This window comes from Juglans microcarpa x Juglans regia, chromosome 1D (assembly GCF_004785595.1).
Source record: "Juglans microcarpa x Juglans regia isolate MS1-56 chromosome 1D, Jm3101_v1.0, whole genome shotgun sequence".
Lineage (NCBI taxonomy): Eukaryota > Viridiplantae > Streptophyta > Magnoliopsida > Fagales > Juglandaceae > Juglans > Juglans microcarpa x Juglans regia.
The window spans coordinates 48,343,099-48,408,214 of NC_054594.1; the positions used below are offsets into that span (position 1 = coordinate 48,343,099).

At 35.5% G+C, this 65,116-nt stretch overlaps 7 protein-coding genes across 8 annotated transcripts; 4 read left to right on the plus strand and 3 right to left on the minus strand.

Annotated features, from left to right (window-relative positions):
* The first annotated feature begins 1,277 nt into the window (after positions 1–1,277).
* LOC121250272 (guanylyl cyclase 1) lies at positions 1,278–6,918 on the plus strand. The gene is given in 11 exon segments (XM_041149385.1): positions 1,278–1,360; positions 1,859–1,960; positions 2,070–2,191; positions 2,577–2,688; positions 3,577–3,651; positions 4,114–4,202; positions 4,512–4,573; positions 4,800–4,872; positions 5,933–6,008; positions 6,583–6,600; positions 6,603–6,918. Coding segments are annotated over 9 exon segments (630 nt in total). The 5' UTR covers positions 1,278–1,360; positions 1,859–1,960; positions 2,070–2,123; the 3' UTR covers positions 6,660–6,918.
* Positions 6,919–18,684: 11,766 nt separating this feature from the next.
* Positions 18,685–20,986, plus strand: LOC121246028. Its single transcript, XM_041144036.1, has 5 exons — positions 18,685–19,275; positions 19,374–19,715; positions 19,839–20,199; positions 20,298–20,405; positions 20,505–20,986. The coding sequence occupies exons 1-5, from the start codon at positions 18,952–18,954 to the stop codon at positions 20,612–20,614; spliced, it is 1,245 nt and encodes a 414-aa protein (XP_040999970.1). The 5' UTR covers positions 18,685–18,951; the 3' UTR covers positions 20,615–20,986.
* Positions 20,987–35,542: 14,556 nt separating this feature from the next.
* LOC121241783 (UDP-glycosyltransferase 76B1-like) lies at positions 35,543–37,237 on the plus strand. The gene is made up of 2 exons (XM_041139973.1): positions 35,543–36,095; positions 36,252–37,237. Exons 1-2 carry the CDS (start codon positions 35,591–35,593, stop codon positions 37,127–37,129), a joined length of 1,383 nt encoding a protein of 460 aa, XP_040995907.1. The 5' UTR covers positions 35,543–35,590; the 3' UTR covers positions 37,130–37,237.
* A 2,404-nt stretch (positions 37,238–39,641) lies between these two features.
* Positions 39,642–43,100, minus strand: LOC121236874 (7-deoxyloganetic acid glucosyl transferase-like). The gene is made up of 2 exons (XM_041133745.1): positions 42,520–43,100; positions 39,642–40,713 (listed from the first exon to the last, which is right to left on the minus strand). The coding sequence occupies exons 1-2, from the start codon at positions 43,049–43,051 to the stop codon at positions 39,734–39,736; spliced, it is 1,512 nt and encodes a 503-aa protein (XP_040989679.1). The 5' UTR covers positions 43,052–43,100; the 3' UTR covers positions 39,642–39,733.
* A 1,152-nt stretch (positions 43,101–44,252) lies between these two features.
* On the plus strand, positions 44,253–45,072 carry LOC121249497 (17.8 kDa class I heat shock protein-like). The gene has a single exon (XM_041148224.1). The coding sequence runs from the start codon at positions 44,371–44,373 to the stop codon at positions 44,848–44,850; it is 480 nt and encodes a 159-aa protein (XP_041004158.1). The 5' UTR covers positions 44,253–44,370; the 3' UTR covers positions 44,851–45,072.
* A 667-nt stretch (positions 45,073–45,739) lies between these two features.
* On the minus strand, positions 45,740–48,679 carry LOC121248852. 2 transcript variants are annotated; one of them, XM_041147488.1, is made up of 2 exons: positions 47,893–48,679; positions 45,740–46,207 (listed from the first exon to the last, which is right to left on the minus strand). In XM_041147488.1, exons 1-2 carry the CDS (start codon positions 48,291–48,293, stop codon positions 45,982–45,984), a joined length of 627 nt encoding a protein of 208 aa, XP_041003422.1. In that variant the 5' UTR covers positions 48,294–48,679; the 3' UTR covers positions 45,740–45,981. The 2 variants fall into 2 exon arrangements, with proteins under 2 accessions (XP_041003422.1, XP_041003490.1); XM_041147556.1 differs by having other exon boundaries at positions 46,068–46,212; positions 47,893–48,565.
* A 2,210-nt stretch (positions 48,680–50,889) lies between these two features.
* Positions 50,890–54,293, minus strand: LOC121242545 (transcription factor MYB1-like). Its single transcript, XM_041140775.1, has 2 exons — positions 53,812–54,293; positions 50,890–52,214 (listed from the first exon to the last, which is right to left on the minus strand). The coding sequence occupies exons 1-2, from the start codon at positions 54,125–54,127 to the stop codon at positions 51,199–51,201; spliced, it is 1,332 nt and encodes a 443-aa protein (XP_040996709.1). The 5' UTR covers positions 54,128–54,293; the 3' UTR covers positions 50,890–51,198.
* Between the last annotated feature and the right edge of the window lie 10,823 nt (positions 54,294–65,116).

Genomic DNA, 65,116 nt, shown 5'->3' on the forward strand with positions numbered 1-65,116 from the left:
CATCTAGTGATACATTCCAGATATTAACTTGGTGGAAGGTGAATTCTGACAAGTTTCCAATCCTTTCCCAAATAGTTAGGGATGTACTAGCCATTCATATCACTACGGTTGCCATTGAATCGGCGTTTAGCACTGGAGGTCGTCTCTTGAATGTTTATCAGAGTTTATTATCTCCGACCATCGTTGAGACCCTCGTTTGCACACAAAACTGGTTAAGTTCAACGTCTATTGGAGTAGATACTATTGATGCCAAGAGCTATAAGATTGAATCAAGTAATTTTATGATTTTAATTAATTATTTACATAATTTTAATATTTTTATTATTTAATTATAATTTATATGATTTTATAGACCGAGATGTGAATCCCAGATTAATTGTAGATGCCTGAGAGTCTCAGACTAGCGCACCGTGGGATGATTACTATCATGCAAAATCGTCAGAGTTAGAGGTAGATGTGAGTTAATAATATCAATTGGTTGATGGTTTAGAAGTCTATAGTTAAATGACTAAATAAAAGATAGTGCATCTAGTCAATAAAAGTTAAAACTTCATGCAGGAAAATTAAAAATCACTATCGAGTCATCGACTCAAATACATAGATTGTTAATACTGATGCGGGGTATTGTGGATATTTCATATTTGAATGAAATCTATAACACTATTCAATATTTTGGTGTTGTAAATTCATATTTATAGTTTGCGATTTGTAGTTTGATTTTCATTTAGTTATTGTATTTAAATTTGAGCTTTTTAACTTATCTTTTTACAGTATTTTAGATTTTTTAATTATTTTTTTACATTATTAAACAAGGGTTGATATTGGGCTGATCGGAGCCCATTTTCTCTGTAGGGCAACTGGACCTGAAAAAGCCAATTTTCTACTCCGATTGGAGTCGGAGTCGGAGTTGGATGTGATTTTGACCTCCAATCCCAGTCAGAGTCAGAGGTCGGAGGTGGGCATTCCGACTCCGTCAGAGTCGGTTCCCACCCCTAATACCAATCACGTATTATGGGTACTTCGGTCATTTTATACATTTTAGCTAATGAAGGAGTAATGAAAAATAAGTTACTTGTGATAGTTAAAATGTGTCGCAGCTTCTTCTAGCAAATTAATTATGGTGCGACTGGCCACATTTGCTAAACTGGGCTTTAGCAATTGGTCTTTGTTCAGGAGCCCATATCTTTTTAAGATCTCATTTGTCACTATCAGCCTTTTAAACCCAACTCAATACCCATGAAAAATTTAACTATTTTGACTATTGTATTTTGGCAAGGATCTTCAAGACCAGAGGCATTGTCGCACAAAGTGTGCTCAAAATGAGCAAAATCCGTTTTCTCCATCTCGGATAACCATTCAGGTCTATTTCTAATTATGAATTTTCGAAGATTGATTCTGATTTATTTTATTCGCTCCTCTAAAACTCCATGACTTGGTTGGATTACCGATCCCCCTTTTTTTTCAGCAGTTGAATCGCTAATGATCAGTACCTTGTATTTTATGTTTTCGAGCCATTTCTTCATGATCGATCCTTGAATTCGTTGATATATATTGATGCGAATTGATTTTTCACCATATCAATGAAAATTGGTCATATAACTTGAGTTTTTGATATTTCGCATGCCAATTGCATCGCACTACATTGGCGTTAAGCTATAGTATACATACATACGTGAATTGCACGGATTTTTTGTGGAATTTTATGCCTTCGGGATCCGAATAGCTTTGAGTTCAAGGCTAACCGAATAATTACTGCTCAGGATATTTGTTTCAAATGTACAAGTTTTAGCGCCACAGCGGCAGTTGCGTAGTTAATTAGGTCATTATCATGTGGCCGTTATATTTTCTGTTCAACAAGATTCCGAAGACCGATGAAGAAGAACAGGCCGTATCAGACGGAGATCCTTTAAGGTTGGTAGAATTACACCATGAGGTCTTGCCCCGCTCCTACTTTGTTGAAGTGAGTAGAGTGTCATTCTGTCCATACATTGAAGTCTAGTTTTCATGGATATGGCTATTTAGTTTCATTTTGTTTGAATCTGTCAAGGTCGGTCTGTTGGTGCTTATAGGTACCCCACATAAACCAGCTAAATTCTTGGGATTGCGGCCTCGCCTGTGTTCTGATGATCCTGAAATCTCTTGGGATCACCTGTAATTTTGAGGTGTTAAGTGAATTGTGCTGCACAACAAGGTGATTTCTTGTCGATGAAGTTATGACTTCAATCCTTTGGGTTTTGTAGTTTGCTGCTTTTACCAATTTAGTTTGTTTTGGTAAGATAAGCTTAATTTTAATAGGAGGTAAAGTTTAAGGTTTCTGTTTAAAATAAAAACTATACAAGTCTTGGACGCTTGAAAACCAGCTAAAACCCCAGAGTATGCAAGTAGATGACCTAGCGCTTAGATTTTGTACCCGTTAATTACTTTAATTATGAATGTCAATATTAGTACTGTAATTATTGATAACATTAAACGGTTGTCCATTGTCATATACCTACTTTCTATCTATCTTTGCCGTTGGCTGTATCAAGGTTCAATAAGCTGATCTACATGTCTCGTTGTTGGCACTTTGTTTGCAGCATTTGGACCGTTGATCTCGCATATCTGCTGCTTAGGTTTCCTGTCAGTTTTTCCTTCTTCACGGTAACTGTTGGGGCCAACCCAAATTATTCTGGCGAAACATTTTACAAGGTGATCTTAACATTCGTCGATTTTTTTTCCTATGGCTTGATAGTTACTTTCATCTGCTTCCTACCCGGCAACAGATGAAAAGAACAGATTTTTCCATCTTGTTTGTTGTTAGCGCTAAACATTTATTATAACTGGGGACTATATTGCTGAAATGCATGCATAGTCTACAGTATCATGTTTATAAATTACCTTACCAGATGAAACGATGTGAATGCTCTGTATTGCTTGGAGTGTCTTGTCAATGCTTAGTCAGTTCTAAGAGTTGATTTTTGCATTACCACCAATACAAGCAAAAGGCAATTAGTTTTTGTTTAATCTGTTCTCAATACATGTAATTTGGTATCAACCACCTACTCTAGAGTGGTTGTGACTTGTGCCTATACATTTCTTTCAGCTTAACATGCTTTACATCAGTTTAGAGAAATATTGCAATTTTGTTGGTGTGAAGACCGTATGGATTGTTTTATCTTTGGCAATCTTTGACATACAAAATATAGTACGTATAGGTGCACACATATATAGTCCATTAGGTAGGAAGGAATTTTCCAAATTTCTAAGATGTGACATTATACTTTGATATGCATGCTTTTAGTTCTTTTTATTATTTTTGATGTGGTATACACTATATAGCTTGTCATGCTTTTGAAGGAGAAGTAATTTTGAAGTAAAAAAATATTGTGTCTAAGCATATACCTATCAGTTATTTTAAAGCTTGTTGTATAGATATGTGAAGGACTTAAAAGTAATTTTATATTTCACAACTCCCCCATTGTATAGATGTGATCTGTTTGTGGAACTTGAAAAGCAAAATGATTAATACGGACTTAAAATTAGTTTGTCTTGCTGTCACTCTAATACTCATAAAGGTAGAATTTGGACATTGTGCAGGAGCAGTTACCTAATGATTTGGGGCGAGTTGATATGCTATTTCAAAAGGCACGGGAAGCTGGAATTAATATAAATGTATAATCCATTCATTCGAGTGTGCATTCTTTTAATTATAGAACCATCATGTCAGTTTTGTGTGGCTAAATCTTTGTTTTTTTTTTTTCCTAACTTCATTGCAGCAAATTTTTCTGACAAAAAAATGACAAATAGGATAGCTATGTTTGTTAGTTTCTAATCAAATGTAACATGTGAGGCTTTGTGTAGAAGTATCTAGATTTATTTCCTGAATGTTTATAATTTTATTTGGATTCCTTTGGAAATCACTTGAAGACCTGAAGATGAAAATATTTTTGCTCCCATTAGGGTATTAAAATTATTGAGTCTAGGGCCAGATTAGTTGGAAGAAACCTATCAAAAGAACTAAAACTTTTGTCATGTTTATTGTCCTCTCCCAAAACAGTACCATCTTTACATTCTTTATTCAGATGTTGTGTGACAATCTACTTGGACCTCGTTAATGAACCTTATTTTTAACAGTGCAGTTCAATCAGTGGTGAAGAAATCTCTGTCTTGATTTTGTCGGGGAAGTATATTGCAATTGCGTTAGTCGACCAATACAAGTTGAGGTATGGGATCCATATTTTCTGCATTCTACTTTTTCTGCTTAAATTTCATTCTCCTTTAATTGAAGTTATTGTTTGACAACCCTGTAGCATTCTTTTTTGTTATTACAACTAAATTTGCAGGACTTCATCTAGCCATAGTATTTGCATTGTTTATTTTCTTTAGTTCATGCTGTTCTTCTGAATATGAATGTGTGTATCAAACTAAAGGCTTTGCTTCTTCTTTCATAGGAATGACTTCGTAGTTTATATGAATGTTTGTATGAGAAATGAGCTAAATTAAATGCTTCTGCTAAATATTTGGCTTTGCAGTCAGTCTTGGCCTGAGAATTTAAGTGTTTCGAGCTTATTTGCCAGCAACTCCGGCTACACTGGTGAGGGGTGCTTTTCTTTTTCTAATGCATTAATTACATTTATTTGACCATTACAATTATATTAGTATATTTATCTTTCTTGGCCACTATAATCTCTCACTGCATTATGAAATCATAATTAACAAATGATGCTCCCTTGCTGTAATCTATGTCTTTATGTTTGTTTGTTGAAGTTATTTGCATGCCCCATGTAAATTCTTTACCAACTATTTAATGTCTCTTATAGGTCACTATGTCGTGATTTGCGGCTATGACACTGATGCAGATGAGTTTGAGATTAGAGATCCCGCAAGTTCCAGGTATTATCCATTTTTTTTCACCCACTTTTAATGACATCCATGATCATACTGTTCACCATAAGAGATTATGTTCTCTGTAAGATGATTACAACTATAATTATCATCTTAATGGGTGCCTTTGGCTCAACAACATTGATAATCTTAGGGATCTCACTTCATTGTGAGCATGTCGAGAAACTCAGAGATGGAGAGTGATTTGACAGTGAATTCTTTTAATGCATATACCATAGTGTTAAAATGCACACACCAGACAAATAGATCCACTCACACCAAGGTGAGATGGCAATGCAAGAGAATTCATGAGCAGACAAATAAGTTAAGTTGAACAAAGAGTTACAACGATGATACATGCTGCTTTCATTCAATTCATATCTGTTCATCATAATTTTGGCTTTATTATACTTTCCATGAGTTTCTCGATCTATGAGCAATCCAGACCATGATCTTATTCCAGCAGACAAAGCTTAACAAAGTACAACAAAATACAGATCCATTTTCTTGCCAATAATTACTTCTACTTCTATTGCTGTTTGATGAAGTTAATAAATGGTGGTTAGATTATGGTTCAGCATTCAGAACCTTGGTGGAACATCGAGGTTGTAAAAAGTTGAGTACAATTTATGTTATGTACTTTAAATAGTTGACCAACTCACAATTGATCAGCTGTACAAGCATTGATGGCCAGATTTGTTTACAACAGTGCAGTAGCATGCATGCACAATGCAGCTGAACTTAGTGGCACAATTTTGATATTACTGGGAGTTCAAGCATACACGTAGCTTTAGCCTTTAGATTAGGATTAATGTCTGTATGTATACTTAAAAAGTACTCATATGTTAAGCTGACCATGTTACTTCAAGATGGTTCACTGAACATCTTAATATTTCCTCTTGTGCTTAAACATATCATATAGTGCTTAAAAAGTCTAGTAGTCGTATTGGCATAATCTTTCAGATACATTTTCTTAGTGTACTTGCACACATAAGTTTCAACTGCATTGATTATTGGTGCAAATTTTGGTTACCATGTAAAGGAAACATGGACTTGAAATATTGTGCAGGAAACATGAGAGGGTCTCTTCAAAGTGCCTAGAAGAAGCACGGAAATGCTTTGGTACTGATGAGGATCTTCTTTTGGTAATCAATTTTATGATCTGTCAACTCATGCTTTTATTGACATATTGTGTAAACCCTTGCATATCTACCTATCAAGTATAACGATATAAAACCAGTTCCAGTTGTACTTTCAACGTGTCCATACTTCTTCCCATGGTTGATCTCAAATTCTCAATGGTGGATCCCATCAACCCTTTGGTTGCCAGTCTTAAAAAAGAAAGGTTCTGAACAATAATCAGCCCACTTGGCCTTCTCCCAATAAATCCGATTACCCCCAAAGAGTCCCTCCTCCTCCTAAGCTTCCCCCCCCCCAAAAAAAAAAAAAAAAAGAAATAAAAGAAGAAAAATAAGAGATTTTGAGTTCAGCTTATGCTTCAAGTGAAAGCTGTGAAACCAGGATTGGGTGTTTGGGATGCAAGGGAAGCATTTATCTTTTGTGGTAGCTAACTGCACATATGACCTATATTTGGCTAGTGTGATGAAGCTAAAAAGTGTAAATAAGAGGAAACAAAATAATAGATAAATCTATGCATGATATAAATTTCAACTGACAGCTGTACCGATTTTCAAATTTTTGGTTTGGTTATCGTGCCAGATATCTTTGGAGAAGAGTGTGAGAAGCAAAACAGCCCTTCAGTGCAACTTCATCCAGATGTGAATATTCATTTGTGATTTATTTTTCTTGGATATTCTTGGCTTCTTAAATCATTCTCTTGCATATATAACAAGTTGTTTGTTGTATAGTATTTACTTTAAGAAATGAGAGTTTTGAGTTGTCATTGTTTGTTATCCCAGTATTAAACACCAGTTGGTAACTACTCGGGATTACGTAGATTGTAGCTCTATAATGTATTTTATACAAATCGAACATGAGTTGTACAAAACCATGTAGTATTTACTTAATTTGAATTGAAATTTGTGTATTGTTTCCCATAGTGTTGGCGAGTGTGCTGTCTTCCCATAAATTAGGAAAGCTCGTTTCAGTACCAAACATTAATTAATTGAGATGGCGACTTCTACTTTCCTAATCGGCTGTGATTTCAGCCTGAAAGTTATTTTTTCTCTGTAGAAGTTTTCAGGTATTCTTTTATGTGGGATATTGTGATTAAGCATCAATCTTCTGATGCTTAATATTTCCTTTTGTTATTCATCTAATGTTTCGCTATGTTTGGCGCTCGAAGTTAGAAACAGCATCTATGAGGTAAGGCTAATATGTGTGATCCAGAAGGCGATATTTCCCAAAATTGGAAACGAGAAGGGATTGCAGGCAGCTTTCGCGACTTAAATACACGCAATGTTTATTCAGCAAAAAATAAATAAAGGCGTGCATATTTTTGTCATGTAGCCATTACTCTCAAGAGAAGCGTTATCCTAGTTCATGAGTTCCTCGATGGAGTAATAAAGGCAAACCTCGTTACAGACTGAAGCTTTGTAGCTTCGTGTTTGCCTTAAAAGCATGCCTGTTTTACGCATCTGCGAGTTGGCAACCAAGTAGTTGTGCGTGTATATGATGGACCTCTGTGGGTGATACTGTGACGTTTTGAGTTCTTTGCAAGTAGTAAAATTACAACTCTCGTCACTTCGGTGTCGCGCGCGTGTGTGAGAGAGAGAGAGAGAGAGGGAGAAACCCCACAAGCATGGTGCCGCCCTTCTTTTGGGGCTTTCTCTCCACATTTTTGGGACACCCTTTGTTATATTTTGACATGTCATTCAATTTGCTTGTACTTGGTCTTAAATAATGTGTAAATGCGTTAGTCAAATATAGGAAGCCTACTTTTTTTAAGCAAGTATTATTCAGAGTGGCATGGCAGCCTTATCCATATTGATGGATATTCCCGGTAATCGATTGGATGGAGGGAAGATATTCTATTACTATTGATTATTATTATTATTAATTGGGTGGCCATGGTATAGCCAAGGCAGCAAGAGATGGAAGATAAAGTTCGATCGAAGTGACGGTGCAAGCGGTAGTGGAAGACATTTCCAGCAATCTCTTAAAACAATTCTGCCGACATAAATTAGAATACCTCTTTCCCTACAACAATCGAACATGGAGCTCCTTACACAGACCCCATGATTCTGTGTTCTTAGTGATTACATTATCTGCCTTAGTTTGGGTTTAATTTCCGCGACAAAGCTAATCCTGTTCTCTCTCTCTCTCTCTCTCTCTCTCTCTCTCTCTCTGTTTTAACTGCAAATAAGATCATATGCCCCCCTTACGCATGAACTGTTTCACCATAACTTTAACTAATTGCATGTCTATTTGTTGCTAACTTATATTTACTCACGAGGATTAAGAGTATATATACCTGATCAAGCCCATTTTCTTATGAGAAACAATATACACATAACATATTGTACAATATATTATACAACAATATTATAAAATGAGAGTATTTTTTATAAAATTATGTTATTTTTATAAGATGTTTCATAAAAATATCCCCCATTTAAAATATAATTGTATAAAGTGTTGTAAAAAATATCATGTGTAAATCATTTTCATTTTCTTATATTTTATCATATTGCCACAGGGGATGTGCTTACAAAGGAGAACCCAAAAAAAAAAAAAAAAAAAAAAGAGGAGAGAAAAAAAAAATGCATGTACAGCCATTCCTATCCATATACGACACTCGTGCGAAATATACATTACAACCGACGGCTAGGAAGTGCAAATTAAAGGCCATGTTAATTGTTGTTACAAAAGGGTTGAGATCGTCGTACCTCTGTCATTATATCCATCTCACTGTCATGTCGCGATCTTTGTACACGATTCGTCCAAGAGCCAAGAAAATGGATGATCTACCATATTCAATGTAAGCAATTTTAAGAAGCCAAGTTTTATAAAATCCCAATCTCTCTTTCTTCTTATTTCTTTGACGAATATCCCAATCCCTCGTTTATTTGTTCTTTATGTCCAAGTTCAAGATTGTATTGAAGTTCCTCATCGATAGATCCAAAGTCGGCTTTATCTGCAGCTCCATTTGTCTGCACAACAGGAGACAAATTCTGGATCTGCAACTCCCAAATTCAACGGATTGTACCGGTTCATAAAAAAATATTCAAGAAAAATCACATTTCATCCAAGATGCCTTCTGATCTACGTTTTATGCCACACAATGTTGGAGCCCACTATCTTGTGGAATGAAAACATCCGATTTTAAAGGGAGGATATTGCTGGATGCATGCAACTTTTTCTAGTTGGCTTCTTTTTTTTCTTTTTAATGGGCTAGATCGAGATGCATGCAACTTGGTTGAACATAAAATAATCGATACATTTAGCGCTTTGATCATCATACATAAATCTCGCAAAATTTTGATGGGGCCCTAATCAATAAATTAGGTAGATGTGAGGGCTAAAGTCAATGCAGTGAAGGTATGAGGCAGTACTGGCAGTAATTAGAATTTTGGGGGGCCAGTCTCCTTTTTCTTTTTAGGTAACCAACTCCCCAACTTCATAAACAGACATGGGATTCAATAATGCTAAGTTCTAATTTATGCAGAAGTCTCCTCCTACTTGTTCTAGTCTGGAGTCTGATATGACTGGGACAGCTCATTGATCCCATACGGTGTTCGTATAAATTTTGTGTACAAGTGTTGATTCTTGAATGCCAATGCTTGCACGTACGTAGAAGGCTCTATATATCACCAAACACGAGACAAGAAATGCGAATGAATGTATGTTGTGTGAGATATCTGCCGGAGACTCGATGGAAACCAACCCTTGTCGTCGGTCGGTTGGTCGGTCGGCTCATTAACACTCAACTTAATGCCCATATTAAGTCAAATTTCAGATAATGTTGATACACCTTTCTATTCAATGCTGCTGCTACTTTTCTTTTTCTCTGTGTTTTTTTTTTTTTTTTTTTTCTAAGAATAAGGAGTGTCTTGACTCTCAACAGCTATTTAAATAATTACAATTTCTATATCATTATTAACGCACTATTTGGCTGTACAGAGTTTTTCGTAGCCGACAAATGGTTCAATGATTTTTGTTTTTAGTATTTTGTTTGGTTGAGGCCCGAGGGGGTCTTAGTTAGAGCATGTGATCACTCAGGCCTTGGAAATTTTCCAGTACACCAAAACGCAGAGAAGAGAAGCAGCCCACACGTGTTCCAGTTCCATGTCGTCCTTGTGACCCATTCTACTGTCAATGTAGTCTACATTATGAATAATATTATATATATATATATAATCGTAAAGTATGTATATATTATATAATTATTTAAAAATAATAATAAATTATTAGTTTTTCTAAATAATTAGACAATATATACATACTCTAGCTATCATTACTCCTGCAATTATTCTTTCCACCAGATTCAAACAAATCTTTTGACTGTTTAACTATTCAATTTGAGTACACCATGCATGTGAAGGTGGGACCCACACCACCCATGTTCAAAAAATAAATTGAAATTACGAATATCGGAGACAATATTATGAGGTACCACTCCACTCCTCATCTCGTGTACCATATATAGTACTTTGGCGGTGTACGCAAATCGAAGGATTGTGATCCTTTCCTTTTGTGGGTCCGACATAATTAAAATACAAACCTAGTAACTTTAAAACGCTACATCTTATAAAAGCTATTGGTTGGGTGTTGGTGGCATGGCAGAATGGAGTAGGGCCATATCCCGTAAAACTTTGCCAGCTCAGAAGTGCAGAGGACACGTGGGAGCGTGGAAATAGTTGGAGTTGGTTTATATAGAGAGAGAATCTTAAGATTTAAGGGATGTCGAGATAGTGTAACAGGTGGCCCAATAATGTAGGACACAGCATTCATTTCACCCTCTTCCCCTTGGTCCCCACCAAAGAAACAATTAACAAAAGATATTTAGGTGCTGTTTTTGTAATAGGTTGATATGAAAATTAAAAATTAAATAAAATATTAATTTTTAATATTATTATTATTTTAAAATTTTAAAAAAATTAAATTATTTATTTTATTTTATATAAAAATTTATAAAATTATAATGATTAGATTAAATAAATTAAAATGAATTGAAATCATTCTTATATTTAAATCGAGCGCGGTTCGATTTGTATTCGCAAGTCATCTAAATTTATTTTAACTTATCTCACTATTGTTCATTATTATTCATCAACTTTAACTCATAAATCTCACTACTATTCATAACTCATCTCACTACTCATCTCAACTCATCTCAAATTCCAAACTATACCTAAATTATTCACCACTTCACACGCTTGACTGCTGCAGCCATCCAAAACTACCAAAATATTTACTGGTACAACCATGATAGGTGCTTCTTATTTGACAAATATGTGCCTCATCTTAGCAACATACAGACGCTCCTTTTTTTCTTTAGGCCATTAAAAAAAGCGCTGATTCCTGTGACCATCAGTATGCAAGTATACATCCTATATATGTATCTTCTGCTAAAATCTTCACAGCACAAAAAAAAAAAAAAAAAAAAAAAAGCCCCAGCTTGGTAATGCGAAACGTTACATACTTCCAAACACCAAAGAAAAAAGAAAATAATTCCCATGTGTTGTTGTTGATATAAGTTCCTACGATGCAGAAAACAACAAAAAAACAAGGACTTTAGCATGAAGCTTCGGCTGCCCCCAGATGAGTGGGAAATAGCTGCAAAACAAAACAAAACAAAAAACAAAAATCTGACCGTTGAGTTCAAATTTCGAACGACGAGAAGCACGAGATTTACAACTAATGACAAAGAAAAGATGGCGATGATAACATGTCGTAGTCCTAGATATCATTTGAAAGCGACGGTTGAATTCATTTGGGTGACTGACTCGCTCTTTGCTTTCGGCGGGAAATTCAAACAATGTTTTCGCGGGAAAACGAAGCAAACACCTCCACTCTTTCTCTTCGATATTAAAATAATATAAGACAAGAATATTTCCATAAATGAATAAAAATAGCATAGCATTTTGGCTACTATGCTTCCATGTTGACCGCTTGACGTGCTGTTCAGTGTAAATTTTTTTTTTTTTAATATATTTAAATATTTTTAAAAAATAACAAAAAATATCAATACATTTAAAATCACTCTCTTAATCATTGAAGGTACGTTTGGTTACTAAACACCTTTCAACTCATCATTATAATTTTTTCAAATTCTAACACAAAATATAATAAACATGCAGTCAAATAGAGTGGACAAAATGTGGAGGCAAAATAACTTTTTCCTTTGAATAAGGCTACTCTGCCGCCTCACTCTTACTGCGTCTAATAATTTTTTTTTTCATATTTTTTAATATATTTAAATATTTTTAAAAAATAAAAAAAATAAATCAATACACTTAAAATTATTTTCTTAATTATTAAATAAAATAAAATAAAAAATTTTTAAACGGTAATCAAGTGGAGCGGTCAAAAGTGGAGGGCAGAGTATTCTTTTCCTTTTCCTAAAACTAATGTGTTGTTGAAAAAGAAGTATTATTTTGGGTAACTTCAGCCTGCCTGTCAGTATTTGCTCCTCACCTTTTCCCCTCTCTCGTGTAAAAGTTCAGAGTAATGCAAGGGCACAACACGTATTTTACATATTTTAAAATAATCATTTATTATTTATTATTTTATTTTATTTTATTTTTATTAAAATAATTGATTTGTTATATTTATCATGTATATATTACATATTTCTTATAGAAAAATAAAAAATAAAAATAAAAATATGTGTGATATTTGAAAATGATAAGTATAATTATTTTATTTTAAAATAATTGTGCGGAGTTTATAATTTTATACACTTCACGACTATAAATATTAATTATAATAATATATACTATTTACGTAATCATAAATACCCAACTAGTAAACTACTACACAATTTTCACACAATTTTTTTTAAAAAAATATCATTATTATTTTAATTTCAGTTCGTTGTGTGAAGTAATTTTTTTAAAATAATATATAATTAAATAGTTGTATAAAAATGATGTAATAGTTGCCTCTATAAATATTTTAAAAAAAGACAAAAGAACCACACCGTTCCCTTTACTTTGATGAAGTTTGAACAACGCCTGTCCTTTTCCGCAGGCAAGTTCCCAACGAAAGAACAAGACAACAAGTCCTTTCTATTCTGGCGGGAAACTCATTAAATTCCAATTGATAAGAGGTTTGGAGTCCGTTTTTTTTTTTTTTTTTCGCGGGTGGGGTCGTTAGGTGGGTTTCAAATTCAATTTCAAACCAACGTAAAGTAAGTATATTTAAGTGTGGTCCGTTAACGACGGGGTGGGGAAACAACCGTTAAAAGAGACGGAAAGAAAGTGGATTGGGTCAACGGTTAGAGACTGATGACGGTTTCTTCAAAACAAAAAAAAAAAAAGAGACAGATGACAGATGACAGTTAAGCGCATGAATCTGCTAGGCTGCCACGTCAGGAAGATTCAGATTCGCAATAGAAAGAGTGAGGAATTATCTTCTGATAACTGGAGAGTTCACGGGTTTTCTGTGACGTCTTCGACTCGATACTCACTTCGGTGTCGTTTAGATTTAAAGGTGGATTGAGATAAATTATAAATAGTAATAAAATAAATTATGAATAATAATAAAATTTATAAATTAAAATTAATAAATAATAATGATATAAATTCAAATAAATTACGAATATAAATCGGACTTAACTCTACCCAGCCACTCATTCTTTATTTAGCAAAGCCAGCCGCTTTTCATAATCAACTCTCCCAAAGTCCCATCAGCACGATTTTTTTTTTTTTGAGCAAATTACTACCGGTTATATTAAAGAAAAAATTTACATAATTTTTTACTATTTATATAATCTTTACACACTATATTTTTTTATTTTTTTTTATCAAATATTTAATATATGAATAATGAATAAAAAAATTAAATTAGTTTAAAAATAATAAATTCAAAAAAACCAGAATACATCAGCTAGAGTTTAGATATCAGTATCATAATTATACAAATAAAATGGGAAAATCTTTCCCGCTATAAAAAGACAATAAGGAGGAGAGAATTTAGAATAGGAGAATATTGTCATAGGTTTACGTTATCGTTATCCATTGTGCCAAATCATGCGTGCATCAGTTTTTTGACTGATGAATTTTTCTAACTTTCTAAACTTAAAAAGAGAGGAGATGGTGCTTTATATCCTTAATCATACACCTACATTGTTTTTTTTTTTTTTTCGTAATAAATATACATTGTTGATGCCATAGATTTTATCTGGTAGTAAAATAAACTTATTAATTTAAATTTTATAAATGAAATAATGTCACATCAATAATATAGATTATTTTATATACCAATTTTTAAATAAAATAATTATTTTTACTAGTAGTTGCTTATTATAATGTTAGATCTATTGTTCCATTCCAATATTAGAGCTTCGTGATTATGCTACCAAGTATTTTTTCTTTTTTTTTTTCTTGAGTATGCCAATCTATTTGATCATTTACACTCTCGAAAATATTTTTGACGTGTAAATTATATATAAAAAGTACCCATTGGTCGCTAAGAATTTTTCTTCTTTTCTCAACTTGAGTGTTAGATCTCGGTTCTTTTTTTTTTTTTTTTTTTTTTTTTTTTTTTTTTTTTTTTTTTTTTTTTTTTTTGTGGCTTCGTGCCCTTGGAAGCATGGACGTGCATGAATGTTGAATATATAATTGAGCTTGGAAACGGGGACGATCTTCAATATGCAGACTGGCATGATGGCATCCAAGCCAATGACTATTGGTTTATAAGAGTTTCTCAAGTCGTCCTTAAAAGCTCATGAAAAAACCCAAGAAGCAAAGGATGTAATTTATTTACACTTTAAAACTAATATAAGTTGACCGACAAGAGAAAGAGCATCCGACTATTCTCTCGTACTTTCTTCGGTGCTCGGAGTTTGAAAACCCTATTTCCAAAAACAAAATACTATTATTGGACTGATCATGATAAAATGTTGAGGTTTGACAACCAAGTGAATTGAACAGTGAGATGAAAATTTTTTATTTTATATAAAAGTTTAAAATATTATTTTTTAATATTATTATTATTTTAAGATTTAAAAAAATTAAATTATAATTTAAAAAATTAAATTATTTATTATATCTTATATATAAATTTAAAAATATTATAACAATAAGATGAGATGAAAATATAATTTTGTATCTCGTCCTATTTACCAAACCTGCCCCTGTACTGAATCATGAATTTCTATGTATCCTTTTTAAGAGATTCTATCGTATAGAAATATTTAATATTAATTACCAATTTAAAGAAAACAACCTAGACAGTAATCGATTGTGGACGACGGTGACACCATAAAACCAGCAACAAAGAGACTAGGGGAGAGAGAAATGACTCGAAAAACTGGGAAGAGGTGAGAACTTTTATTCAGAACCTTATATCAAATGATTTCGTTTTATTAAAGAAAATAATTATTTTAATATATATTATTAAGTGGATGGACGGAACCCAAATCCGAACGGCCTTGTCCCCGTATTTGTGTTATGGTGCAAGCAGGGGGCTTGCACCTGATACGCAACGGTTGGCCGGGTTGATGTTGCTCGACTGTCCAATCAGGGTCGAACAGTCGAGGGCGGGCAGACGGGGTGCGAGGCTCGCCGCCCACGCCTAAGCAATCCTCCTCCAATGGGTTTACCAACTTACAGTGTGAATCTTGGAATGTCCGTGAATGAAGAGTTTTTGGTGGACATTTTGACCGTGCAAATTAGTAACTATATAGTAAGCCAGAAGGGCAATTATTAATTAATGGAGACGTAATGACCCAAATAGGCAACGATTATGTCTGTTACTCTTTCTTTTTTTTTTTCTTTTTTTTTTAATCAGTCTGTTACTCTTTCTAATTGCACGGAAGGGCGAGTGAAAATGTTGTGCTGTCTACAAGGCAACAATCCTAATATGCTATGATCACATCTCAATATATTATTATAATTTTTTTAAATTTTAATATAAAATATAATAAATAATTCAATTTTTTTAAATTTTAAAATAATAATAATAATATTAAAAAATATTCTAATAATATTTTATCATATCAACTCAACTCACTTCAACATCTAAACACAACTTTAATCTATTGACGCTAACGGATGAAGTACTTAACTAGTTTAGGAATACTGTTTATAGATGTGATTAATTGAAGAAACTATTTGAGACATAATGATAGAGCTTCATGATCAATTTTTATCCCGTTCAACATATATGAATCGCATTATCATATGGGTATCTTGATTTTAACTTTATGCAAGACGTTGGATTTGGCCTTAATATATATATTGTTGTACACTAACTCGATTGATATATATTGTAGTTATCCATGTTAGATTTGTGAGAGTAATATTTAAATCCGTGCATGTGAAGGTTTAAGTACCTCTGTAAGATCGGTCGAAGCATATCATAAATTCTACTATATATAGTCATTTTTACGTATTTCTTACACATTCTACTTATGTGATTGACCAGAATAATTATTTTATTTTTTAAAAATAATACAACCAACCACATTAATAAGATACGTAAAAGTAACTGCATGTATAATTTTTAAAATTTTATATATATGTGAGACTCATTATTTTTATGTATTTGACAGATATAACTAAGGTATTCCATTCTCATAATGCTTCCGATACTAATAATATTAAGGGAAACAAAGTGCTCCCACCAATCACTTGGCATTCAATAATTTAATATTGCAATATTGCAATATAGAATCCGCTCTCCAATAATTTAATATCATTTTCTTCAAATTTTTGGTCAAATGATCCTCATTATACCCTTTTATAGGTATAAGAAGATAAATAATTTGAAAGAGTGATATAAATTTAGAAATTTCAAAAATTGATATATATGTATATATAAATAGGATAAAATTCCAGAAAGTAAAATTTAAATGGTCATTTATCAAATTTACGTATACATTTATTGACTGTAGCGCTGCATTTGCGGTATTCCTAATTAATTATTTATGACCGGATATGATGTGTCTGTTACTGCTGACTGATTCCGTATTGCTTGGTTAATTTGCAACATCACGCCCTAAGAAGAGGAAAAAATGCACGTTCGTCCATTAAAAAGATTGGATGCTCTAGTTTTATTCGTGCATGCACATCCATCTATAATTAACTACGATTATATCCGAAAGGTATGCCATTTTCTTGAAGTCTGGCCACTCTAGTATTGTTTGGATAGAAGATATGTTTTATCTCATCTTATTATTATAATTTTTTTAAATTTATATATAAAATATAATAAATAATTAAATTTTTTAAAAATTAAAAATAATATTTTATTTTATTTTCAATTTTTTTTGAAATCTACTGTCAAAACCGACTTTAAACCAAAACCAACTGCTTTCAAAATGTTGGAAGGGAGTGGCGCAGTATTTGAAGTCTGACCATTTTTGAATTTATGAAATTGGCCAATCACCGTGGTTAAACAAACCATCAAGGTAGTGTCTTTAAAATGAACGTTACATCCAGTTTAAGATTAAATTGCAAAAAGTAATCAAAGGATGTCTAAGGAATGCTAGATTGTCCCACACTATGTCCTTTGCATATATGATGATCATTTACAAGCAAACGAGCGAATCATTTTAAATGGTGGTTTGTGGGGGCCGGGATGGATACTATCATGGCAAATAATAATCGAAGGGAATATTTAAAATGGTTAAACATTATGAAATTGTAAAAATTGAACCTATGCAATCGATTACAATGATGATGCCCATTTTTCTGCAGGAACATGATATTTAATCCCTATTTGTTTTTATAAATAAAATGAAATGGGATAAATTGAGATTAAAATTAAAAAGTAGAATAAAATATTATTAAAATATATTTTTTAATATTATTTTTATTTTAAAATTTAAAAAAATTAAATTATTTATTTTATTTTGAGTAAAAATTTAAAAAAATTATAATTATAAGATGAGAAATTTTTCAAAATTTTTTAAATTTTAATCTTAAAAGTAAACTAGGTTTACAGTACGTTTGCAATTTAAACTCTTCTAAATTCATTATTATAATTTTTTTAAATTCTAATACAAAATATAATAAATAATTTAAATTTTTTTAAATTTTAAAATAATAATAATATTAAAAAATAATATTTTAATAATATTTTATTATCTCAATTCAATTCAATTCAATTTAAAACAGATTCAATTTAAAACAGGTCAACGTTTAAACCCAGCCTAATGTCCACAATTCTGTCAACGTTATGTCTGAACAAGTACATCCTGAAAAGAATTTCCCAAACGGGATCGAAAACCAAGGGTTTGAAGCAATGAAATTCCTTTACAGCTGGAAATCTGATCATGTATTATCTGGAAACCCAATCTCTGACTGCAGAGGGAAAAAGAATCTTATTATACAGTAAAAACACGCTTAAGCCTATATCCTAATCATTTTGTATTAATGTACAGTAATCCATTACTAACAAAGTTGTGTATTTGTCAGAATTTAGACAAATGTATCCAACCACTGGGCCAGCACCGCTCAAATTCATCGTTAGGTTAAATTCATCGTTTTATTTATTTTTTATTCATATTTTTTTACCATTTTAAAATAAAAATATGAAAAAATATCAATATATTAATAGTTACTTTATTAATTATTAAATAAAAAAATAATTAAAATAACGAAGATATTAAAATGAAATGTGCATTTTTCTTTTTAAAGTTTGTCTAAAGAGACCCTGAAACCTTAATAAAAGCAGCTTGTCTTCAACATTCTCAACCCCGCACCCTCTCTCTCACACGCACACAAATACTCCACACACTTCTCTCTCTCTCTCTCTCTCTCTCTCTCTCTCTCATATCTTTCCTTCTTTTGTTGGGTCCCTCCGCCTGCAAACACAGCAAACTCTGCCGGCTTTTATTAAATTCTTCCCGAACCAGCGACCTACTCATCGCTTTCTTTTTCATCACCATCACAACCTCCCATCTGGCTCTCTCTCGCTCTTCTTCAGCTGCTCTTTTATACTTCTTTGGGGCTTTGCATGTCCGAGTCTGTCGGTAACCCCGAGACCTGGCTTCCCTTGCCGCTGAAGTTTCTCACTAACGAAGACATACTCATGGACAAGGAGAACTTCAACAAAAGCGCACCGAGTTTCAGGTTTCCCTCCGATTTTCCGTACGATTTCGAATCGTTTGGTTCTAACTCGTCTCTCAGCTCGCCAGTCGAGTCCGTGGCGAGTTCGACAGAGACTGAAAGCAGCGACGAGGAGGACTTTTTTGCCGGGTTGACTCGCCGCCTGGCTCAGTCCTCGTTACACGAAGCTCAGAAGCTCACCGTTCCAAGTCTATCTCGGAACAAACGGGAGGTATAGCCCTTGTTCTAGAGAATCTTTTACTCTCTTCTTGTTCTTATCTTCTGGGTTTTTGGAAGCGAGTTTTCATGCTGCTTCTTTTATTGCCTCAGTGTGTAATTGCCGGGTCGCCTCAATCGACTCTGACTGGAATCGGGAGCTGGTCCGGTCGCAGTGCTGTTTCGAGCAATGGAAGCCCTAACGGTACCTCTCGGTTCCCATCACCGCCAACGACACCGTTTGGTGCTAGCAACGACACCTGGGATCTCATATATGCAGCTGCTGGGCAGGTTGCGAGGTTGAAAATGAGCGGTGAGTCTCCCAAGTACAACTACGAGAACAGAGGACTTCTGGCACCTCCTAAGCTTACAACTCCGACCTCCACGGCGAAGGGCTGCAACATTGGGTTGTACTCCAACCACGGTCTCGCTCACAATCTTCCACAGACGACTCTGGTGAGTTATGAGAGTTGTATAAAAACTCAGGATTCTTACAAGATGAGTTATGCGATGTTTCGAATTGAAATCTCAAATTTTATTTTGCCTGGGCCTTGATTTTTGTGGGTCTCGTTTAAGCAGTCTCAGCACGTCAGGCAGGACCAGGTGCTCAAGCCCCAGCGCGCAGCTTCCATCTGGGGAAGACAGCACCAAGAGAAGGCGGGCTGGTCAACTCAGCAGAACCAACAAGAGCTACAGAGTCGGAACTGTGCGAGAAATACTGGGTTCCAGAGTGGAAGATGTGGGCGCCCTGTGAGTACTATTCCCCTATCTGCATGGCCTTCGCCACATTCTCAACCTCAAAATCAACCGCCACGCCACACTGGTCCCGGTATTCGACCTGTTATCCTCAGTGGATCTAGTGGGAAGAGGGAGTGCGCTGGAACTGGGGTTTTCTTACCCCGTAGATATGGCAGTTCTCCGGACGTTCGCAAGAAAACATGTATGTGCTTGAGTAGATTTCGGTGTTTGGTTATGGACCAGTTCTTCCGTCTTTCCATGGAATTTATCAATTTTGGTCTTTTCTTTTCACTTTCACAGGTTGTCCAGCAATTATTGTCCCGGCCAAGGTTGTTCAGTCCCTTAACTTAAACTTTGATGACATTAGTAGTCACTCTCAGCCACGCTACCATTTCACCCTTGAACACGGTAGAGCCAATTTTCTTTGCCACTCTAAAGGAGAGCCGAAGAATTTACAGATCTGTTACTCCCTGGCTGTCCTAATCTCTAAGTAATTTTCTATTGCAGATTTCGTGATGACCGGGGGAAATGCCCTCATGACGCAGCAAAGGCGGAGTATACGGCCGGAGGGGTCGGTTAGTCATGAAATACGCCTGCCTCAAGATTGGACGTACTGAGAGTCCTATGTTTGCCCCCGATGGATATGTTTGTTGGACACGAGCAGTAATAAGAGTGTAGAAGTTTGTAATAGGATATGGGTATTTTGGTTTTGTAAACAAGGAAATTCAAGAATCCGAGTGCAGTTGTTTGATTGCAATAAAAGATGCAGCTTTTTGAGGACGTCGACGCAGCTATCGTGTACAAGTTTTAAGGTGAATTAATTGGAGGGGAGGCAGATAGAGGTGCCATCTTCTTGTAATAAATGGGTAGAAAATGTGTTATTTGGGTTTGGGTTAGATGAGGTTGTTCTTGAGGTGTAACTGCAAGCCTCTTTTGTAATATCCCCAGCTGGAAAGATTTTAGTAATAAGAAAAGCTCGAAGTTATGACACACTCTCTTATCTGCTTATGTAAAGTTATGACCTCCCCGGTCTGGCGATTTGAAGTATTTTCTTTGGGTAGCAGAACATGGGTGATGGGAGCACTTTGATTGTGGAATTATTTAATCAGAGCTGCTTGGCTATCTTTGAAAATCAATGTCCAAACTTATAAGTTACAAGCATTATTCCTGCTCTTTGCTCACAAACCAACAGTGCTATATTTTATGGTATGGGAGAGTGAACGCAGATTTATTAAAGCTAGGAGGAAAAGGACCATTATCGTAGCATATATAAGTAACTCCTTCGGCGTAAAGTGGGTATGTGGATGAAATTTGAGGTACGTTTTGCGTGATTTTGGTGGGCCCTTTGATCGTAAGGATAATTCGGCGCTGTACCCCTTACGTTTCCCGCTTCTCTCTATTTTGTTAAAAAAAAAAAAAAAAGGAAAACAGAGAAGGAAAGTAACCGGAGACAGCTTTGGTAGTAGTGTTTGGTGTGCTGTAGACGCAGTGCAATGTTGACTCAATCGACTCTGATATTTTTATCTCATATTGATCTTAAATGATCTCTTTTATGTGTGAGGATGAGCGTTGCATATGAGATTTTTTTACAGTTCCCTTTCGAACCGGTGTTACCTAAAAATCTCACTTATCGGAAACTAATTAGAAACTGCCACGTGAGTATTTTTTTGTAAATCAGGTAGGACGTATAGTAGGGGATCACAAAAATCCCTTCCCCTTCGTCTCTCTAGTCTCTCTAGACCAGACCGAAAACCTCTCACCTTCATCTCTCTCTATCTTGTGTACTCGATCTCTCTCTCTCATTCGAAGAGGAACTGAAACCCTAAGAGTCTAAACCGATCTTTATAATCTCTCTCCTTCGATCTCTCTCACGAAAACCCTAAGATGAAAAGGTTCAAAATCTAAATCGAACAATGAATCTATTCAAATGCTTCATAATGATGTTATGACTCTTTCCTTCTTCATTTATTTGCAAATGAACAGAGGTAAAACTAAATAATTTTTTCTTCATAGCCACTATCGATGGACCTAGAGGAGGTTGTAGAGCTCTTTGATTTTTATTGATTCGGCCTCAAAATCTTCAAGAAACAACTTCCAAATGTACAGAAAATTTTTGGACTTCAAAGCAAACATTGATAATCAAATTCAAGAAAACCCGCAAAAACTAAAGATTTCTTGCATCTACAAGTGGGAGATGAAAAACAAATGAAATGAAATGAAAGGGGGAAATATCTGGTTTGCCTCTGTTTATTTGTAGAAAAATCTAGTTTTGCCTCTGTTCATTGCTGATGCGTGAGGGACCCTTAAGTTCAGTCTTAGCCCTGTTTGGTTGCTTAGAAAACTTGGGAAATGAAAACAAAATCGTGATTTTTCTCCCGACTGCTTTTCAAGATATGGAAATGAAAAAAAAAACAAATATAAGTGTATAGGAATATTTTGGTGAGAGAGAGGGAGTCTTGAAGATTCAGAGAGGGAGGGAGAGCAGAGAGAGGGGGATCGAGAGTGAGAGAGCAAAGAGGGGGACAGAGAGTCTTTTGGCTTCAGAGGGAGGGAGGGGTTTCAGTCTAATGCGCTTCATCAGTTCTTTCATGCACTGCCCATGTGGCAAGTTTTGAGTAGCCTCCGATAAATGAGGGTTGTCGGTGTCACCTGCAGGAAGGTTTTCTCATTTTTTTATTTGTTTGTTTTCTTGCATTTTCCCTTGTAATTGAAGATATTATGGTTATCGATTATCTCAGATCTCATTTTATATATGGTTTCGATTTATGGATTGCATGAATCAACAACATTTGTCCTTGCATACACACACGTACACAATAGGCACAATTTCCATTCCGCATATATTTTGGGTGTATACAGCAAGCAAGGAGATCTCTTGTGATGTGACAATGTTAGGCCTCGATGCAGTTAAGATATTTTATTAAAATTGAATAAAATAAATATTGTTATATTTTTATTTTTTTTTTTTAATTTGAAAAATTAAATTATTATTATATTTTATATGAGAATTTAAGAAAATATGATATGATATGAAATGAAATGAGATAACTTGATTTTGTATAACCAAACTAGTCAGTATTAACTATTGTTCTGACTCAATAAAAAAAATAGATAAATAAATAAATTACATAATGGTTAATATAAATTATAGTTGCATAATTACTTTTTAGAACAGTGAGTGCTTAACAGTTGGTTTTCTTTTTATTATAGTTAACTGGGGTACGATTTCAGCTTAAGGTTTTTGTTTATACTAATAAATAAAATGGCTTCCCATCGTACGTTGAAACAGGGTGGAAAAAGTCTGCCTACGCGGCCATAAGATTATCTCAGACCCAGAATGGTATGGACAATGACAACATTCCAGTTACTGAGTGGAAAGAGTTATGTCATAGACTCAAATTCCTTTGCTGGAAAACTCTCCATAATGTCATATTCCAACTTGTACTCTCATTAAGAATTTTGTTCCTCTGTATAGTGAAGATATATAGTTTGCCCAGTCTACATCTCAGGTGAGGAAACTCAGCGCATCTATTCTTAAACTACAGCTTCACTCGGATTCTTTGGCGCCACTCACCCTAACTCCAGAGTATCTCCTCTTGTGCTAACAATGACACTGGTCTTTAGATTAAATGCATTCTTGATTCATCCAGATTGATCGGTATTCCTAAAGAGGAAGAGCATCATTTCCTGATTTTTACAAAATAAAATTGTTCATGAAGCTTTTTCCCTTGACTTAACTGTTTTTGTATCATTCACATTAAAATCTTTCGAAGAACACTGTGATGCTTGGGGTAATATACAAATTAATACAAGCCAACCTTGGAGAATCTTTCCTATGAACCACTGCTGCATTTTACAGCAGCAACTATATTGCAGGGTACCTTAAAAGTAGTCAAAGATCTTAATTACATTCTCGATTGGACAGTGCAACCTATTATTCAAGACATAAAATTTCTCTCCAAGGACTATAAAGTTGAGAACTTGGAAAAATAAATCGAGATATGAATAGATGCACGTATTTCATTGCGTAGTGGGTAGCCTCTAACAATATTTTTAAAAATATTCTACTGAATTAAATTTCACATTTTTTTATTAAGCTTTCACAGTAAAAAAAGACCCAGATTTTATTGTAACATGAGCTTGTAATTATAATGCATAATGCAGTGGATCCTCTAACTTATATAATATGTTGCTTATTCTAAAAAAAAAAAAGGTAAGTACAACCGAAATCATGAAACCTGTGGAGGTGGTTGTAGGGAATTATTCTAAATTTTAAAGTTAAGCATTGCCCTATGAGAGCGGGGGCATCTACTTAGTTAAGGTTCGGTTTGTATTCGCAAGTCATCTCATTATTATTCATCAACTTTAACTCATAAATTTTACTACTATTCACAATTCATCTCATTACTATTCACAACCCATCTCAACTCAACTTCGAATCCAAACGATACCTAAATGTGAGTGCATCTAAAAAATTTGGCCTTGTATTAGTGAAACTCTCTAATCGGAGTAACCAAAATTAGGGAGGTCTACACATGAGTTACAATAAATCCAAACCTTTCTCAATCTTTGACAAGACACTGTTTATAACCAAAATACATATTTTATTTCAAAATATTGCTATCACCAATTATTAATTAACATTTTCAATAATAATATTAATTAAATGATTTTGTGCATGGTTATTAATATTGCTAAGACTAATTATTAATTAATAAAAAAATTAAAATTATTATTATATTAATATTTTGACTAATATATGGATAACCGAATGTTGAGTTATATGTTGAATGGTTTTCGCTTTAGACAAAACATGTAATTTTAAATAAATTATAAGTTTAATTTTGACTAGACTATTATCAATACTCTCAACGGATGTGCGCTTATGGAATAATAAAACATGGCAAGGCTGCGTCTCGTAATGTTGGTTTTTCTTTTTTTGTTTAACCGAAGGAAGAGTTGCCAGCACGTGGAGGGGAAGGAAACATTGAGTTCAGAGCATTGACAATTTGACATTGGCTTTAAAATGCATCTTCAAATTTTAAGTAGCTATAATGCATCTTTAAAATTTAAATAAATGTAGATAAAATGATTTATATTGGTTTATTTAAAAAGTAAAAGCTCTACATTAATTTTAACAGTAATTAATATTTATTGTAAAAATGTGTACTATTCATATTTAAAAGTAATATTTTATTGTAAGAATTATCCCAATTGTTTTTTTATAATTTTCACTTCTCTTCTTTCACTTTCATTTTGTATTCAATTTTGAAATATGTAAAGGAACAAATATTATTATTAATTAACATGTAGTTAGTGTAGTTGCAAAATATGATAAAAAAAAATTAAAAAATTTTTTATTAAAAAAATTATGTTATAATATTATTTTGACTAATTTAATGTGGAGTTATGGTTACTTCATATCATTAAATATTATATTTTTTAATATATTTTATTCATTTTAAATAAAGTATAAAGTAGATATAGAAATGAATAAATAATAAAAAGTAGCGAGAAAAATAAATTAAATATTTATAAAATTTTAAATAGTATTCCATAGATAATAGAGAAAATATTGTAGCAAATTAGATATTAGTTATAAAATACATAATTCATTAGATGGGTTATATTAAACTATTTTCTTCAAATTTTATAAAAATATAAATTTTACATAATCCATTAAAAATGCTCTAAATAAATATGATATTCATGTAAAAATATATATATATTTTTTAATGTAAATCCCATTATTTTTTAAAAAGGAATGTGCGTGTACAACTCGACTATATCTATTATTATTACTTTTTTAATATTGATTCTTTTGATTTTGGGGGCCGAAACTTGCTCGATTTCAGGCCCATTTCGAGCCGTGATTCGCGTTCCCTTCCCTGTGGGTCCAGTGCGGTTCTTTTGGTGAATTTACGAACTACGGATCTTCCACAAAAATTTATAGATTTTTAATATTTTAATATTTTACAATATTTTAATATTTTACAATATTTTTTATTTCAGCCGAAACGAAGAAGATTTTATTCTGCTGGCAACACATCTAATTTTAGACCTTTTTTTTTTTTTGTATAATAATGTTCTTTATCTTAAATTTTATGGAAATAATAAAATAATAAAATATAAGACAAAAAATGATATTTTTACGAATACGAGTAATGATACATGTGCAATCATTTTTACAATCATTTATACAATTATGTTTTAAAATAAAGATAGTTATATAAAATTATGTTACTTTTATAAACTATTTTATAAAAATATATCTTATTTAAAATACAATTTTATAGAAAGTTGTAAAAATAATTATATGTCTATCATTTTCCATCACAATTCTTTTTCTTTTTCCCGAGCATATGTAGAATACTTGCATTTTCTATTTTTATCAGTTTTAGATCTTATTTGACAGCTGAGATGAGATGAGATTCTAAAAAATTTTTAATAATTTTCTTTTCAAATATCACTAAAATATAAAATAATTTTTAATTTAATTATTACTTAATTATTATCCAAATAGAAAACCATATACAACTTCTTCAAACTTCTAAACAAAGCATAAAAAAAATATAAATTTTAAAATAAAAATAATATTAAAAACTTATATTCAAACAATTTTTTTATTTTATAATTTTTTTATTCAATTTTTTTTCTCATTTTTAAAAATCTAATAAAACATTATAACTCAAACTATTTCACAACAGTTTACAAAATTCTCACAATTTTTCAGTACTAGTGTTTCATCAAACAGACTGAGCTGAGCCTTTTGTTTTGTTTTTTTTTTTTTTGGAGGCACTCGTAGGGAAATTAAAGTACCTCGTAAAGTTAATATGAACTCAGATGGTTGTATTAAAGTACCTCGACTTGCTTTGTATTAAATTATTTTCGATGCTATGGGGTAAACCAATAAAAAAAAAGGTCCACGCATTCACAGTGGTTGATGACGTCTATGATTCTTTTTGTTTTCTATGATCATGCCGTCGATGATGCTTCCAACTGTCACAGAGCGTGCTTATAGCAATCATGCTGGTGGTAGCTTTGTCTATTTGTGGATAATGCTGTTAATGATGGATTCAAAGGATCAATTGTTTCCAATTTGATCATAGCGGTGGATTGTTTGAAATTCATGACCACAAAACATAAAATTTAATTTACAGCTAAAAGTGAGTTTAGTGTTATTCTCAAGTTATAAGAAACAACCTTTGTTTTTAGATTTTAATTATATTTTTGGTGGACCTGATTTTATGCTTCGGCCCAATCCATTATGCCCGAAACCTTGCATGGTATGTGGGCCGAAAAGGTCATTTGTGGCTTGGGTAGACTCAGATCTTTTTAATCAACTACCTCTTGAATGGGCGAAATCCGAATCTCTATTGCAAGCTTTGGGAGCTTAGCGGCCTTAAGTTAAGCAGAGTTTTTGGAGATAACTTGGAGGCTAGCCGACAGCAAACAGCCCTTCTTGTGGATGGTTCAACCTGGATTAGTACGTGGCTCGGATTGGCTTGAACCATTAATGCCAAGTGGGTTCCTCGACACTTTGGATGGAAGAGGCCAGTCCCTGGGTGTCTTTTGGACTCGCCGTGTTTGGCATTCAACATTGGAGAGTATCTTCGAGGATGCATAGTTTCACTGACCAAAAGGTGAATGCCAAGTACGTTACAGATGTTTGGAATGTTGGGCTGCAGCTAGAGAGCGAGCTGAAAAGAGGGGTGTTGGAGAGGATTATCAGAGACCGATGGTGGAGAAATAAGGGCAGGAGATTAGAGAGAGAATTTCAGAGGTAAGGGAGAAGGCCAATCTTTGCTTAATTGTAAATGTCAACGATACAGCTGGCTGATAAAAGTCAACTAAATCAAAATCAAATCTCATTGTTTATATATATAGTTAGCCTTGTAATATGATCTGTACAGTAACTACAGTTGGTCAATTATTGTACAAAGTCTATATATAAATTATGAACACCACAGGCTACATTTGCGCCGTGGAACAATATCTTTTCTAAATCTTTTTATGGTATCAAGAGCCCTCTGGGATTCATCTCCAGGTTTTTATTTTTATTTTTTATGGCATCCGATAACAGCAACTCCTCTCTTCCTAATCTTCTCTCTTTCAAGATTATGATTCACATGTTGTCTATCAAATTGACATCCAACAACTATCTTCTTGGGTTAAGTCAAATTCTCTCTCTTCTCTCCAGCCAAAATTTATTTAGTTATGTTGATGGTTTTGTTGTTCCACCCTCTCTCACAATTATTGCCAACAACAACACAATCCCAAATCCTTAATTTACTACATGGAAACAAACTGATCATTTGGTGCTTAGTCTTCCTTGTTCTTCTCTTTCTAAAGAATCCATGAGTGAAGTCCTTGGTCAAACTACTTATTATGGTGCCTAAAAAGTTCTTGAAAATTCATTCTCTCACATATCCAAAGCACGGGAACAAAGATTAAAAGATGATCTACAACTCATAGAGAAAGGTTCCAGGACTGTCACAGAATATTCTCATGCCTTCAAGGTCCTATGCAATCAATCAACTTGCAGCCATGAGATCTGCAATTGATGACACTGACAAGGTGCATTCGTACTTATGTGTTCTTGGTTCTCAATTCTCCACTTTTTCAAATACAATGCTTTCTCAATCTCCTTTATTAAGCTTCAAAGATATATTTCCCAAAGCAAAAAATTGTGATTTGTTTGCCAAATCTCTTGAAGACCAAACCAGCAATGCTATACCTTTTACTGCTCAAAGCGGTGGACGCCATGGTCATCGTGGTAGCAGAAACAATAAAGGTTGTTGAGGAAATCGTGGCGGCAGAAATAATAGTAGAGATTCAAGATCATTAGCCTCTTCCAAACCAGTTTTCCAGATTTGCAGAAAAACAGGTCATGTTGCTGCAATATGTTGGGAGCGCTACAATCAAGCATCTCAGAAGGCCAATGTTGTTGAAGCATTCTCTTCCCAATGCTCCTTTCATGATACTATTGCCTTTGACTAGTACACACACAGTGGGGCTTCTTCCCATATGACAAATGATCCTGCCAATCTTGTTACTTCAACCATTTACAAAGGATCTGATCATGTTATGGTTGGAAATGGAGCTTTTCTCCCCATTACTCACACTGGTTCACTTTTACGCTCTCATTCTATATCTTTACTTGATGTTCTTGTTGTCCCACAAATTACAAAAAATCTTCTTTCCATCAGCAAGTTAACATCAGATAATTCTTGCTCCATTACTTTCACTGATTTTGGCTTTACCATTCAGGATCGACTAAAGGGAAAGGTGTTGGAAACCGGTAGATGCATAAATGGATTGTATATGCTTGATCATGCTCATCATGCCCTCATTTCAACCATTCGGCTTAATAAAAATCGTGCTTCTTTTTCTGTATGGCATGCCCGTTTGAGATATGTTTCCTCTCATGTTATTGAATCTTTGAATAAAAATGGTGTCTTATCTGTTACTTCTATCTTAGCCAATCCTTCTATCTATCATAGTTGTCCACTTGGTAAAAGCCATCGGCTTCATTTTCCTATTAATGAAAAAAGAAGCAACTTTCCTTTAGCTTTAATACATTGCGATTTATGGGGACCATTCCCTACTACTTCACCTTCAGACTTTAGGTTTTATGTGATATTTGTAGATGATCATTCACGCTTTACTTATTTGACCCTTTAAAATCAAAAGCTGATTTCTTTGACATCTTTCTACAATATCAAAAACTTGTTGAAAATCAATTTTACACCAAAATCAAATCTTTTCAGTGTGATGGTGGAACTGAATTCACAAATATGCGCTTTAAAACTCATCTTGTTGATCATGGAATTATTCAACGCATTATGTGTACGGTGTACTTATACTCCTACACAAAATGGAAAGGAACGCAAACATCGCCACATCACTGAAGTTGGTCTTACAATGCTCTTTCATTCCCACTCGCATCTTTATGGGTCGATGCATTCTCCACTGCAACATTTATCATTAATCGTGTTCCCACATCAATTCTAAGTGGTAAATAACCTTATGAGATTTTGTATGGTAAACAACCTTCCTACTCCATGTTTAGAACTTTTGATTGCTTGTGTATTCCTTTTTTATGTGATTACAATGCTCACAAACTTGCTCCAAAGAGTTATCCATGTTTCTTCATTGGTTACAGCTCTCTCCATAAAGGATTTCGTTGTCTTGATCGTGGCACTCAATGTGTATATATTTCTCGCCATGTAATTTTTGATGAGCAAACTTTTCCATTTGCTGGAGCACCTACTCCATCATCTTCTTCCCTCACTGATTTTGTGTCCTTTCACGAATCTACTAACTTCCCTTTCTCCTTGATTGACAAGCATTCTGCAGTTTCTCCTACTAAATCCGCTTCATCCATCCAAATGCCTTGTGTCTCTTGGCCTTCTCGCTGCAACTCATGTGCCTTTGATCAACCTCTTCCAGCACCCGCTCTTAGTGCCACTGCCTCTTATGTACCCATCTCGGTTTCAACCTCCCTATCACTTAATGAAGCTCCTGCTCCTTTTCCACATCATTTGAATCCTGTTGCTTCTCCACAACATTTGGCACTCCCTGCACCAGTGAACTCTCATCCCATGGTTACACAAGGCAAAGCCGGAATCTCAAAATTGAAATCTGATCACAGTATCACTCATGTTCCAGCTTCATCATTCATTCAGTCCTTATAGCTCTTAAAGAACCCCATGGTTTCGTCTCTGCATCCAAACACCCAGAATGGATTTCAGCCTTGGATGAGGAAATTCGTGCATTACATCACAATCAAATATGGACATTGGTTCCACGCCAACCTAATAAACACATTGTAGGTTGTCAATGGGTCTTTTGTACCAAAATTCATCCCAATGGCATAATTGAGTGATATAAAGCATGTTTAGTAGCAAAATGATATACACATATTGTAGGACTAGACTTTCATCAAACATTCAGTCCAGTTGTTAAGGCCAATACGGTTCGAATCATTCTCTTTTTTGCTGTCTCTGCTGGCTGGTCCATCGATCAATTTGATGTGAAAAATGCATTTCTTCATGGCTCCTTAAATGAATAAGTCTACATGGAACAACCTTCTGGATACACTGATTCTCAATTTCCTGATCATGTTTGTCTATTACAAAGAGCCATCTATGGGTTTAAACAAGCACCAAGGACTTGGTTTCATCGGTTTAGTGTATTCTTGGTAGATTTTGGCTTCATTTGCAGCAAAGCTGACTAAAGCTTATTTATATATAAAAGTTCTTCTGGTGTTATTTACTTACTATTGTATGTAGATGATATTGTTATTACCGGAAACAACTTAAAGTTGCTTGCTGATTTTATCAATCAACTCAACCATATTTTTGCCATGAAAGATCTTTGATTCCTTCACTATTTTCTTGTCATAGAAGTTCAACAAACCAACTTTGATCTCTTCCTTAGTCAAACCAAATATGCTCTCGATCTCCTTCAACGTGCTGCTCTACAAGACTATAAACCAACTACTACACCTATGGATGTTGGCTAACGTCTCACTGTTGATGGAAAACTCTTCTCAGATCCTACTTTGTATCGGTCTCTTGTTGGTACACTATAATATTTGACAATCACACGGCCAAACTTGGCTTATTCTGTCAACACTGTATGCCAATACATGCATGACCCTACCGAAGAACATTTTTGCACTGTCAAAAGAATTTTGCGATATGTAAAAGGGACTCTTCACTTTGGCTTCCAGGTTTTCTCCCAATGTTCAACTCAAATTTTGGCTTACTCATATGTAGACTGGGCTGGTTGGCCTAACACTAGTCGCTCAACATCCGACTATGTGATTTATCTTGGAGCAAATCTGGTGTCCTGGACTGCAAAAAAAAGCCAACTGTTTCTCGCTCAAGTGCTGAGTCTGAATATCGTTCTCTAGCCCTCACTGCAGCTGAAGTCACTTGACTCATGAGTCTTTTGCATGAACTTCATGTTGATGTCAGAGCTCCTGCAACTATTTTTTGTGATAATCGCAATGTAATGTTTATGTCCACTAATCCTGTCTCGCAACCTCGATCAAAACACATTGTTTTAGATTATCATTTCATTCGAGAATGAGCTCAAGTTGGCTCCATTACTATTCAGTTCATTCATTCTCATATGCAAACTACCAATGTCTTCACCAAAAGCTTGTCTCGCCCTCAGTTCATTTTCTTTCACTCCAAGCTGACCGTATAATCACCACCCCTTGTCAACTTGAGGGGGGGAGGGTGTCAAGGATACAACTGGTTGATCAAAGTCAACTATATCAAAATCAAATCTATTTGTTTATATATGGAATGAACTCTTATAGTTAGCTTTGTAATATGATCTGTACAACTGGTCAATTATTGTACAAAGTCTAGATATAAATCGTGCACACCACACGCTACTTTTGAGCTTGTTAGTAACAAGGGTGCACCTCTAGCCAATCCTTGGACAGCTTGATTATTTACATATCTAAATTAGAATCATTCATCATCGAATCTCAGTGACGTCCCTTTAGGTCTCTAGTTTCTGTCATTATCTTATTGTTATGCTTATCTCTAAATTATGAGAGCATTAGTAGTGAAATATACAAAGTTTGACAAGAGAATTCACTTTTATAAATTTAGCTAGTTACTTTTCAGCAACATCAAATAAAGACTTTCTAAATCTATCACTATTCTATTAAAATATTGATTTTAACCTTTTCATTTATTTTAATTCTAATTGTAATTTGAATATTTATTCGTTATTAAAAAAATATACAGTAATTTTCTAACATTCATATTATTCCTAACGGATAAATAATGAATCTTTCCTTTGCTTGTAAGGTGTAGTTTACCAAATCAAATTTAACTATATAAACTATATGGAAGGTGTAGTTTAACCGGTTTACTAATATAATTTTTCTTACTTCTAGTATTTATTCAATAATTTAACAATTTTTTTTAAAAAAAAAAATGCAACACCTATGATCTCACACCACCAATAACAAGGAAAAAAAAATAATAACTTTTTCTTTGTCTTTTCTTCATGTGTGGGAGAAACAACATGCAGCGGAAAGAGAATTGTTTATGGTAAAAATAATATTTAGGCTAATGAATAAATCTTGAGTTAAAATTACTGTTTATTTATTAAATCCATTATAATAGATTTTTGTGTAACCTAGTTAAATTTTGACAAAAATTTAACCAAGTTTAGTCCACTACCCGTGCTTGAACTCAATATGCTTGATAGAGATGGAAACTCAATATATATATATATATATATATATATATATAGCAAGTAAATGAGCTTTTAATTGAGGTTCTGGTCTCCATCCATATACTCTGGCAAGTGATTACAACATTTTTCATGCATTCATTTATTTCTCATGGCCCCAGAGCGTTCCTTCAAACAGCTGTATTTCAGATGATGTTCTTGTGCCTGCGGGCATACTCTGGCTTCAAACCAATATAAGCTGATGGGCAATTAACGTCAACGTTCGGTGGGCAGCCACCCTCTTTATTTTTCTTCTCAATTTAATTTTTTTTTTTTTTTTTTTTTTTTAGTTTGTGCTTTTATAGATTTGATTCGGTATGGATGAGTGGGTGAGTTGTTTAATTCATCGTTATTATCTTTTTTTTTTTTTTTAAAGGTCCAAAAGAATTTATTTATATCAGTCTTAATTTTAACTGAAGATAAGTTACTTTTTTAAAGCTTGGAAGGTTCCGGGGACGAGTGACCTAGATGCGGGATTTCGTAAAGTTATGGGCGTTCGATTTCCCCAATCTAGGTAATGCTTGGGTTTGCTATTATTATTTTTTTCTTGATTTATATTTTAGAAAATACTTCGATAATGATACATTTATACTATTTTACAGTCATCCATTATTAAAAATAATTTTAATTTATATATTTACCATTAATTTTTTAAAAATTGTGAGTTGATCATTTTTCTTAAATCTAACATTTGATTTTGGCCAACAACTATTTTAAACTGTGTTAGGAAAGACACCTCTCATTTGTTTAACATTTAATTATTTAAAAAAGCTCTCATGTTTATTGTTTTGGATTTTCGTTATATATATTGACTGGATTGGATTTCTGCTAATAAGGAAGGAAGGTCAGACACTGGCCAGCTGTTGGAGTTGGGAGCCGACGCATGAGTCCATGACTAGTTAGTTGGGAACAGTCCAAATGAAAAGACTCGTCATGAGTTTCCTTTTGCTCAAAGAGATGAAACCTGAACCCATTTCCTGGTCTTCCATTCTCAGCAATCTAACTACACGCTAAAATAACATTAACATCGGGATTAAATGATGTTAACCGACGGGCACACAAACTTGTTCACAACGCAGATACCAAAAAGAAAAAAAGTTTCAACCCGAAATCCGGACTTCGGGTTTTAAAAAATTCGGATTCATTCGAATTTTGGCCCAAATCCGATCAGGGTTAATTCGGTCTAACTTTCAGTTCGAATTTGTATGTCTGATTTCTCCAGTAGAAATCTGGATGAACAGTCCTACTCAAATCTAATAAATTTTCAAGGTAGAATATGCAGTGATGAGGCAGTTGCAATAACATGTGATAAAATTAGTGTTTTGGATTTCGTATCTTATTGGCCGGTATTTAGCATACCGGAATAGTCACCGATATAGGAAATATATGTGTTTTGTATCGGATCAAATATCGGCCGTACCATTGCATTTCGGTTAATACCAGCTAATTTTCAGTGTATTGGCCGGTTTTGGTATACCGACTGTTTTTTTTTTTTAATTAATGTAAAAATTCTGTTTTTTTCATTATTTTCTTTCCAATTCTCATATTTGAAGATTATTTTTTAACTTTTTTTAATCCTTTTTTCTCGAGGACTTAAAATCAAATCCCTACTTCCTTTTCAGTGATGAAGATGAGTAATTATTTTTTTAAATAGTTGGATTGAGAACTTAGAAGTATTATTGAGTGTTTATCAAAAAAAAAAAAATATTATTGAGTTTTATAAATATGTGTTATAACCTTTTTAGGGTTGCATTGATGTTATTTTAAAATATAATTTATACATATATAATTAATTTATTACATATATTTCGATATCAATATTAAAATATTTCATTCCAGTGCTTTAAACGAAACGGCCACTAAAACGGTTTTCAAAACATAGGATAAAACCGTAAAAATATAGTCAATGTTGCAAATACCAACCTTGATCCTATTTGATAATAATTCACAGTTCTTTTTTTCACCTTAACAAGTTTTTACATTTATTAGAAAAATGCTGCTTTGCCTCCCTAAATGTACTGCTCGGTTTGACAGCTCGGCGATTTTTTTTTTTTTTTACCGAAGGATGATATAAGTGATTTTAAATATATTGATGTATTTTTTTAAATTTTTTTTTAAAATTTTAAATATATTAAAAAAATATGAATAGAAAAAAAAATTACTTTTGCGACTAACGGTAACACCGAGTGGATTTATTAATGTTTGTTTTAAGATTATTAGTGTTAAGTAGTACGGTTCTCAAAATTATTAGAAATTGAGAGTCTCCGCTCTCTATTTAGATCCTTTAAAGTGGAGAGTTGAGATGCAAAGAGAAGAAAAGAAGCTGCATGGAGAACGTCGGAGGAAAGTGCAACGGGGCCATGCAACAAAGGGCGGGCCGCCGGGTGGTTCTTTTCCCGGTGCCTTTGCAGGGCCACATAAGCCCCATGCTTCAGCTTGCAAACATCCTCTACTCCAGAGGTTTTTCCATCACCATAATACACACCTGCTTCAATTCTCCCAACCATTCCAAGCACACCAACTTCACCTTCCATTCAATTCCCGACGGCTTATTGGAAAGCGAAGCATCCACGGCAGATATCACCGCGTTCCTCTCGCTCCTTAATGCCAACTGTGTCACGCCTTTTCGTGATTGCTTGGCTAAGTTGTTGTCCGATTCTTCTGATGAACCCGTTGCTTGCGTGATTACCGATGCCATTTGGCACTTTACCCAAGCAGTCGCCGACAGCTTCAAGCTCCCAAGGATCGTGCTACGGACTAGTAATGTCTCTTCATTTCTCGCTTTCGGCAGCCTCCTACTTATGCAGGAAAAGGGTTACCTCCCCATTCAAGGTGTGTATACTCTGTTTTATGTGCGTGCATGCTTGTCCCCGTGCGTCCGTGGGCGCGCGCACTTCTTGTACTCTGTCATAGCAAGAACCCTTTTATGGGTTGAGTTCTTTCAAAAGATAACCAGATTTTAATTTCTTCGTGATCTCTTATTGTCAGAGTCGCGACTAGAAGCGCCGTGGACAGATCGTCCACCACTTAAATTCAAAGACATTCCGGCGATTAACACGCGCAATCCAGAGGACTTTTATCGAGTATTATCTGGCATGTTTAAAGAAACTAAGGTCTCCTCGGGACTAATTTGGAACTCACTTGAAGACCTTGAGCAATCCGAGCTGATCTCATTCGGCCAGGATTTTCCCATTCCGGTGTTTCCAATTGGCCCATTACACAAGTACTTTCCAGCCTCGTCAAGTAGCCTGGTAACACAAGACCAAAGTTGCCTTTCCTGGCTAAACACGCAAGGACCCAGATCCGTACTCTATGTGAGCTTTGGGAGTCTTGCGGCCTTTGATGGATCCCAATTTGCGGAGATAGCTTGGGGGCTAGCCAACAGCAAGCAACCCTTCCTGTGGGTGGTTCGACCGGGGTTAGTCCGTGGCTCAGAGTGGCTCGAAGCATTGCCCTCTGGGTTCCTAGAGGCGATTAATGGGAGGGGACACATTGTGAAATGGGCTCCACAACTGGAAGTGCTGGCTCATCCTGCCACGGGAGGATTTTGTAGTCACAATGGATGGAATTCGACATTGGAGAGTATATGTGAAGGGGTTCCCATGATTTGTTTGCCTAATTTTGGTGACCAACTGGTAAATGCCAGATACGTGAGCCATGTTTGGAAAATTGGGATCCATTTAGAGAATAGGCTAGAGAGAGGAGAGATAGAGAAGGCAATTAGAAGGCTCCTGCTGGGGACTGAAGGCAAGGAGATGAGAGACAGGATTGTGAATCTGAAGGAAAAAGTTTATCTTTCTCTAAGGCATGGGGGTTCTTCATATCAAGCCCTAGACAGCTTGATCAGTCACATTTCTTCGTTCTAGTTACCTGGGTTTTAGTCTTTTGTAATTATTTGTATCCCCCAAATATCTTATTGTAACCACAGCTTTATTCCGCTACAAGTGAGGATATTCAGTAAAATTATGGTACCGTTCTTTTCTTAAAAAAAAAAAAAAATCTTTGTTCTAGTCTTTATTTATAATCAAGTGAGTAATCGATCGCTCTCTTGGAGCATGAATTCATTCGATCACATTGTGTGTGTGTATATAATAGGCAACATTGTTAGAGAAGAGTATTAAATACAGACAAAAGCATATTGAAACTAATACGACTAAATAAAACACGTACGGCTAGCTTACTCATCTCGGATCAAGGATCTTCCTAGCTTGTAGGAAATCCCTTGCTTTCAATTCACTGGAGTAGATTTTATGTCTACATTAAGAGGGCTCCTAGAGATATAAAGGGATCTTATACACTGAAGTAGTCCTCTCTCTCTCTCTCTGCACCTCTCCCCTCCTCCTGCCTTTCCCGCTCCCGCTCCTTCCTCCTCACCAACGTCGCCGCCGCAACCTCTCACCAACATTGTTGCTAAATCTTTCTTGCCCCTCATCGATGTCGCTGCCACACCGCTCACCTTCCTCGACCCTCATTGATGTTGTCCTTCACTGCAGTCCAGTCATCTTCCTCGCCTTCGTCATCGACGTCGGATCATTGTCGTTGCTGTTAACGCCCCTCAATGGCAGGTACAAGATCTCTCTCAATTAGCCTAAGGGGGTGGGGAGGGGCTGGAAAAGAGAGAGGGAAAGGGGGAGGAGGGAGAGTAGGGAGAAAGAGAGAAAAAAAGAAGAAAGAGAAGACGTGGTATGCCGCATCAGCGTGTGAAATTTCTTTATTAGATTCTTGTGTGTGTGTCTATAGTGTTTTTCTTCGATCAATGTCACCTATTTTTTGTCTGTTCAGCACACTACATGTCAAGTTTAATTAAAGGATCGAGGTTTAGTGCTTGATCAAAATACTTCATTCGAAAAATAAATATCCAGTAATATATTAAGTTTATAGAGAATTTTCTACTTCTTTCTTCTTCTTTCTTTCTTTTACGAGTTCTCAATTAGTTTTGTTCCAGAAGAGGACATATATTTCATTCTTATGCTTTAAATGGTACAAGTTGTCGATGATTGCGATTGGGACCTGGCCTCCATTTAAAAATGTGCGGTTGAAACTTCTAACATTAATAATGTTTTGAAGCAGCGCCAGGCTCTGGTACATGGTTTGGTGGTTTGTCACTGTAGTTCTAAAGGGGACCCTCTGATAATTTCTACCATTCATTTATTAACATCGATCTTGGTGTATAGGATACCAGCGGAAATGATCAATTGTGCATATATAGTCCGTAATGCCATTTGATCTTAACATCGTTTCTTAACTTTGTAAAGACAGATACATGGGTCGTCTAGACAGCCGCTCCGTCTTAGAAGGTCAGTAAAATAAAAGCTGATCAAACGAGTTATTTTTTACTAACTTCAATTGTTATGCACCAGATGATCCAAAAATTTAATTGGACACTGCCGCAAGATTATTGCTTTGTCACTAAAAATAAAAGATAAACTAATCTACAACGTGTGGAGTGACCTAATTGCGTGCCAGCCAACCATAGCTAGCTGTCGGGAATTTGGCTAACGGAACCAAGAACTTACAAGATGTCACTATGACCTCTGAGCAATATATATGTCAGAAATGCTATTGTCACCTAGAGTTGGGTCCCGACAAAAAAAATTTCCTTTTCCTTCTATTTTTTTTTTTCAAGGAAATATTTTGTAGTGATGCAGTGAATTCTTTTTTAAAATATTTAAAAGTATATAAAAAAATGAATGAATAAAACTAAAAATAAATAAAAACCTTTTTGTTCTTGTCGGGAGTCGTTGAGGATGTAGCACGGCTATATATACTAGTAAGGGTAATATGCGCGTGATTTCCTTACTAAATTTATGAAAATTGAAAGATTTTGTTCACTGAACAGAACATACAGACGAGAGGAAATAATTTTATCCAAACAGTGTTTAATACAACTGAAAAACTACCCTTCCGATTATACCCACAGAAACCCACATGTATTAAATATTGTTTGGGTAAATTTTCTTTCCTCTCATCTATATGCATATGATGTATCTGATACTAGTGTAAAAAATCACAGATGTTGGATTGACAGAAGAAATAATGGAAAGCATACTTAAGGAATGCGCAGAATGAGAAGCACGAAGAGCAATTCGAAAGGCACGAACAATTATGTGTGGAAAAGTTAGGAACAAATAAGAGTAGAAAGCAAATGAAAATATTAAGGTCGATGGTTTTAATCGGTGGAAGCGATAACTTTATAAATGTAAAAATACAATAATAGCTGGGGCAGCACAGGAAAAAGAGAAACAAAATAGTTGATTTTGCTTATAAAATTAGGGATGAAATTGGAAATAAATGAGGAGAGAAGACAGACATTAGAAATGTAAGAGGACCAAAATAGTAGTCGGCAAAAGAAGAGAAAAAATCAACAGAACAGTAGTGTGAAATACAAGCAGAGGCAAAATTGGAAAAGAAAATTTTAGACAAAAACACTATTCATCCAACATTCGCGTAGATATATACATAGCTCTCACTTAATTAATTGATGATGGAAGATATTCTTTGGAACGAACACCCATCAGGCTTATATCCTTGATCAAACGGTCCAAATTGCAGTACGAAGACCCACCTTTACTCGCACTTTCTCTTGCCAACCTAGCCATCTCCACCGTTGATTTCATAAACTCCTCCCTCCTGTCGACAATCAAATCATTCACCATCTTCTCTACAACTGTTCTATTGCAAACATCCTTCATGTCCATCCCAAGCTTCCAAACCTCACTCACAAACCTGCTGTTCGGTTGCTGATCAGCAGAGCAGGGCCAGCATATCATTGGCACCCCAGCCACGATGCTCTCCAACGTCGAGTTCCACCCACTGTGGGTAAAAAACCCACCTATGGCTTGGTGGGCCAGGACCTCCTCTTGTGGGACCCAATCCGCTATGTATCCCCTCTCTCTTGTCCCTTCTGCCAGCTCGGATGGAATCTGATCATCGTCGCCTCCATCTTTCCCGTCCACCATGTCCAGTCGTATGACCCACAGGAATCGCTTCTTGCTATTAACCAAACCATACCAAAACTCCCTCATCTCCTCATTTGTCATTTTTTTAATGCTTCCAAAGCTCACGTAGATTACCGACTTCAATGGCTGAGCGTCGAGCCACGTCATGCAGTTCCTGTCCACCTCGAAGAGGCTGTTCAAAGACTGAGACTGCAACGAGGTAGTTTTGGACCCAACTGATCTGTATTTGACGAGTGCGTGGAGGGGTCCGATGGTATAGATTTGGGGACATTGTGTACGAATATGGGAAAGTACAGGCCCTTCTAGCTCTTCAAACGTGTTTAGTATCAGTGCTCGAGCTCCGGGGGTCTGTCTGGTCTGATCCACAAATAGTTGGAGATTCGGGTCTGCTAGAATATTTCTGGTTCGGCAGAAACTTGGAAGGTCGCGGCACCGGATAAAAGTTTCCATTCCTGGCACCCTCTTTAGAATGCGATCCATGTCTTCGTTTCCTACAGAGTTCAATTTCACACAAACCATGCACTTAATCGTTACAACTTTCATTCCATGCTTAATTGTAGGGATGTAACCAGTCCAATTTGACCTGATTTTGAATAGGTTTCATATTTTTAAAAATTGATTTTGCACCGATTATTTCCGTAAATCGGTACTTTCGATTTTATCGGTTTTAGTCCGATTTTATGATTTAATATACTCTACTATATAATATATAATAGTATATTATAGTATATAATACTATAGTGATGATATATTATAGTATATTATATATATTCTAATTGTATTATAGACTATAGTGATATATTATAATACATAATATATTGATATATTATAATATATTATAATATATAGTGATATAGTATTAATATAACTATTAATACAATAGACTATAGTGATATAAAATTTTAAAATTTTATTAATTAGTAATTTATCATATAATACAAAACTATTTTATATATAATTATATATTATATATAAAAATTATATACAATATAAAAAAATTATAATATATATAAATGAACCAGTCCTATTCGGTCCGATCCGATTTTAGAAAAAAAAAAAACCAGAACCAGATCAATTTTGACCAATTTGAAGAAAAATAAAACCGATACTAGACTGAACCAAACTCGATACCGAACTAAATCCACTAGTTCGGTCTGATTTCCTGATTACGTTTTACACCCCTACTTAATTGCATGCGGAGAAACAAACAAAACCAATGTTCATCATAAGAAAATTCACAATATTTGTCTTAAATTAATTATTTGGGAATATATTTTATCTCATTCAATATCATTTCATCTCATGTTATTTCGTTCTCAAACATTATCTAAATATAAACACTTTTTAATTTTAAATATTTAAATTTCTTATCTAATCATTATTAAATCATTACAACTTTTTTAAATTTAAAAAAGATAAAATACAATTCAACTTTTTTAAATTATAAAACAAAAATAATATTAAAAAATAATATTCTATCAATATTTTAACTATATAATATTTTTATTCAATTTTTTTTTTCAAAACCTAATAAAATATCACAACTCAAACTATTTCACTATTATATACATATTTCTCATCTCATTTCTCAACCATCCCCGTTAATCGTTATAAGTTACAACTTTCTTTCTTTGTTTAATTGCGGAGAAACAAGCAAAACGAATGTTCATCCTAATAAAATTCGCAATTTTGTCTTATATTAATTGGCCAATGTTTAAATTAAATTTTTTTTAGCTATGTATAAAAATATTAGGAGCCCTTAATTTAAAATTGTGTAAATAGGTGACATCCGTGCGCGACAATATCAGTACAATTCTAAAATGGACGATGCTATGTCCACCGTGCTGGTAGCTACCATGAGATATATAGGGTGTGTTTAGATGTTGAATTGAGTTGAGTTAAAATGATAAAATATTATTAGAATATTATTTTTTTAATATTATTATTATTTTGAGATTTAAAAAAGTTAAATTATTTATTATATTTTGTGTTAAAATTTAAAAAAATTGTAATGATAAATTGAAATGAGTTGAAGTGAATTGAGATTTCAAATGAAACTATTTTTTGGTAGCTTATGGGAGCTATCGCTAGTTATTTTGATATATATTTTTTACTTTTTTTTTATATATATTTTTTTAATACTTTCAAATATACTTTTTTAAAAGAAGTCACAATATTATTAAAATATATTTTCTTAATCCGACGCAATCATTCAATTACTCGGCAATTAAACGGCCCCAACAATTTAATTAAACAGAAGATTTGCAGTGGGTGCATGTGCCATGGAAAATATATACCTGTAATGGGAAGCTCTCCCGCTTCAACCAAATCTGGAATGCAAAAGTAAGCCCAGAAGGAGCAAGCACCGATGGTACGGAAATGAATGACAGGAATGCCAAGCTCGTTGCCAACATCAATAGCAAAGCTCAGGATCCCATCAGCTATGATGCAACTCACTGCCCGTCTATTACTGCCCGGAATCGATTGCAATTCATGATCCGTAAACAACATCTCTTTAAAAAGTGGTTTGGTTACCGAATTCAAGCTATTGAACATCTCCATGACGCGCTCACCGGCTCTTGGGTGATCTGCTGGAAGGCCGTCAGGGATGATCTTGAATTGGAATCCAGGAAAGCCTGAGAAACGGGCAAGGTTATCGGCACTGTAACGAACGAGACGATCGTGGTTGTGATCGGTGTTGAGAAAGGTGATGTGAAGACCGGCATGGGCAAGAAGCTCCGCTAGCTTGAGCATGGAGTTGACATGTCCTTGTACCGGAAAGGGAAAGATTAGAACGTGAGGAGGACCAGCTTTCGTCTCTTCTTCCATACCAAGGTGCTCTGGTTTTTTCTCGTGAAAGACAACAGTACAGAAGTGCTGAATATATATATAACATTGTTGCCTTTTGTAACAAAATTTGTGGATCGCTTAGAATCTATCTATAAAAGAAGAATATGATCCGTACCTAGACAGCGCATACACGACAGGAGGGACAGGAGGGAATAGATTCGTTTTAACCTTTTAGTTTTGCCAGTTTCGAGGAGAAAGACTACGGCCATAATTATATGAAAATAGTAAAATGATCGAATAATAATAATAATAACAAAATAATTTGAATTAAAATATTTTATTTAACTGAGAAAAAAATTGGTAAAGGAGAAAGAAATGTTTAAGCATTGTTTTTGGAAAGGAGAGATAAATGGTTTAATATTGTTTTTGTTTTGACTTCCGACAAAATTGTATTGATGATAAAAAATTTTCCTCTCATCTTTTGTATTCTATCGTTTTTTATTTATTAGTGCCCACCTACCAATAAATTAAATCTCGCCAAACCCCGTCACTGTCAGCAAGCTCTGCACTCGCTTTCGAAACAGGGATCAACGAGGTGGTCTGGTTAATTATATTAACATCAAACATGATTAACCATTTTCTTTTAGAAAGGTTTTTTAATAAAAGAAGAATGCGTTTCACCAAATATTGTATAAAACCCAAGTAGGTGAATGCGAATCATCACAATGTGAAAAATAATAGAAAAATTCGTAGCGCCTGCCTTTGGGCCGAGCCCAATGTTGCATCTTTAATGACGTTTTATTCCCCCACGATAGGCCCTTCTCGGCCTCAGCTCCAGTAGGCAATTGGGTTATTGGATATGAGTAATGTTTCATATATTATAATATAAATTTGTAATTTTATTTTTAAAATTTTTTAAAATTATAAAAATATTTCTCATAAAATAATATTTTTTCTAATTTAATAAAAGGCTGCACAAACCACCCTCGGAACTACCAATAGAATTTTTCACTGGACATACACACGTGTTATCATGATTTGTTTGACAGCTTGGGGTGGCTGGTAAGCGGGACGCGACACGTAGTTTCGGATAAAAATATGCTTAAAGAGACCAATCGATTATTCATTAATGTCGATGCATGGAGAATATCTTAGAAGCTTATAGAAACTACCTCTTCTATCCTAGAAGAGCCACGATCTCCGTTTTCTACTTCATTCTTTCTGTATTTTTTTTTTGCCCTTGTATATATATGTATCTACCAGAATTTTCCTGCAAGTGCTATATATATACAGCTCACTTTGTTATATATCAACGTCATCCAAAACTGTATAAAACTTTGTGCTAACATTCACCGCTCATGGCGCTCAGCCTTTTCGGTGGCCGAAGAAGCAATGTCTTCGACCCCTTTTCTCTTGACATCTGGGACCCCTCTGAGGGCTTCCCTATGGTCTCGAGCTCTGTCGCCGACGTTCCCTCCATTGCAGGCCGCGAAACTGCTGCTATTGTCAACCCTCGGATCGATTGGAAAGAAACCCCGGAAGCTCATATTATCAGGGCCGATCTTCCGGGGCTGAACAAGGAAGAGGTGAAGGTGGAGATCGAGGACGGTAGGGTGCTGCAGATAAGCGGAGAGAGAAACAGAGAGCACGAGGAAAAGAACGACAAGTGGCATAGGGTTGAGAGGGTGACGGGCAAGTTCTTGAGGAGGTTCAGGTTGCCAGAGAATGCGACAATGGATCAGGTGAAGGCTACCATGGAGAATGGAGTGCTCACCATTATCGTTCCCAAAGAGGAGGAGAAGAAGCCCGAGGTCAAGCCTGTTCAGATATCGGGCTAATTAAACTAAGAACTCGATCCTTTCTGGTGCCTCGGGTTCAATGTGTGTCAAATAAAAGACAAGTACGGGAATATAGCCATGTTTTGCTTTCTCAAGCGAGTGTTGCGTGTTGTGTGTATCGAGTGATCTAGCTGTATGTATCCCAAAGTCTAGTCTGTTTCCTCTCAAGTATTGTTAATGGTTTTTGTTAGTATATAAATACATGTCGATGGTTTCTTCTAAGCGGCAGGGGGGTCTTGTAAAAGATTGTAAAGTGATCAAACGTCTGAAAATTCAGGACATTTTAGGTTAATCGCTCTTCTAACCCGACGCAATCATTCACGTAGTGAAACAATGCCGGAACCTGAGGCATTGCAAATCGCGCCACCTGAAGTGCCCTTCACATTTTCCAAGTCGATGCAAGATTCCGTCTCATTGACGCAGGGAGAAGTAGCCATAAGAATCGAAATTCAGAGATTTTCTTTCTCCTATTTAATTTTGAACCCTCGAGGATCCCAACCGCATCCAGATGCTAAAAGTAGCCTAGTTAACCCAAGGCTGCAACATTGGCGTTCTATATATGCAGAACTAGATTTCTTTCCGATGGTTTTTCACGATAAACTAATAGATTTGACCACTCTCCGCGAACAAATATAGAATTGACCATATCCTACTGGTTTATCTGCTTTTATACGGCAACTAATACAAAGGAAATACTCTTTAAATAAGTCCCTTGTAAAGGGTTCCTCCAAAATGAATTGAAATTTAAAGAGGCTAGAAATTCAATGAAGCTAGGGTTAATTAACAAAGACTATTCGACAAGCTTAGTTTAAGAGAGAATTATGGTTTTAATATTAAATATGTTACATAAATCTTTATTGGTATATATGTATATATAAATTTTCTAAGCTTAACAAAGCAAATAAGGTTTGCATTAAAATGATATGACATGATAACAATTTTGGGGAATACGACATAGATTACACTGCAGTCTGAGGAAGCTCTGCTGCTGGGTATATAAACATCAAGCAGATACACAAATACCACTTCCAAGCAAGAAAGGAGATGGAGTACTAACTAAGGGCCATAAACCTTATTGCTGCTTCTCAATTATCAACGCAAGAGAAATGTCATATTTTTTGTCACAGGTTTTCATGAGGGTACATTGAAGTGAAAGAGCCAAGAGATGACAAATGCAAAGACCATACAAGCAAGCAGGAAATTCAGGAATCGGTGACCCTGCCAGAAGCGTGGAGTCTCTGTTGAGTGTATAGGTGCTGTTGCTACTGCATCATTTGTCTCATTCCACTCCTCCGTCACCTCGGCCTCATTTGCACCAGCAACATTGTGTGCAATAGATCCACAGATCTCACAGGTCCTGCACTATGTGTAAAAGAAAGTTACACATTTTGTTTCAAAACATGATGCTATAAGCATTGCTATTTTCTGAAAAACATGGTAACCCTCCCTAACGCCGCCAACCGTTTCAAAAGACCTCTTGACATGGTGAATCCCCCCTCCCACTCACAAAAGCACGCACCACCCCTTTGTCCTTATGGGGGAAACAATATAAAGAGACATATGCCCAATCTCGATGAGAATGCTCATATATATGTATACATATTTCACAATTAATGCTTATATAACAACTAAAGGTAGAAATAATCTTGCAATCACAAGGGTAATGTGAACACATTAGAAAACTTTTCTTTTAATTGAGCAACAAACACCTCGACATACTTATCATGTTTGTGTTTTACCAACTCAGTCAGATTGTATATAGTTTTTGAAAAAAAAAAAACACACACACACACACAGACACCAGAATAGCAGTAAATGAGATCGATAAGATGCGATAGATAGGATTTCATAGCTCCCATTTAAAAATGAAAAGTCCAAAAGATCATGCAAGGTGCTTAAATCTTTTATATTGCAAAAAGAAAATGTAAGTTATCTGATTCATGATCTTACCAAATCTGAATTTCCAGTTGGAAACCCGGTGGGATAAACATGAGAAAGCCAATGATTGTATATGGATTTAATCCGTAAGTGCAGGTTTTGATGCAGGACATTTAGCTATTTCAACTGTTGATGCAATGGGGGAGAGAAATTCTCGGTCCTTGTTCCTATTTTGAGTTTCCAAAATCGGATGCAGAGTAGTTTGAGTGCAGAGGGTAGTTTACTAATGCTACCGGGCTAGAAGGTATGCTTACTATTTCTAAAAGGTGAAATAAGCAATATTCTGGAGAGACTGCATCATATAGGCTGACTACCTAGCATTTCCAAACTGACATGCCACAACTAGCCCAGGTTATCAATCGAGACTCTTCTCCTTTCGACTACTTATTTTTTTGGGAAACCTCTCCGAGACACTCTGCGGAGTAAATTTCAGTCTCGTGCACCGTATCATTAGAAGTTTTTCTATATAAAATTAATTAAATTGTTGACTTTTTATTAAAGAGTGTGGTTCCAAATGATTGTTTGCATTCATAAAGTGTTAAACTTTAAAGGAAGTGATATTTCAAGATCAAGAGCTTCACCGCTTGGCCAACCCCATGGGGTTTCCTTTCGACTACTTTTGTCACCGAGTGGACAACCCACTTTGTTTTGTTGATCCTTCTTCATAGGACTTAATGAACGTCATTTAAAGGCAGACAATTGATGATGCCTGTCCACATTAGGCCAAAAAAAAAAAAAAAAAAAACGAATGCAACCAGACTGCCTCCAAATGCATGTATCATGAAAATACTGAGTGCAGGGCACATGTTTCAAGTTTTATACAAACAAGTCTCTCCAACGTGAGTATGCATCCCGATATGATATGCAAATATCCACGAAAAAAAACAAGTAAATTTAACATTTCACTATAAGCGCATCCACACATCATTTCCGAAGCTTACAGCACATTTTCCAACTACAAAAAAAAAAAAAAAAAAAAAAAAAGCACTAGAATTTGCAAGTTGCCAAGAACTAATATGGATCTTCTCCAAATATAGGACATCGTTCTTTCTTTATTTCGTTGATTTTTATTTTTATTTTTTGGTTTAAATTTAAGGAGCTTACTTGTTTCCCTTAATCTTGAACCATGCCTCAGCACACTGCTTGTGGGCAGCAGCCAGATCATCCTTACAGGAACACCCCAACTCTATGGGAACCCCAGATTCGAGATTGGCGGCATCCCAACTCAAATGACAAATCCTACAATCCCTCTCCACTTTGGCCAAATGTACCTTAATCTCGGGCAGCCCACGTTCTAGATCCACCTCCGCAGAACATTCCGACGCAGAGGACCCTCTCTCCTTGTCAGACACCCCCACAATCTCAGTCCCAGACCAGCTTGAACACCTCTGCTCATTATCTGAACGGTCTCCAGTATCGAAGTACACGTCACGCCCTCCGGCGCCGGAGCTCCGGCTAGCAGTTACCTCCACATCGACAACATGGGATTTCTCTATGGTTGCCATCGTTAAGACCCAGAAAGAGGATCTTCATGTAATGGGTCTGTGAGGTCGAGCTCATCAACGCCCACAAAGGTTGAAGGAGAAGTTCTCTTTTGGTTTCTGTCAACCTCACCAAAACCAAATTGACAACTGGGTATTGTATGTGGTGGGTGATCTCTCAGAGCTTTCTGTCGTGTGTCAAATGTCAATTCCTGAACAGAACCCGGAAGTTTGCTAGAGAGAAAAAAATGGAGAAACTGAAAGATCTAGTGTGTTTTTGAAGCTATTCTCTGTTTTTTTTTTTTTTTTTTAATTAAGTAGAACGTGGGCTACTCTTTATTTTTTCGTTTTACTTTGATTTTCTCTTCTTTTATTTGGGGAATGAATGGGGTTGATGACTCGTTATTAAAAGAAGAAAAAAGAATGTGGGTATTAGGGAACTATTTGGTTGAGATGACCCTACAAAACTGGAATAATGATGGTCCACCTACAATATCTTTACAACTTAACTAATAAATAATAAAAAATAATGAAAAGAAGGATAATACAGTATTATAAAAATTATTTTATAATTTTAAAATGTAATTTTTATTGAGTAGCAGTATATAGCACAGTCATTGTTATCGCTAGCTAGTTGTTTTTAAATTTTTTTATTTTTCTATTTTTATTTTTTAATATTTAAAAAAAAAAATATCAATATATCAAAATCACTTCTTTCATTATTAAATAAAAAAAAATTTACTGTAACTATTGGACCGCATAGTAATATTTGTCATTTTTATTTATAAACAATAAACTGAAGATGGTAAATAAGTTGGAATGCTATCATTATCCGTTAAACTGTTCTGGTTTTCGGTCAGACAGCCCAGCAATAAATTAGGTGTCAAAAAGCAGATTGTTCATTATTCTCTGTCTTCTTCATTGCTTTTTGGTTTCTAAAAACAAAGGGCCGCTGATGTTGCTGCTAAGGTTAGCCCTACTTCAATCTGTGAAAGGTTAATCTTGCCCCTTCGCAATGATTGCGCGACTAGCCCTACTTCAATCTGTGAAAGGTTAATCTTGCCCCTTCGCAATGATTGCGCGACTAGCCCTACTTCAATCTGTGAAAGGTTAATCTTGCCCCTTCGCAATGATTGCGCGACACAGATATTCGAAGGGTAAGTTTGACTTGTTAATTTTGTACGTTAGGAGAATAGGAGGGCTTGCTTATGAGAAGGAGAAGTGCACATATTTTCAGCAACTTCTCTTTAAATTATCGAAAAAAACAATCGTATATACATAACACATTTCATTATATATTTTACAACATGTATTTTTATAGTAAAAAAAAAAACATATTTTATAGTAAAAATATTTTTATAAAATAACGTTATTTTTATAAAATATTTTACTAAACTGCCATTTATTTTAAAATATTAGTGTATAATATATGTGATAAGTGACGAATATTTATTATTTTTCTTAAAATAAAGTGAAAAAAGGCATCCGTTTGTGCTCGGGATTTGCATATAATTAAACAATGAGCTAGTACATTTTAATAAGAGAAATGTTAAATATCATTTTTATATCATATATTAATATGTAATTTATTATTTGTATTCTTCTATTTAAATACTTATATTAATGTGTAAATATATATATATATATATTAAAAAAAAGATAAAAATGACAAATTAGATTTTGGCGTGAAGTATAGTTAGAATTTTTAAGTTATAGATGCACAAAGATATACCTAGCATTACTCTAGCCTAAAAGATCGATCAAATAATTAGCCTAAAGGTTATACGGCGAACCTTCTTAATTACGTGCAATTGTACAGTCAATGAAAACACACATAAATAATTCTACATACAATCGTGAATAACTTGTTTAAGGTTCAGGGACTAGAAGTAAATGCTTAAGTCTGTCTCAGTCGAAGGGGGAGCCAAGGTTAGCTTATTTACTCGCTTCGGGCTAGGGGGGACAGACTCATGGATCTTTCTCAATAGTCAGAATTGAAAGAAAGACGGCAAGGAAATGAGGAGCGAAGCGAGACGTACCTACTTAGATACAGGCAAGGAAGTACAGCTTAGAGACAGGCAACCAAGTACAGAAGTAGGGAAGCTTTGTCACGTAATTACTTTGAAAAAGAATAGAGTCTATTATTAAAAAATTAATTTTTTTTCATGTAGATCTCATGTTTTATTTATTTTTTTCAAAACGATTACGCAGCGGTTGCACAATTTACAGTTGTAAATATTTATGAGCTCTTTGTTACTGCTAGTTACTTTTTTCTTCTTCTTCTTTTTTTTTTTTAATTCACATTTTTTATTATATTTAAATATTTTTTAAAAATAAAAAAATATACCAATACATTTAAAATCACTTTTTTCATTATTAAGTAAAAAAAAAAAAATTATTGAGCGGTCAAATAGAGCGGTAACTATTGGGCAACATAATAGATTTTTCATATATTATAAAAAAAATTATTCATCATTCCATACACTACACATCACATTTTTTTAATTTATTTTTTTACAAAATGTGTAGTATATAGATGATGAGTAAAAGAATTTAATACGTTTAAGAAAAATAAAATAAAATAAAAAATTAATTTTTTCTTTTAAAAAAAAATATAGTGTGTGGAGATGATGGTTAGATATATTATTAAAAGTTCATACTCTGTAAACCAAAATGCCTTGATTCTCTTCAACTGCAATGAGAAAAGTCTCTCCACAAAATACATATTTACTTTGAGAAACAAGTCAGCATTTTTGTAAACCAAAATCTTTCGATATATTCACCTAGAATGCGAAAGCCACTCTCCTCAATATTAAATGTATGCCTTCTATAATTTTGCAGACAATTGTTACGACCCACTTAATTCGATTCAATATTTGACCACCTGCTTTTGCAGTACTGCAACAAAACAGAAAGCCAGGCATGACTTTTAGCTCAAGCCCTTGACTTCGGCTGGCAAACCAAAGGTTTGCCTAGGCATCTGGGTAGATACCATTTCTGTCATCATGTCTACCAGTCTGTTCTGTCCCTCCTCAACGCAGATGCGCTCATTCCTCAGACTCTGTTCCACTACAAATGTTCCCATCAGGGAGGCTGCACCCGCCGTTTCAGACACTCTTAGGCTTCCCACGTTGTCTGGTATTTGGGCGCAATTCTTCTCATGGTCACTCTTGATCCATGCAATATTGTTCAAGTCTGTAGCTATTGAGATCAACTCGTGACTAGAGAAAGGTTGCTCCGCGAATTCAACGAACTCGGGCCCCAGCAATGAACTACGAGATTGGCCCCCGCTAGAATCTGCACAACAACCATGGCCACATTGTGAAGGCACCATAGGCTCACCATAAGCATCTTCAAGAAATTTGGAGACCCCAAAGTCTGGTTTAGAAGCTTGGATCAAAGGCCCTTGAGCCGGAACTATCTTTGGAAGCACAGAACCATTTGGTCCACTAGGAGGGTTATAAATACTGAATGCACTAACACGAGCCACCGGACGAGAAAGAGTAGGATTCTCTCTTCCTTCATCAACAAAATGACCTTCCTCCACTAATTTATATCCACATAGGTGAGGTCCATCCACTTTTGGAACGTCTATTCCATGATGCTCTCTTGCTTCAGCAACAAAATGATCCTCCTTTGTTTGACCACAAGGGCGAGGTCTATCCACCATTGGAATGTCTCTTCCTTCTGGGGCATTGAATGAATCGACAACCCCCACCGACAGAGTTTCTTCTGAAGATACCCTTGTTCTGTCAAAGCTGCCATCTTCCATCTTCTCAGCACCGGTCAGTTTTAACCTTCCAAGCTCTGTACATCTGCGCTTCAGTGTGGAATTCCAGTGGTTCTTGATTGCATTATCTGTTCTACCAGGAAGGAGCTTAGCAATTGCTGCCCATTTGTTCCCATGAATTGCATGGGCCTTAACTATAATTTGGTCCTCTTCATCTGCAGCCATCAAGTTTTATAATAATTCATTGAAGTGCAGAGTATGCATTGTACTTATGATAAAAATGACAAGTGAGTCATACTATTTTTCTTTTATAAGTGAATCATACTTCTTTAATCAGTATAAATAAAGTGAATCATACTAATTAAACATGAAACCGTGAAAAAACTAGAGGGAATTATACTTCACACCCTCCAACTACCAGACGTTTTACCCATTGCACCCAAAATTACTACAACTAATACATTGCACCCTCCAACTGTCAATATTTTCCAAGTCACTTAATATTCATCTATTTTACTAGTCAGAGTTGGATGGGTGTGTTATTTATTTTGCTGGTTCAGGGTGCAAGGTGTGAAATTTCTGATAAATGGAAAGTAGAGAGCGTAGTTTTGCCTAAAAGCTAACAAGGTATTGAAGGAGAAGAAAACAAAAGAGTCTACAGGTATCAAGCTGTCGATCTCTTTGTCATTCAAGTTTTTGTTTTCCTAGTAATAACAAGGAAATGACAAAAGAAAGAAAAAGATTATGCAAATATCATGGCTATAGCTTATTCATCAAATAATCTCTATCAATGGCAACATTATGTGACAACAGCACAAAACAAATTGCAACCAAACAATAGTACCCTGGGGGTGGGGGTTGTGGCTGTTGGTAAGCGGACCCAACAGGACCTCAAACATCACGAACTAATACATAACTATAATCTCCCCGCCCATCGCCAAAATCTCATTTTTTGCACAAGCACCCAGATAAAACATCTTGCAGTTAATTATAACATCAGACGAAAAAAATCTATAGAGGCTGAAATAACCAAGAAGAATGTCATTGTTTAGATTAAAAAATCATGTTTACTCCGAACCAAATTATAGATGTATTGGATTTTTTTAGCCGACATGAAATCTTACGACCTAAAAACCTGTCATTCGGTTATATACTAACAGAGAGAAGAACATTGCAAATACTGCTCAGCTGAACCTTTTTTCCCCCCTGCCAAACTAAAGGTTCAAGTCACGGCTGAAGCCACCGAGTACAAAATATAACCTGCTCATTTCTCACCATTACGAATGGGAAGTCTTTTATAATGAATGCCAGCTATTCATTGAAAACTGGAAGAAATATATCTTTTTCGATGACATGGAATCTCATGAAAGCATGTTCTTCGAATTCACGCCTAGGAAGTAAACCCGGCTTCATGACCCACTCGCCAAAACCTTACATCAGCTAATCCACGCGAACTCCTAATGCCTAAATCGTTTCTTTATTCTAATATTAGTTACCACCATACAATTCAGTTTCTGTTAAAATCACGTCTTTAGAAGACATATTTTAGTTTTTCTCGGCAACAAGCTGTGCCTTATGTGCTTTTGAGCAACTCACAGCTATGATGGAAAGCTATGGTAACTCAATCGACTTCATGGTTCTCCCATCAGAACAATGAAGCAAAATCGCAAATTAAATGAGATGCCTACTTAAAATAAAATAGAAACAACCCTCAATTCAAAATGGAAATCCATTCCGCATACCACAATAAAGAGAATGAATCATACATACATAAACATACATGTGCGGATGGGGTGAAGTAATGGCGGTTACCAGTGAAGGGCTTGCGCTTGAGGCAGGGGTCGAGCTGATTACACCAACGGAGGCGGCACGACTTCCCGGAACGCCCAGGAATTCCGCGGGCGATGAGGCTCCAGTTCCTCGCCCCGAACTGGCCCACCAGTCGACTCAGCACCGAGTCCTCATCGGGAGACCACGGGCCCTTCACTTTTCCCTTGCTACCAACAATATCCCCACTAACCTCTCCATCTGCGCGTCCCACGGACTCGATATCATCAGCAACACCGACCCCGGAGTCGGAGATGCAATTGGCGGCGGGAGAGCCGGTGCCTTGCTGTTCTTCGATCATGGCGGTTTTGAATTTGGTACTTAATAGTCAGTTTTGGTCTCTCTCGTTGCGTCGCAGTTACCTTTACCTACCTTCTTAACTACAAAATGGCACGCGAAAAACTAAGCGATTTCTGAGGGCCCAAATGTTCCGCATTCTCCTTTCTCTCTTCTTTTCTTTTGTTTTGTTTTTGTTTTTTTTTTTTTTCGGTTTTCGACTTTTCGTAGGCGGTTTGTGACATTGTCAGACGTGACCCCTTGGCAATATGGACTGTTCGATGGTTGAAAGATCTAGACGCCGTCGTTTTATGGAAGATGCAATGTGAACTGTTCTATGGTTGAAAGATCTAGACCCCTCGTTTGGTTTATATAAATGATATGCGATGAAAGTTAAAATTCAAATAAAATATTATTAAAATATAATTTTTATTTTGAGATTTAAAAAAAATTATTTATTGTATTTTATTTAAAAATTTAAAAAAATTATAAGAATTAAATAAAATGAGATAATTTGTGCTGTGTGACCAAACGAGTTCTGTTTCATAATTTAAACTATGAGGGGTCTACGCTTTTGGTAAAAACCAAAAAGCCGACGAAACCGCCTCCAACGAAGAACTTCCCAAAAGTTGAAAACTTTTTAGTGGCGGTATCATTTCATTTACCCCTGAGTTAAGTGTCCAACTCACTGTATGTGAAATGGATAGGCCCAAGTCCCATGCTGTGTGTATTAGTTTGGAAAAAAAAAACCATTTCTAAATTGGCCCAAGTCCACTAGCTGTATGACTTGTTTACCGCTGTTAAATTGAATGTTGAGAGGCCCAATTAAATCATTAACGGGCCAGAGCTTTTAGGTAATTGAGCTGCTTTCTCTACAGTAATAGGCAATGATACAAGTTGCAACTTGCTGAGTAACTCAAGTCACTTGCCTTCGTGGCAGACATAAAAGTCCGAGTCCCTTTCAATTTAGTGAGGGAAAACGTACGTCATTAAAATACAAGTAAAAAACTGTTAAACCTGTAATAATAGGGTAAGCAGCTTGCTGGTTCGTCTTTCCTATATCTAAACGAAGTTGGTTTCGATTATCCCATGCATGAATGTTTCAGGCGAAATTCTCAATTCAATATAGATGAAGCCCATTCATCATGAGAATGAAATTTGCTGGTAATTTTCATGCATATATAATTAAAAAATTAAACAGAATTATTAATCGAATCCCCGGTAATTTATAAGATATATATATACACACATACACACATGATGACATATATATAGAGAGTTAATTAGGACGATAGTGAGAGGGAACCCACTGAAGAAACACACGAGTCCCATATCGCTGCGGTGACAGAGGAAAGCAAAACACATGGAAAAGGACGTGGATATAATTGATATATACTCGCGATCGAATTTGCACCCTATGTTTTAAATTCTATTCAAAATAATTATAAAACATGAAGATAACATAAAACGAAAACTAAGGACAACTTGCATCTGTAAAATGTTCATGATCATGAAGTCCGAAAGATATTAGTCATGATCATCATGAGTAGTACTAGATCGCGATATATAAAATATGAGAGATCATGATCATTATATATATATAATTAATAGAATTTCTCAATTTCTATATATGTGTGTGAACTGTGAAGTGCATATATATTGCGTTTGGTACGTAATATATGACGTGAATTTTAAAACTTAATAGTACGGCCATTGTCTTCTTTTTTTTTTTTTTTTTTTATAAGTATATAGCTAGAAAAATTAGTAATGCTTAAATAATATTGCTGTATATTAAGGGATAAAAAGTGCATATATATATCATGTCTGATTAATTAGATAGGTGGTGCTCAAGAAGCATGTGTTCCTATCATTCATTTTCATAATGGAATATGATCTGATCATGTCAATAATATATATTTATGACTGTAGATAAGATTAGGTAATGAAACGTATATGCATTAAAAGAACAAACATCATCTTTGCTCTCTCATGGACTCTTCACATGGTCCCCTTCCTGCATTTATTTGCATAAACTTATTTGGCCAGGCTAGCTTTCAATTAATTAATTGCTTCTTATCTTCTAATTAATTGAATTAATTAATTTCGACCTTCCTCGAATATATATATATATATATATATATATTAAGGTTTGAGGAATGGAGAAGCTTGCATACATGTTGACATGCATGTTGTGGATCATCATAACATGGAAAAAGAAAAAAGAAAAAGAAAAAGATCATAATATATATTCTTCTTCGTAAAACTAAGTAATTAAATTATAAAATATATAGATATAATAGATAAAGGCAAAACGAGAAATGAAGGAAGCAGCAGGTGACAACACCAAAAGGAGAAAGATGATCATATATATATCTATATATGCATGCTTTCCAACCAACCATGCAAAGTGCATGGATGGACCAAAGTAATTTCTTTGCAGAATATTGCTACTCATCAAAAGGACCACACATCAAAGTAGGTGCGACCAATTAAGGGCCAATAGCTTTAGTACTGGACAGGCACAAATGCGAAGCAATTTCGCTCGTTATGGCGATTCCCGCGCTGGAATGAATTTGTGGCATGCGATCTCACTGACGTCGTACGTGACTAGGATTTGCACAATTGTGTCTATTGGCTTAGAAGAATGTCTTGACGAGGCCACATATATACAATCTTTATGCTCAATATTTTCACGGGTCCCAAGACCCATCCCAATTATTTATTTGTTTCTTTATTTCAGATGGAGAAAGCACGGGAATAAAAACACAAACATATACATATATATATATGTATGCAATTGCTAGCAAGCCACTTATAATATATATATATATATATCAGGTTTTTTATAAAGACCAAAGGCTAGCTACGTACGTTTGATCTGGTGATCATGAAGTTGATTAACTAATAACGCGGTCTAGCTAATTAATTAGCATTTTTCTTATCATATGATCATTTAGGATTAATGTTCATTGCGGACATGCATGTTGGTATATTATATGCATATTGGAGCTAGCTAGCATATTATATGCATGGTTAATTGGTTATAGTAAGTTAATTAATTAGTAGCCAAGCTAGCTAGCTACATTAATAATGATATACTTCCGATTCCGAACCTGCATATATAAGAAAAATGAGAATTTCTTACGGATTGTTTGCAAAATTTACTACGAAAACATATTCATTTTAATAAGAAATAATTATTTTCGTAAGAAATAACTAGCTACAAATAAATAATTTTCCATATAAATGATCATGTTTCTTTCTTGCTATCATATAGAAAACTCTCAACCATTATTCCTTTTTTTTTTTCCCGGCCGACACAAGCTCCGTACGTAACATGGAGTTCATGTGACCAATGGGAAATTAAAAGTGTTTGGATGTGCGTGAGAAGTTCAATTCCCATGGTGGGTAAAATATTGTGGCCTCCGGTACTCCACTTATATGATAGCTAAAATTATATGCACGATTGACCCATATCTGAGGAATATTTCACAGATCATGAGTTAGCTAGGATGCATGGATCTTACGCAATTTTAATATTATGGCTCAGATCATATACCTTTTCCTCAACCTAGCTCTTATGAGCTGCAGGCCGCGGCCATCAGGCCACTGGAAGTAAAAAGAAGTCAGATAATTGATTACTAGCTAAAGAAATCCGAGATCATCGTTGCATATTGTCAAATATTTACCGATCAAAGGGAGCATGGAATTATTTCAAAGATGCCAAAGACTACCAGATCATCGATCGAGAAAAGACTCAACACCAAACGTCAACGTTGGTCGACCTATTTCAGAAAGAAACATATTGCAGAAATCAGAGCCCATTACCGAAAGTATTGAACTGTACCACTAGGGGATCCAATGTGACAGCTAGAGTCACCTACAAATTAAGTCGTGATTCATGCTGCCAGGTCAAAAAAAAAAAAAAAAAAAAACACTAACGAAGCAAAACAAGTTAAAGAAAATACATGAAACACATAATCCTCTGCATCATGTGAGGGTCCAAACACCTAATTCCTTATCAGACACCTAGTGTCCCACTTCTTACACAAACCAGATTGCAAAGCTGTAGACTTTGATGCCAAACAAATAGGTGTAGGGTAGAGAAGATATGTGGGGTATCAGTAGGTGTCCTTAGCACTAATTGAATTGTCCTTTATGGGAGAACCTCCTAATTGACTCCATTCGTCGCATTAATCCATATGCCGTAGTTAAGGCAATCAACCGAAGGATTTTTCTTTCTAACTTCAAAGTTTAATTACAAGTCCCGCAATTTATAGCGAGTCACCACAGAAGTCTAAATATTTCAAATTGCCAGTACTATGATTTTCACTCTCTGTAGTACGTTTTCTTCTTCTCTTTCTGGGACGATAAATCAACATGTGATCTCTGGCCTATATATCGAGTCATGTCATTCTCTCAATACTTTACATCTCCATGCTTAGTGCTAGCTATTGCGGCCTTTTAACAACACCTGATCATGGATAATTGGTAGCGTACGTACCGCGTTCTTATAATAATATCTTATTTTTAATTATTTGGCACGGCATATATATATATATATATATATATATAATATGTCACGTACAAATTAACTGCTATATATATATATATATATATATGTCGAATCAAGAAATCGCTTAAAAAACTTTTAAACTGGATCCGGGTCGACGGCCTGATTTGAGGACTACAACACTTTATATTACTACATGCAGTACGTACCATTTTTACCAGAAGAAAATTCATTTGGTTCAGAATACCAGGAAGATAAGATCTGGCATGGTCAGGGGAAAAAGGTCTGCGACTCCAAGACTACGCGGGTGGAAATGATGATAATAATAATAATAATAGCAATACTTTCTTCTTTCTTTCTGTCACTAGCTTATCTAGTTAGATATGCACACTAAATTCTTTTCATTTTACATGTACAGACTGAAATGTTTGGCAAGCGGTTGTGGTCCAAACCTCTAAACATTCAATATATAGATCTGGTGTAGAAGTAAGGGTAGCCACTCTAACTAGGACCACCAATTGATCATCTTAAATGACTTAAAAACGTCAAAAGGGTGGAGGAAGGAGGGAAAGAAAGAGATCATAAAGAGTTACCCCCCCCCCCCCCCCCCAGAGTACGGCAAATGGAAACGAAATTATATATACTAGAGAACCGCTTTCACCAATGAATAATTGGATCTCGACAAATATCATACATACATACATATACATATATACATATATATATATATATAGAGAGAGAGAGAGAGAGAGAGAGAGAGAGAGAGAGAGAGAGAACAGCGCGCCTTTGGATGTTTTATAACTTACTTACTTGCTTTCTTTAAGGGTGGGAAGAATTGGGTCGGCAACACATGAATTAGCTAGGTCAAGCATGTGGTCACTTCACCAGGACGGCCGGGCGGGCGGGCGCGCGCGCATCATGAAAATTGAATGGAATAATTAAACGTGTGAAATTATTGTCACAATGACACTAGCAGCAGAAACTGATGGGTCTATTCCATCCCAATCTTCAAAGTGAGTCCAAACAAGAACGAACTGTGAGTTGAAAGCTGGCACTTAGCGAATTAAATAATATTAATTCATCTGTGAAAGATGAAGATCGCAGCTAGCAAATGGCAGGTTCACCCAAGGTCCTTGTGCACCACTGGATGGGTTACAAGGCCTGGGTGGAAATAACATTTGTGTCCTAAAAATCAGGAACATGTATGTCCAAGGAGTGAACCCAACCCCAGTTTCAAATCACATCAGACAGTATCAGCCAGCCACAAATTACCCCACTATGCATTATGTGCTAGAGAGTAAATACATATGGTGGTGGGGTCTATGCGCACCAGAGAAAAAGAATGCACTGTGCTTGTGGTCCATCTGTGCTTCACTAGTGTGGACAAGATCTAGCACCACCCATCACGATCTGATATCAAGAAACCTGTGATGACCTTGGTTATCAATGGCTGAGATGACTTGTTAGCTAGGAAGCAATGGTGATGCTAAACACTAGACTGAATTTTCTCCTAATTTCAAGTACTATTGGATCGAATATCGTTTGGTAAGAGCTAGAATGTGACAAAGAGTTTCATTTGGAGTACTCATTTAACATGCAAAGTGGACAATGCTGATGATCACTTTAGGGAACTAGTTTCCCTCTCACATGATTGTTAGAAACTAACCAGAAGGCTGAAAAAGTTAGTTCTGGTCGAGAGAAAGAAGTCTCCCCTTTTCAAATTCTCGTGCGATGGGATTTTATTATAATTGAAGTGGGATTTGAACAGTGAATTAAACTCAATCAAGTGATGGAATCATGGCATCTAACAGCTTGTGAATCACTCTACCTTTTTTTAATGGATATATATATATATATATATATATGTTTTGGTTAGGAATTACTTGCAATAAGAAGGTCATTAATTTAAAAGAATGGGTACAAATACTCGACCGTACGTTTTATTGATCAGCATATATTTAAATGACCGTTTCGCATATATAAAATTCATGAAACCGATATGGCCTATACCTTCAATTTTTTATTGGGATTTTGAAGTCTAGACGCTAGACTTTCAAGCTATTTGTATGCAAATCAGAGGAATGTTTTGGTTTGGATGAAAGGACAGCTAAGATATTCTTGTGGGTAAGACTAATATAATGCACTCTATTTAATGCCTATCCATGTGCATCATTTATAGGGTCTTACCGGGAAAGGAAATGGTCCTGGCCGGGTTATTATATTTTATGGTGAAATAATTAGCATGTATAATTAATATGCATTTTTATGAATTAATTGCCCGGAACCAATAAGCTGCTGAAGTGGGAATTAATTCAGTTGTAGATCTCGCGCGTTATGATCATCATGTAGTACTAATACTGCACTCTTCATAATTCTTATATAGAAACTTTAAACGAAAACTACAGACGTTCCATTTTCCAATGGAACCGGAGTTTTATTGGATAAAAAATTCCGCCGGACTAGAGAACCATACTGATCATGTACATACACCTTTAATTTCCCATAATATATATGTAGGGGGGGCCCTTATAGCAAACTCACGAGAGACTAGAAGGAAAGCAAGTCTGAGAATCCAACTAAGTCCAACGACCCTCCACTAAAAGGAGTCAGTGCACCTTTGCAAAGTACTTAGCCCGCGAGACCATATGGCCTGAATGGGGAACTCACGTCTATTCACCTACCCGATCATAAATTTCCTCCCTCAGTTGGACACGAAGAAAAAATTAGAGGTCTAATCTTTGACCTTGAGATAATACAGTTCTAAAGAAATGAGAGCGTGCATCGCCCTAAAACTGTAAATATTCCCTTCACGTTTTATGAGGTTGTAGGTCAGGAGAAACTCGCCACCAGTAAGGTCACATGCTTCGAATCTGACTTCAAGAAAGCTCGCTGTCAAAGGACACAACAACACATCAAGATTCTCCAAGCATTTGGGTGGAGTTGAGAGGGGGCCAATGCGAGACGATCTAGTAGGTCGCGAACAAGACGAGGGAAGGGCAATCTCAGCATTAGAGAGGTCCAGGAAGAGGGAAGAACATGCTAGGGAAGAGGGCAACCTTTGAGGCATAACCCTCATCGTCGACAGTCCCCTATTGTGGTCCAAAAACCTCAAAAATCACATTTTTCGAGACATGAAAGGTGGAAGCTAGTGACGACAAGAACTCAGATGTGACGTTCAAACGTTAGTTATGGCCAATATAGAATTGCTTTGCGGGGTGAACCTCAGGCTAGTCCAATTCTCCGGAAATCTTGGGTTGATTGGTCTTCTTGGGAGCCACTAAGATTGAAGTTAAGAAAAGAGACTGAGAGGAAAATGAGTCGAGCAAAGAGAATGGGAAGATTAGAGCATAAAAAGAAGAGGATGTGATAAAAGGGGCTAAAAAGAGGGTATAACCGTTTTTATATGAACGAGAGGTGACGGTTGGCCTACCGTACCCATGTGTTAGACGGGGGATGCGAAAGGGTTCGAATCCCATAAAACATGCAACATGATGCAACATGGGCTCCAATGACGAAGGGGGGAGGAATTCAAATAGACCTCAACGGCAGTTAACATCCTAAAGTTGTGGGAATTCACGTGCCCCACGAAGTTGACAAGAGGTGCATACATCCCGCGACATGTACTGAAAGATGCGATGTGGAGATAATGAGCCGTCTAACACCATCGATTATGAGGAAACTGGAAATGCATACTCAAGTGCAAAATCCAACTATTAGAAAATGTGTCAATAAAGTCGGGAGGGAACCATCACTTGACGTCATTAAAATAACGAAAAAGCCATATGGGCATAATCTAGAGCCTGAAACTTGACAAGTAGAAGAGTCGGGAGAGTAATAAGCGCCCATTTCTAGGGAAGAGGACCTCAACTACATTGATTGCAGAAAAATATATAGCATAAAGATGAAGACAAGAAGAAATTCCCATCGAACTAATCTGATGAGAATTAACAGGGTGACTGCAAGGGGGTTTTCCCCCTTATTGACCTGTATAGCAAGTCTACGAGGGACCACGGGGGAAGCAAGTCAGAGAACCCTGCCAAGCCCAGTCAAGCCCAACGACCCTCCACTAAAAAGAGTTAGTGGGCCCCTGTAGAGTACTCGACCCATGAGCAAAACCCACCTACGAAACAACTCACATTTAGGAAAAACGCACAGTAGGGACAGATGAGACTCGCCGCCCTGACATCACCTCGATGACACCCTACTATCGGGAACCTGCGCAGGTAGGTGGGTGAAAAATATGGAGAATCTTTGATCTCTTGATAGCAGGCATAGAAGGGATTAACAGGGAGCGTCTGTAAGGAAAAGTGAGTCAAGGAGCCACACTGCATTAATGGCGCCACTCCCCGAACTTTAGGCCGCATTAATGACGCTGCCTTGAAGCCACACCGCATTAAAAGATTTTGACTAAGCGAACAGTTGAAGTGACATGGACTCCCCGAAGCCAGGTGTGAGTTGTCCCCATCTAGAAACCAAATATAAAAGCTGACTCCCAGGTATGAAGAAATCTCTCTGATTCCTCTAAGCTTACGTATGAACTATTAGGGAGATATACTAACTTTAGTATCAGAGACTCCCCAACCACCACCAAGGCCACTCACTCTCCGTGTTTTCTTAAGTATGCAGGTGAAAAACTTAATATCTGAGTCTCTGGAATCCGGCTCAAATACATGAGAAACACGGCGTTAACAATAAATAAATAAATATATATATATATAATATGTATTTTCGGGTCATTCATATATATGGTCGCATCATTGGCCAATATTATGAATATATAAATATATACATGAATATTTAAGATATAAATGTAATTAAATATACAATTAAATGATATGATTATATATTATTAAATGAAACGAGCTTTAAAAATAAAAAGCCTGGTGTCAAAGAGGAACATGGACTGGACCACAAGCCTTCATTAGAAAAAAGGAAAATATATAAGAAAGAAAAACTATTAATATCGGTACCCACCTTGTTGGGAAATTCTAAGGAACGATTGCTGACCCGCTGCTCCTAAAACCTTCTCCATGTGCCTGGTTTTGTTAGAGAATGGGGTCTACATGCATATAAATATCTTTTGAAAAATTTGTGATGATTTGGTAAATTTAGAGAATTCTATGGATTTTATTTTTTTTCTTCAAAAAGAAAAATAAAGATGAAATTTTAGCTAGTCACTGTTAGAGCACTTCAGCCTCCTCTTTTATATTGAAGGCTCCCTCAAACCACTTTCCCCTACAAGAGAGAGAGAGAGAGAGAGGAGAGAGAGAGGTTGAAGGAAGTTTGTGGGTTTCTACTGCAAGTACTAGAGGAGGCATCCAAAGGGATCGCATTGATCCCAAGCTTGCGGTAATGATCTCGCAGAATTTTGGATCATGCTATCCTTTGGATTCCTCCTTTGGTAGCTTTTAATTAACTTGTCCAGTGAACTGTGCTGCACAGCCTCTTGTCATGCATGAGTAGTAGACCTATCTATCTGGCCAGTAGTGCCCTCGCAAAACTCCATGGAGAAAAGCTCACCATGTATTCAACTTCAAGACAAATATTAATTAGATGCAAACCCTCTCCGGCCGAATCAAGTAAGTCACCGATAACTCTACAGCCCACTTGCTCACATTAGCCCTTTTGTCTATCTTTCTTAGTACTAATCACCAAGAGCTCACCTTTACAATCAATTCCACAATTTTTACTATGAGAAACTTTGTTTTCTAGATCTTTATTTACTTATGCAGCCACTTTATTCTTTAAAAATCTCCAGAAATCTTGTTGCATCTAATGCTAAATATCTATCCTTTCTTCTCTTCAACAAAGCATCATTCATTATTTATTTCCTTATGATAAAAGTCGTCATTCAAAACCCAAAATCTATTATATATGGAGATAATGGATTATTGGATCTGGTTTTAGAGGAATATGGCAGTCCTAAAAACGGAGATCCGCTCCTAGAGCGTTCCCAACTCCAAGAGGCCTGCTCATGCCTCTTAGTATTTACATATTTAAGTACAGGTATGGGTGTGAATCATGTAATCTTTCTCTCTTTCTCACAAGTAAAATATTAAAAAACAAAGAAATATTGATGGTTTTTAATTAAATAACATGGAAGAAAAACCAACCATATGAGTTCGGTAAAAAAAAAAAAAAAAAAGAACTGTAACCTCTCTAGCTCTGTCGAAGCTTAGAGATGATCTTTCGCATGCAGTTGATTAATTCCATAGATCAGTACACAGTTTACGAGTTTAGTGATGCAGTAATATGCACTTGTGTAAGGGACATGAATAACTTTGGTAGTTGAACTAAGAGATATCCAGGGAATATATATGTTAGTACTGCAGCATTAGCTTTGGTAATTAAACTGTGTTGGGGATCTTGTGCAGCTTATATATGCAGCACTATGCAAACACCTATATATAAAATCTTCAAGCTTAGGTACTTCTGTCTTTGGTAAATTATAGAAACTGTGCGAGTAACAACATGACACACATAATATATTATTCAAACATA

Coding starts and splice junctions, on each gene's coding strand:
- LOC121246028 (XM_041144036.1), top strand. CDS start 18,952: ATGTCCGAGTCTGTCGGTAACCCCGAGACCTGGCTTCCCTTGCCGCTG. Junction 19,276..19,373: donor TATCTCGGAACAAACGGGAG/GTATAGCCCTTG, acceptor TTATTGCCTCAG/TGTGTAATTGCCGGGTCGCC. Junction 20,406..20,504: donor CCATTTCACCCTTGAACACG/GTAGAGCCAATT, acceptor TTTCTATTGCAG/ATTTCGTGATGACCGGGGGA.
- LOC121241783 (XM_041139973.1), top strand. CDS start 35,591: ATGGAGAACGTCGGAGGAAAGTGCAACGGGGCCATGCAACAAAGGGCG. Junction 36,096..36,251: donor GGGTTACCTCCCCATTCAAG/GTGTGTATACTC, acceptor TCTTATTGTCAG/AGTCGCGACTAGAAGCGCCG.
- LOC121236874 (XM_041133745.1), bottom strand. CDS start 43,051: ATGGAAGAAGAGACGAAAGCTGGTCCTCCTCACGTTCTAATCTTTCCC. Junction 40,714..42,519: donor GGGAGAGCTTCCCATTACAG/GTATATATTTTC, acceptor TGAACTCTGTAG/GAAACGAAGACATGGATCGC.
- LOC121249497 (XM_041148224.1), top strand. CDS start 44,371: ATGGCGCTCAGCCTTTTCGGTGGCCGAAGAAGCAATGTCTTCGACCCC.
- LOC121248852 (XM_041147488.1), bottom strand. CDS start 48,293: ATGGCAACCATAGAGAAATCCCATGTTGTCGATGTGGAGGTAACTGCT. Junction 46,208..47,892: donor TTCAAGATTAAGGGAAACAA/GTAAGCTCCTTA, acceptor CACATAGTGCAG/GACCTGTGAGATCTGTGGAT.
- LOC121242545 (XM_041140775.1), bottom strand. CDS start 54,127: ATGATCGAAGAACAGCAAGGCACCGGCTCTCCCGCCGCCAATTGCATC. Junction 52,215..53,811: donor CAAGCGCAAGCCCTTCACTG/GTAACCGCCATT, acceptor TGATGGCTGCAG/ATGAAGAGGACCAAATTATA.